The 60,948-nt window shown below is 44.5% G+C and overlaps 1 protein-coding gene across 1 annotated transcript; it reads right to left on the minus strand.

Annotated features, from left to right (window-relative positions):
- Positions 1-23,709: 23,709 nt before the first annotated feature.
- LOC142564308 (venom metalloproteinase antarease-like TpachMP_B) lies at positions 23,710-57,377 on the minus strand. Its single transcript, XM_075675259.1, has 9 exons — positions 57,206-57,377; positions 51,756-51,833; positions 47,060-47,199; positions 44,177-44,229; positions 39,405-39,510; positions 35,598-35,762; positions 30,975-31,119; positions 29,871-29,999; positions 23,710-23,827 (listed from the first exon to the last, which is right to left on the minus strand). Exons 1-7 carry the CDS (start codon positions 57,323-57,325, stop codon positions 30,984-30,986), a joined length of 798 nt encoding a protein of 265 aa, XP_075531374.1. The 5' UTR covers positions 57,326-57,377; the 3' UTR covers positions 23,710-23,827; positions 29,871-29,999; positions 30,975-30,983.
- Between the last annotated feature and the right edge of the window lie 3,571 nt (positions 57,378-60,948).

Here is a 60,948-nt window from a genome sequence, read left to right on the forward strand (position 1 = left end):
TCACTCTTTAATACAACGTTGTTCCTCGAGAAAGTATGCTTAAAAAAACGATGCGCACTTGAAGTTACCGTGAGTTGTGGGAAATTGCAGCCTTGTTTTTTGCGCGAATTTCTTTATACGTTTTATCCAGTAGTTAGCGGCAAAACGTGCATAGGGAGACACTACAGGACACGTTCTAAGCTTTTTAACGCACAAAAGTGTGGTTGTATATTTACTATACGTTTCACTGTAGCAGTGTTTATCGTTTATTCAGTTTCCTACACTTCAACACCATATTTCTGGATTGCATATTGCATTACAATGTGTATATTTCCAATACTAGGCACATGCTTTATGTACGTAATTGGAACATTTAAAATATTTTCTTCGTGTGAGACCAGATAAAAATCATTCACCTCTGAGATGCGTCAAAGGGCCTTTCAGAACTTTGAGTGCATCATTTGACAAAATATACCAAGGCACACGAGCAGCTGTCGCATGGCAGTATAGACCCGTGAAAGTTTGTTAAATATACGTTTCTTGTATAGGTAACGCACAGCACGATATTTCGCAAGTCAATGTTCCACGCATAAATTACTTCTAGCGCTGTCACTGAGAAATTTTGTGGCACTAGAATCAAGGCCTAAATCGCCGCATTTCTTTAAAGGGTAGAGCCATGGCACTGAAGTGGGCGTGAAAGGGCGCAGATGAGGAGATTTCAGCTGAAACACATAAATCTCGTCGACATATTCTCCTAAATTTTCGTAATGTGGACTCAATATTTAACAGAAAATACAATCAAATTTTCATTAATAAACTTCTTGGCAGAAGCTCAGTTCCGGATGGTCAATATAATGTGACAAATTTGAAACTCTATGTCTGTTTCTTTTTTCATATTCCCTATTGGAACTCATCAAATGGTTCATATTATTTGCTAATTACTTGGCTTACTTGTAATTCAATGTGGTCTCAGTAAAGTGTTAGAAGATAAACTACACACCTGCAGACGCTGTCAAAAAAGGCTAACGTCACGGCTTGCCTGTGTGGAAATTTCAGAGTCGTGTCCACGCGTTCTTTGTTCTTGCGACTTCTTCGGCTTGAGAAGCATCGTCTCATTGTCAGATTTGGTTATAGCAGGCTAAGTTACTACTACAGCATAAAATATTTTTGGTGCTATTTTAATCAAGTTTCCGCGCGCCCTACGTGCTACCATGCAGAAATAAAGGCCAAACTGTACACACAAAGGAGATTTATGCGCACCGAGATATGTTGAATGTTATACAAAACCTCACCTCTTTTTCATCGGTGGCATCTTGACCGTAAGTGATCACTCTGAAAGTGCTCGCAAAAGCGGATGATTCTTGCAGTGTTAACGTAATACTTGAATCAATTGAAAGTGTCATAGTGCCTTCTAAGCTGTTTTCATCAATCACTGTTGGATATACTTCATCTTGTGTTACCGTTCCTGCAAGTTGGTTGTCCACTTTAGGCAAGATGTAAGCGATGAGTCAGAACGAATTCAATTGATTTACGGTCTCGCTTTGGGATTCATTGTCATGAATTCCAGAAAAGATTGTATTATCACATATTCGTATCACTCTGTCGCGAGCTCAACATAATATCATCTGGCTGGAGGGATACATACGCAAGCAGGAGTAAACAAATATTTTCTAAAGTAATAAAAAAACCAACATAGACATTTAGGGGCCCTTATGAGCCCGCACGATCACAGTACCTATATATATACTTCATATTGTTCATACTGACAATTCCTAATCATGGCAGTGCGGCAGGTTTCCCACTGATGTTTTAGATTTCTTCTGCGGTAGCATCAAGCACCACATACTACCAAATTATGGAATATCAATGAAAGCCAACTCGGCCATCTATAAAGCAATTTATTTTGTACCTAATATTACATTACAAAAGTTGTTCCTGTCGAGCTCCCAGGGAAATGTTTTATCGGTCAAGCGTTATACCTGTGGGCTGGAATCGGTTTCGTCTTGGTCAGCAATTTCCTGGTGGTCATGGGATCAGAAAGAATATTCGAAGGCTCATAAACATAAAAGTAGACAAGAGCGTATATGAGTATATGTCACTGCGGAATTGAAAAGCCTCACGCCAAGGAATAATCAATATAACGTCATACCTTATAATTAGCTTTTTTGGTAGTTTGTCCAACGCCCCCGCAAGACTACAAAAGTCGCCGAGTGAGGTCGCTTTAGGCAAATATTTATTACGTTGGGCAATAAACTTTATCACGTCTTCTATGTGCACGAAAACATCGGAAGGCAACCGTTTTTGCTTTTTTTGCAAGTATGTGTATTTACTTCCCTCGTCGAAGAATAAGTGCCTGCATCTTCTAATACAGCGCATTAGTGTTAAACATGAGCCCCGGCGCCGATATGAAATTCATACCATGTTTCTTCGAGACGCTAAGCGCAGTGTCAGTATACATTATTAAAAGGTGACAAAGCCACTATGTAGAAAGTGAATATTTTAAAGGGTAACCTTTTAAGAGCCCTGACGAAAATTTAATTAGAGTTGCACGGTCGCGCAATAACAAGCAGACGTTGTGAACTGTACAGTGCGACAGAGACTATAGGTCATGCGCTGCGTGAATGCCCCCAGTACGTGGAAGGGCGTCAAAAGTTTAACAATGTCCTTATGCGCCTCGGCAGCCCACCTCTGACGGAGGACGCTATTTTAGGCCCTTGGTCAGAAGTTATACTGAGGTTTTAGGCTATCGAGGCCTTACTTGATTTTCTAAAGCTGAGGCCTGGACTGTACAATTTAAATGGTCCAAACGGCTTACTGTATGCTTTACATCTTTCCTTATCGTTGTGCCCCCTCACGCTCCTTTCTCTTCCCTCTTTCATTCCCTCTTACCCTTCCGCCAACGCAGACTAGCTGCCTAGAGGAATGTGCCTCAGGCCGACCCCTCCGCATTTCGTCTCATTAAACATTTCTCTCTGTCTCCAGCGACAGCTGCTCGACAAATTGAACAGTGGGGAACTTACTTGCGTACCGGGCGCGTGGCGTGCTGATCGCAATGTTCTGTTCCTTAGTTGTGCTGCCCCAAATCGATACATGCGTTCTTCTCCTTTCTGTCACACGCCGTGGTCACTCATTGGCTATGGTGTTGGGCTGCTGACCACGAAGTCGCGGGATCGAATCCCGGCCACCGCAGCGGCACTTTGCTGGGGGCCAAATGCGAAAACGTCTGTGCACTTAGATTGAACTGCACGTTAAATAACCCGAGGTGGCCATAATTACCGGAGTCCTCCACTACGGCATGCCTCATAATCAAAATGAGGTTCTGGCACGTAAAACCCCATAATTTAATAAACATTTTTCTCCTTTTTGTCATAATATGTATACAATTTAGTACTACAAGAAAAATTGTGTGGCTAGCTTACTTTCTCTACACTTCAGTATGAATTAAGTTCCAGCGAGCCTTTCTTCAACGCATGCCAACTATCCAACCAGCGACTACATTTTACAATCGAAATTAATCATTATGACCTCAAATCTCTCACCTGGAAATACTCTCGCACATCTGTGCCGAAGGCGCTGTGTTTTGGAGTCGCAGCACATTGAACCGTCTATATTTCGTAAATTTTAGGATAGAGGAGTCCCAGATTTATGCATGCGAATGCATTTACCATACTAGTAAAAAAACCCACAGGAAAAACTAAAGTGAGTAGTAGATCACAATAATATCAACATTTGACAGACAACAGCAGCCATCTTGTGAGCGGTGAGATGATACAAGTGGCATAATAAACTGAAGGTTTACTCAAGTGGGCAATCTGTGCTTAGATTAGAGGAAATTGAGATGGCATAGTGTGAGGAGAGGGGCCGTCGGAGCATCACGCGCAGGCAATTGGTCTCTTCTGTATGCGAAATTTTAGTTTGCTCAATAAGACAAACTGAGCGCTCTGTGTGTCGTTTTGTTCTTTGTTTTGTGGTCATCCCTTTGTTCTATAGACCCCGATGGCATCTCTGCAGTCAGGACGAAATGGTTATTGATTCGGCTGCGCTGGCAAACAGCAGTCTTATCGTCTATGAATGATGGCGATGAGCAGAGAGCTATTGATATAGAAGTGCAATACATAAGTGTGAAGTCTAAGGTGTCTGATTTCACGGGGTAAGGTGTGATCGAGCCCACCACCTGCCCCTGCCGTGATTGCTATGTCGAAGAAGCACCGCTCGGCACCAGCAGCCGCTATCGTACTCCGGAAACTATGCGGTTTGACACTCCGAGATGTCAATGGGCTCGTGGAAGTTTTCACAGATGGCGAGCGCCATGACTTGTTCTCAAGCATTGTCGTAGCACTTTATGAACGTCAAGGTATGAACGTCAAGCTATGGACATCCAGGAATACAGCAAGGTTGCTGTAAGCTATTCGGTGAACTGACGTGGATCATTGCACCATTTTCTTGATTGCACTGGAAATTATGAGCACGGTGGCGGCGACCATGTTCATATGTCAAGGCCAGGTTCTTAGCATTCACGCGTCACGTGACCCATGCAGATAGCTCCGAAGCTCTTGCGCGCTAGCGGGTGTCCAATTTGCCAAATATGAACGAGTACAGCGTGCTGAACCACGCTTCAATTTCTCGTCGGTAAGCACCTTCTTCGGGTTAGGTATATCGCACGACATCTCGCGATGTCTTACTCGCTTGTCTGCATATTTCTTATTTCATGACGCTAACCCACTATGGCGCATTGGCCAAGCAGCGGAGGTTTAAATGGAAGCGAAGCAGAAAAAAGTTCAAAAAGAAATTAAATCCGGTAATAATAACAATGCGGTCGCTAATGAATCTCTTCACCTTGTGAATTCGCGGTAACAATGGCATGAAACTCATATGAGTACTTTTATGATATCCATGATTTGTATTTTCTTTACCCGCACTAGTTGGCGCAAGACCCTCGGCCATGTGCAGTTGTGGAAGAAATATCTTCGCCGGTTCGGCACAAACTGCTTTTTTGAAGGTTCTTAAGCACCAATGGCCTCACCTGTTTCTTTCAAAACAGTACGGCGAAAACATGCGAAAATATCTCCTGCTGACTTCTTTCATAGATACAGACTAGAACTTTGAATTTGTAATAAATGCTATACAATGCTATCCCGCGCTCTGTCATATGCAACGAGCCAGTCCCCTCCAATGCAGTAGTAATTCATCACCATCATCATCAACATCAGCCTGGCTACGCCCACTGCAGGGCAAAGGCCTCTCCCATACTTCTCCAACTACCCCGGTCACGTGCCAATTGTGGCCATGCTGTCCCTGCAAACTTCTTAATCCCATCCGTCGGTTGTGGCCATCGCTTATCTTCCCTCCTCATGGCATGCCCTGCCCATGCCCAATTATTTTTCTTTATTTCAACTAAGATGTCATTAACTCGCGTTTGTTCCCTCACCCAATCTGCTCTTTTCTTAGCCCTTAACTCACCATTCTTCTTTCCATAGCTCGTTGCGTCGTCCTAATTTAAGTGGAACCCTGTTCGTAAGCCTCCAGGTTTCTGCCCCGTAGGTGAGTACTGGTAAAACACAGCCGTTATACACTTTTCTGTTGAGGGATAATGACAACCTGCTGTTCATGATCTATGAATGCCTGCCAAAGGTACCCCAGTCCAGTCTTTTCTTTCGAGTGACAAGTCGCTGTTGCAAAAAAAGGTTAATTGATAATATAGAGAGGCAAAGCTAAGATAAAGATCTAGAGGCTTCGATTACGAGTTGTTCGAGTACATAACTTTACATGCGACAATAATGGCTAGATAAACAGAGACAATGTGGTATATAATTGGAGCATTTTCAGTATGATGCGTGAAGCATTAGTTGTGGTAATGCAACCCACCTTACCACTACATGTCTGAAACCTGTAATACCTCATAAAGAGGTAATTCAGTCTTTGAGGTGGAAGTTTTGTTCGTTGTTCCTTACGTGCTTGCGATGACAGAAGTTCGGAAAACATCCACGCCATATAGAGAAAAACGGAACGACTTTCGTTTGGCCGGTGCATAATAGACGAAAATAGGAATTTTCGCGACGTATCCTGAGTGCTAGAATACAAGTGACGCTTGCTCCAACGAATGAAACACGGTACTTAAAACAATTATGCGCGAACATATCTTATTAATATGAGCAGGACACGTTATCAGCTTAAAAAGTGAACTCTCAACAATACACAAATACTCGCTACAATATAGAATTTTAAATTACGACTGACACGCCTAGACTGTCTTCATTTGAATAAAAGGACTTTAATGAATGCAAATTCTGCGTAATGGAATGCATTGTCAGTAATCAGAGATTTGACGCCAATTAGCGCAAGACATATCGAAGCGATTTTCTGGGAAACGTTAAACGTGACCTTTAGAGTGGTCTGCCACGCAGCCGTCACTATTATATTAGCGTGGCCGCTCATTATCTTTAGAACGATTAAAAAGTCAGCGTTTATTCTGGGTGCCTTGCCGTGCGTTAGCGCCATGCATTTTTCAAGCCAGAATGTATTAAACGATACTTGAGATGCTGCAAATAACGAATAGTTCTATAAAAGATGCGACGGTAAAATACATGTCTGATTTATCCTCTCTAGGTGCCAAACATTTATGTTCATTGAAAATTTATTTCTTCAACATGCGTATGCAGAATCACAAAAACTGTACAGCCTACTAAAGGAACGAAGGTTGAGGGAATCATCAGCAGCAGCAGCCTATGTTATGTGCCCTGCAAGGGCGAAGGCCTCTCACTACGATCTTCAATTACCCCTGCCCTCGTTGAAACAGAACAGCGCGGTTTTGACCGGGAAAAGCAGGGACAAACGACACGGATAGGCGCTGACTTGCAACTGGAATTTGTTGCTTGAAACAAAGAATATATAGCAGCTCCAACCAACAGTAGAAACAAAAAAAAACATACATATATTCACAGTCAATCATGCATGCTGCACTGAACAAGGGAGATAACTGTAATCATAATATTCCCCCCCCGCGCTAAAAATGCCAGTTCTTTGGACGTAATCGATAAGGAGGAGCTACTGACGCATACGTTTTTGGACCAGGCGATGTGAGCTGCTTCGCTGATTTCACGCGTTAGTTGGTTGCTATGTTTAATTAAAACTTGTGTATGAGCGACGTCAGGGTGGCAAGCCTTGCTGCCGCACTTTCTACAGTGGATGCCAAGATGCCCTTTTACAGTATTATGCACATTGTTGTTGTGCTCCTTTAGACGTTCATTAAGGCATGTCCCCGTTTGACCGGCATAAAGCCTGCCACATGACAACGGCAACTTTTTGTTGGAATTTAGTGCTCTTCCGTGTCGTTTCTCCCTGCCTGTCTCCGTCAAAACCACTCTGTTCTGTTTCAAATATGGCTTACCAACTCGCCCAAACGTCCGTGTTAACCCTGTGCTTGGCCACTGAGTCGAACTTGTGCCAGCGAATTTCCTAATTTCATCATTCCATCCAGTTTTTTTTCGCCTAATAGCAATTAGAATATCGCACATTTCTTCTCGCTCTCTGATCGACACCGTTCTCTTGCTGTCTCTTAACATTACGCCTAATGCCCTTAGTTCCATCGCTCTTTGCGCGGTATTTAAATTGTTCTCGAGTTTCTTTTTCAAACTCCAAGCTGCTGTCCCAAATTCAACATTGGTAGAATATATTTATTGCACACCTTATTTTTTAATGGTAGTAGTAAGCTTCCAGTCAGGACTTAGCAATGGCTGCCGTATGCTGTCCGACCAAGTTTTATACTTCTATATATTTCCTTCGATTCCGATTACGATTACCAGAAAGCGCTTGATTCAGTCGAAACCTCAGCAGTCATGGAGGCATTGCGGATCCAGGGTGTAGACGAGCCGTATGTAAAAATACTGAAAGATCTCTATAGCAGCTACACAGCCGCCGTAGTCCTCCATAAAGAAAGCAACAAAATCCCAATAACACAAAAGCGTCAGGCAGGGAGATACGATCTCTCCAATGCTATTTACAGCGTGTTTATAGGAGGCATTCAGAGACCTGGATTGGGAAGCATTGGGATAAGAGTTAATGGAGAATACCTTAGTAACTTGCGATTCGCTGATGATATTGCCTTGCTTAGTAACTCAAGGGACCAACTGCAATGCATGCTCACTGACCTGGAGAGGCGAAGCAGAAGGGTGGGTGGGTGATGAGATTAAGATATTTAGATGGACAACATGGCCACAACTCGCACATGACCGGGGTAGTTGGAGAAGTATCGGAGAGGCCTTTGCCCTGCAGTGGGCGTAGCCAAGGTGATGATGATGATAATGATGTACATTAGAAATGCAACGATACAGCTTGATAAAGGCCAAAAGTGTCACTGGAAAGAAAGTTCTCTGCACGTATACACAAAACATTGCAACAAGGTATTTAAATATAATAATAATAATAATATTTGGGGTTTTACGTGCCAAAACCACTTTCTGATTATGAGGCACGCCGTAGTGGAGGACTCCGGAAATTTTGACCACCTGGGGTTATTTAACGTGCTCCTAAATCTAAGCACACGGGTGTTTTCGCATTTCGCCCCCATCGAAATGCGGCCGCCGTGGCCGGGATTCGATCCCGCGACCTCGTGCTCAGCAGCCCAACACCATAGCCACTGGCAACCACGGCGGGTAGGCATTTAAATATACGTAAACGTCTCCAACCAATCTACATATCTAAGAAAAAGTAACAGCATATACTGCTTCAAACAAGGCAGATAAACATGTTGCGCAATCCACGATTCAAAGATGATTGAATCATAAGGCCCGTCCCGCCCCTCCCGCCACTCGCGCGCGACTGACGGCGCGCTTCCTCCCCTCGTTCCTACCTTGCGCACACCGGGCTGAACCACCATTGTCGGCACACCCATCTCCCGCTTCTATCTTACGCTTTCACTAGCACGTTCAGCATGCTGCACGCGGTCACTGTGTTATCACCCTTGGATTTTACACGGAACGTGAGGGCGACGGCTACGGCAGGAATGCGCCACGAGTGTCCGTATAATTGCTATCTCAATAAAATAATAAGAATATCCAGGAGCTGAAGCGTCCCGCAGCCAAATACATTCCAAAAATGAAGTATAAAATGTAGATTTCACCATGGGACAATTCGCTGCACCGCAAGAACGTCATTTTTCTTTCTTTAGTGGGGTGCGGACACGGAAATGAAAAAAAAAACGCTAAGGGATGCATGTCGGTCACAATCGATTGCGTACTCTGGGCACCTAGTGTGCCTACCGAAGGAATATCAAAGAAAACATGAGACGCGTGATGTCCACAGAGAATCATGCGCATACTGCTCCGTATGCCACAGCAGCGTGACAAGACTTTCCTGAGAAGTTGCGCTCAAGCGAACGCTTTGCAATCCGTCGAGTCACCACAGTGATTGCGGCGAGCCACTATTGTTTCTTTATCTCGTCTATTAGCCAGAAAGCATCCGAAACTCTTCAGAGACCAAAATCCAATCCGCCAGAGAAAAACGAATGCGCTACAAGGGGCGCCACGCGGAAGTCGGGGAAACACGCGAAAAACGCACGCGTTCTGGCTGGCCCTGGCAGCGCGCAAGTAGCGCGAACAAGAAAATTCAAGAGGCTCACTGTGGGTCCTGCGCGAATAAGTCAAAGTAGAAAAAAAATAACAACGTCGTTATCTTTGCTGTGTTTAGTGTGTTGACATGGATGTTTGGCGCATATGAAAATAATGTTGATATACTTTTCTCGCACATGACGGCAAAATGGAACCACCACAACGCATCGTCTCATCGGACTTCGGGGTGTGTTTTGTCACCTTGTCTGGCAGTGTGTTGATTTTGCTTGTCTCTTTGTGTGTTCCGATGTACGACTTTAGACAAGTCAATGGGCATGTGATGTCAAATATTTATAACACCAATAAACCCACAAGGTTCCGGATTTGAAAGTTTAAACCAAGAATTTGGAAATGGCAATGCACCTTTCGCATCAAAAGTGTATGAGAACTGTATACCCATAAAGTTTCGGAATTTAAATCCATGCGCTCCATAGATTGCATGACCTCCGTGAGGGGTAGGGTTGAGCCCGCTCCCCATCAAAACGCCCTTGAAATTCTGTGGTCGGATGAGGCGTCTTGCGTTATGTGACTCCCGGTGTATGGGCGCTGCCGCGAAATCCAGTCCGAGTTCGCAACATTCCTGCCGAATAGGGTTTTCGAGGATGAAATAGACATTCTAAAAAAACCCACCATGATTTCCGGCCCCGGGGGTTGTTTTGATCGGCAGTGCATGACAACACGAAAACAAAAATTTTTGGGGAGGGGCTAAAGCCCGATAAGCTGCCCCCCCTCTTGTTACTCCCCTTATTGGAACAAACTATGTGGCCCAAGTTGATCCGATCGATGGTTTTGAACACTTTTCACTCAGTACAGCACCCCTAGGCACTACCCATTCCGCCTTGAACTACCCAGGGATCTAGGTAGTGCGAAAGCGATGAGATAGCATATATACATGAAAAAATTGTCATCTTCCACTCTGTGAATTAGGATAACCATCGAAGCTGTATTGGGATAACTAAATTGACAACTATATTCGAATAAATAGTTATTGCTATTTATTTATTTATTCCAATAAATAGTTGTTGCTGCGATGCCATTGGAAGCATCGACCTCTATCCACCACACTATCTAGTCAAGATAGTGTGGTGAAGTGGCCATATTAGAATTTTCTAGGGTATCTAACATATAAATGCCTTTTTGCAGGCAGGAATTTCGGAGGCGTTGCTCAACTGTATGCGCATACAAGCTTCGTACTGTTAGCATCAGCTTTTTTGCGAGAAGGAAGATCACAGACATCGGCGTTGTGTCGTTCCACCATGTTTGTGCTCTCTAATAGTAGTAAAATCGTATAAAGGACAAAGGCCGGCGGAAGACATAACCCAGGGGCTAACTCACTCACAGCTAAATACTAACATGATGTGCCTAATTTGCAGGTCTTCGTATTACCTGACGCATGCTCATAGTACATTTATTGTATTCGAAGATTTCCAATAAAAATCAGTTGCGAGTAAGGCCTCGCGTTGGGTCTTCGATCTCAAGTTTTCTCTACGTTATTGATTTTTTACGTAGTAGCCATATTCTGTTAAGTACTTTCTATTTTGCCTTCTGTTCTTTACTTACCTAATAAACCCACTTCATTTGCTATTGTACAAATTGCACCTTATTCGGTCTACTTGAAAGATCGCACACCTGGTACGTAGACTGGTATGTAGAGCTCATCAGACGCCACCTCCTATCACTACCTATTCGGAACGTCAGTACTAACTCCACATGTAGAATACGGAAAATGTTTGTGCCTATTATAAATGTGAAATTTTAGTGCATATCGTATGTACTGATACCGTCTTAACGGACTGTAAAAAGACATGACACGCGCATTGAAATAAACGATTACCGAATGCCAATATGTCGCGCATCATCAATGTTTTAAATGCCAACACACGCTCGATAATTCATCTAGTAAGACGTTGGCTGTGCTGAAAAGTATCATATTGTGGTTGCTGCTTCAATGCAATTACAGCCGAAGTACTGCTTCAAAGGTCGTGCAGCCTAAATAACACCGCTTATGAGATGATCTCACTTACGTGTGACGCACGACATTTCAGGCCATGGCATGGAAGCTTTTGCGGCGTCCGTTATGGAGTGATATGCTTGATACGTACCCAGCTTTTGCGAAAACAATTATACCAAGATTCTCCTAGAGGTACTCATAATTCAAGCTAAAGAAGTGACAATTGTGTATGTATGCTTTGAAAGCTAATTGGAAAGCCTATATGTCAACATTAAGCGCAATGATTTCGCGGTAACATAAAAAGAATGTATAGCGACGAAATACCTTGCCTTACAATTTCAATAACGCTGGAAAACATTCTGTGCACATTTAGTTATCTCAGCTCATTTTTACGTACTACATTGCTTGTCGTATTGTCGTACTACATTTTGAAGCACAGTTTCATTAGTGGTTTATTACCACCCAATAGCAGCGATAATTGTAAATTGCTAAACAGAAAGTTCGCAGATTTTCTGCTTCAATAATGTTGAAGGGCTTTCGAACTTCTTGCAATTTGTTTTTATCAGGGATATCAGGCACCAAAACAATAAGTTTGTCCAAAGATTAAAAATTGTGTGGTTATACACTTAGAACATGCAGCCTTTCATACTGAATTTACTTTTAATTTATACCTGGCTAATTATTTTAATTCGTTGAGCATTTTCGTCAATATTTCAAGTGAAATTTTAGTTCTCCCCGCAGGGGTTTCTGCGTCAGCAGGTGTTTGGTATGTTGCGACGCCACGTACCCGAGCATACGAAGGTTGGAACCTCCCACGTGTAGCCGTGGGCGGCGTCGCCGTGACAGCGGAAAACGGAATCATGGGTGTTGAGCCGATGCCGGGTGTTCGGATCGTTAAGGCCCCCGCGGTGGAAGCAACACGCCTCATTGGCCTCTGCTTCACGTAGACGGCACCTCCACACTGACCCACCTGGAAGAATTCGGCAGTCGTATTTTCCTGTCCGCCTCTTCAACGTTTTTCTTTCCTATCTACTTTCTTTTACTGTCCTATCATCTCTTCTACCGCCTCTTGCATGGCGCTTTCCACTAATGGAAATGGGTAGCAGTACCTGCTACCCACCGGACTCAGATGTTCCCCGACAAAATCTGAGCTTCTCCTTTATAGAAAAGAAAAAGGCCGAAGACCCAAGGGCTGGAAACCGGTCTCGGAAAGTGACATTCACCTGTTCACTCGGAGCGGTGACCCGATACCCAGGGTCGACACCATCAGAGTCCTGGGTATGTTCATAGAATCACGCTGCGGCAACGGCACTGCGCTACGCAAGATAATTGCGAAAACCGACAATGCTTTTCGCCTCGTCCGAAGGGTCACGAACAGACATCGTGGCCTCAAGGAGGACAACCTGCTTCGGCTCATCAACGCCTTTGTGCTGTGTCACTTCACCTACACGGTAGCCATGCACAACTGGCTCAGAGCCGAGCGGGAAAAGCTTAATGCCCTCATTAGAAAATTCTTCAAGAGAGCCCTCGGGCTGCCCGTCAGAACGCATACAGAGGACCTCCTTCGGCTCGGCATGCACAACACCATGGAGGAGATGGCCGAGGCTCAGCAACGGGCCCAGCTAACTCGGCTGTCCACCACGCCAGCCGGCAGGCGTATCCTCGAGGAGATCGGACTCGCACCAACCAAGAACTTGGCTGAAGACACCCAAATCCCCAGAGAAATAGGGGAGAAGATCGTGGTCGCCCCTTTGCCCCGCAACGTTCATCCCGTTCACAACGCAGGTCGTCGCAAGGCAAGAGCATTTAATATACTAAAGCAAATCAACAAAGACAATATCGCAGCAAGCTTCGTGGACGCAGCTGCATACCGAGACGGCAAGGCTTTTGCGGTTTCCGTCATTGATACGCTGGGCAAAGTCATCAACTGTGCTTCCGTGCGGACGACGAACCCAGAGGTGGCCGAGCAAGTGGCCATTGCACTCGCCATGCAAGACGGTAGGAGAGACAGTGTGTATAGCGATTCGAAAGCCGCCATCAGGGCATTCCAGAAAGGCCGGGTAGCCCGGCAGGTAGTTCAAATTCTGAAAGGCGCCAAACAGGCCAACACCTCCATGCACTCGATCCTTTGGTTCCCTGCACACGTCGGGGCGATTGAGGGGGTTCCTCTGAACATCAACGAGTCTGCCCACGAGGCTGCGCGTGGCTTTACCGACCGCGCTGCCCTCGGATCGGGCGACTCTCTCCCCGGACACAGAGACGCTCCTCTCACACACAACGAAATCACTAAATTCTTTTACTTAGAGAGAAGGGTTTTCCCCCCGCCTCACTCCAAGCTAAGCAGGCCGCAGGCGGTCACACTAAGACTTCTGCAAACGAACTCGTACCCAAATCCGGCGTCGCTTAATAGCATATATCCAGAGATTTATCCAAATTGTTCTTGCTTGGCCTGTGGTGAGGTAGCTACGCTGCCTCATATGCTCGGGAGTGCGGGTCGCTGGGCCCGAAGTTCACCAAGGAAGAGTGGGACGCGCTCCTGCGAAGTACTGTCTTTGAGGATCAAATCCTGGCTGTCCAGCGCGCCCGCGATCGGGCCGGCAGACTAGATCTGTCAGTCCCGTCGTGGGATTAGCCGGGTGCGCGTTTTATCGCGCTTTGCTGGACCGAATAAAAGTTTATTCACTCACTCACTCACTATCATCTCTTCTCTTCCGTCACTTCCTAATTTTCCTAGGCAGCTTGCGTTAACCTTGTGGACGTGCCCTTCCTTGGGTATAATATATTAGGTTGTAGTGGCAATGTACGATTGGCGCCTGCAGCCTTACACGTTAAGTGCTACAGCATCCACAACTTGGGCTCCGTTGTGGGTGGCAGCCACTGCTGCCGAAAAGAAACCGAAACACTATGGCAACGCCCACATTTCACCGCATACTTGATCGTCACCCTGGAGAGAGGGGACGCATCGATGAGGTAAGCACAAGCTTCAACCGATTAAAAGAGACGTATCCTAAATTCCATGATGTGCATAGTGATAAATCTGAAAAACAGGCCAGATTCATTTCACCATTCATATTTGCAAAATCTTTGACCGAAGTCTGATGGTCAGATTATAAAGTGACGAAAATAGCTAGCGGAGACCTTCTTTAGATTCCTCACAAACATCAGTGCGAGAAGCTAGGCAGTCTTGAGACATTCGGTAACATACCAGTATTTTTACACCACCCCGATCAATGAGTAGCTCACGCGGAGTCGTGTTAGAGACAGACCTCCAGGATTTTACAGAAGCTGAACTTCTGGAAGGGTGGAAAGATCAACATGTAACCAATGTAAAGCGTGAAGAAAAGGGGTTAACCGAGGGGTCCGATCTTTATTAGTCACATCACAAGAAGCCAAAAAAACACTGATACCAAGAACAACATAGACTAAACTACTTGTGCTTAATGATCAAATAAAGGAACGTTAAATTATTGGAAATTAAGGGATGTTGGAACAACTGGCCGCAGGGGCAGAATTATCCCAAAACCTTCGCATTTCGCCTGTGGTGCTCCACCAGTTGAGCTACCGCTGCGCCGTTTGCCTATCCACTTTCCTCTTTATTCATGTTTTCAATTAGAACCCTGGGAGTGTTGGCCAGCGCCACCAACCACAGACTTTGGCAGCGGATGTAGAACATCCTTTCTGCCGCAGGCGTCAGGAGAACGTGATTATTTTTGGGGTGAGGGCAACCGATCAATAAACCCACACAAGCTACCTGAAGGCATCAATGTTGCCGGATTCGAGAGCCTTGTTATATAATAAACGAGAAAAAGGGGTTAACCGAGGGGCCCGATTCTCGGTGAATTCTCGGTGGCCCTAACCTCTTCGTATGATCCGCTCGTCACGTCTGCATGTCCCATTTGAAAGATGAGCGCACAGCAGATAAGCAGAAAACTCGGACACTTTTAGCTCCATATCGTATTTTTCTGCACAAACGAGAGGTCAACTTTTGGTGAATGCTGTCCGTAGACGAGCTAATTACCAACCGGTTATGCGAATGTGTGTCTTTATTAAACCATAAATGAATTACAGTGAGTGTTACTGGGTAAACAATAAAATCACAAAATACAAAACTACCAAAGACGTTTGATTACAAGTTAGAAGCTATTCGCAATTCATCATCATCCTAATCATCATCGCCAGCCTATTTTATGTCCACTGCAGGACGGAGGTTTCTCCCTGCGATTTCCAATTACCCCTGTCCTGTGCCAACCGATTCACACTAGCGCCTGTAAATTTCCAAATTTCATCCATCCACCTAGTCTTCTGCCGTTCTCGACTGCGCTTCGCTTCTCTTGGTACTTTTTCTGTAACCCTAATGCTCCACCAGTTATGTAACTTGCGCCTTACATGACCTGCCCAGCTTCACTTTTTATCTTGATGTCCATTAGAATATCGGCTCTACCCGCTCCCTCTATGATCCAAACCGCTCGGCTTCTGTCAGTCCTAATTAAGGTTCCGCTGGATATGTCAGCTGCGGTAAAATGCACTGATTGTACACCTTCCTCTTCAATGATAATGGTAAGCTTCCAGTGGGTAGCTGACAATGCCTGCCGTATGCGCTCCAAAGTATTTTTATTCTTCTCTACATTTCTTTTTCATAATCAGGGTTCCCTGTGAGTGATTGACCTAGGTAAACGTACTCCTTCACAGACTTAAGAGGCGGACTGGCGATATTGAATTATTGTTCCCTTGTCCGGCTATTCATGATTACCCTTGTCTTCTGCATACTGATCTTAAACCCCACTCTTACAATCTCTCTGTTAAAGTCCTCAATCATTTGTTGTAAGTCGTTTCCAGTGTTGCTGAACAGGACAATGTCATCTGCAAACCGAAGGTTGCTGAGATATTCGCCGTTGGTCCTTACTCCTAAGCCTTCTCAGTTTAATAGCCTGAATACTTCTTGCAAGCACGCCGCGAATAGTATTGGAGAGATTGTCCCCTTGCCTGACCCCTTTCTTTATAAGAATCTTTCTAATTTTCTTGTGGAGAATTAAGTTACCTGTGGAATCCCTCCAGATATTTGCAAATATATTTCGGTAATCACCTTGTATTCCTTATTGCGTAATTCCTATATTACTCTTTGTTACTCTACTGAATCAAATGCGTTTGGTAATCTATGAAAGCCGTATAGATAGGTTGATGGTTCTCCTCAAGTTTCTCGATTACTTGAGTGGATGTCAACATGGATGTCAACCATTGTAGAGTATCCCTTCTTGAAGCTACCCTGTTTCCTTGGCTAATTGATTTTATATGAAAATATTATTACTTAGGTAGACGCCGACGAAAAGCTATGCACAAGTATATTTACAAGAGGAGTGTTGGAGAAGTATGGGAGAGGCCTTTGCCCTGCAGTGGGCGTAACCAGGCTGATGATGATGATGATGGTGATGATATTTACAAGAAAATACGCTGCGCTTGGTCAAGAGGCAACAGCCCGCGCTAGCTTCTAATCGTCGTCGTCTTCTTCTTACTGCTCGGCTCTTCGTCATTGGAAATACTATCCCGTAGCACTTGCCACGGCGGCAAAAGCGCAGTCCCGGAGCGACTAAACGCTGGACCCGGAAGCAGTGTAGTAGGCCTTGAGCCTACTGACGTGCGCAACATCACTAGATGCCAGAGTAGAGGATAAGGTTGAACGCACAGGAGCAATTTCGTACGTCACAGGCGTCACCTGGCGGAGCACGCGGTAGGGCCCTGTATATCGCGAAAGCAACTTCTCTGAACGACGTAACGATAGGGCGACCACAGGAGCACGAGCGAACCAGGCGAAAAGTGTACGTCACGGTGGCGGGCGTTGTACTGACGCTGCTGAGTGGTTTGAGAGGCCGTCGATCGAGATCGAGCAAGCTGGCGTGCATGGTCCGCGAGGGCGGTGGCGGGGCGCGCCTACTCGCTTGTTGAGATCGCAGCAGGAGGAAGTGCCGTGTCTAGGGGCAAGGTCGGTTCGCGACCGTACAATAGATAAAATGGAGAAAATCCGGCGGTGTCGTGCCGGGAAGAATTGTACGCAAATGTGACGTAAGGAAGGGTAATGTCGCAGTCGTGGTGGTCCTTGGAAAGGTACTTGGACAGCATATCGGTAAGAGTACGGTTTAACCGCTCTGTCAGGCCATTGGTTTGAGGATGGTATGAGGTAGTCAGCTTGTGTTGAATGGAGCAGGAACGCACGGTGTCGCCGATAACTGTCGAGAGGAAGTTACGACTACGGTCAGTAAGCACCTGTCGCGGGGCGCCATGAAGCAAGATGATGTCACGCAAGAGAAAATCCGCGACGTCAGTGGCGCAACTGGTAGTAACAGCGTAAGTGATAGCGTATTGGGTGGCGTAATCAGTTGTGACGGCTACCCAATTGTTCCCAGAGGATGACGTGGGAAAGGGACCCAGGAGGTCTAATCCAACATGGAAGAACGGTTCCACAGGGACGGCGATCGGCTGGAGATGACCGGCAGGTAGCACCTGAGGTGTTTTCCGATGCTCGCAGGGATCATATGCAGCAACTTCCTCTTGTCCTTCGTCCGGGTTGCGCTGCCCACCCGTAGGAACATGAGCAACATAGCGTCGGACGGAGCGAGCGAGACCAGGTCAATAGAAGCGGTGGCGGGTGCGGGCGTACGTGCGAGTTACCCCAAGATGTCTACAGTGCGTGCGTCATGCATATCAAAGAGCACAGTCTGTTCCAGATGCTTAGGCACGACAAGAAAAAGATCAGGGCCGTCAGCGAGGAAGTTCCTTGGGTACAGAATGCCGCCCTGGAGGACATATCGGCGAAGGGATGCGTCGGTAGATGTAGAGCGCAGTCGCTCGATGAGTACTCGCAGCGATAGGTCTCGGTACAGCTCATCGGCGATGTTAGCGAAGGCAGACAAAGAGAAAATGCCGTTGGCGGTACTACTGTCGGTGTCGTCAGGCTCGTTTACCGGGTAGCGAGACTGGCGGTCAGCGTCCTTGTGTAGTCAGCCAGATTTGTAGGTGACAGAGAACGAATATTCTTGGAGGCGTAAGGCCCAGCGACCAAGTCTTCCTATAGAATCTTTCAGTCAGGATAGCCAGCAAAGCGCGTGATGCTCTGTGACAATGGAAAATGGTCGGCCATATAAGTATTGGCGGAACTTCACAACCGCCTCAAGTAGGGCCAGGCACTCACGCTCAGTGATGGAATAGTTGCGCTCCACGGGTGAGAGGAGCCTGCTGGTGTAAGCGATAGGACGGTCGTGGCCGCGCTGGCGTCGTGCAGTACTGCGCCAAATTCGTGACCGCTGGCATCAGTACGGACTTCGGTAGGCTCAGAAGGATCGAAATGGGCCAGAATGGGAGGCGTTGTGAGGAGGTCGATTAGAAGCGAGAATGCAGAGGCCTCGTTATCGCCCCACCTCACTTTTTTCACAAGCTCGGTTAGTGGTCGTGCTATGGCCGCGAAATTTTTCACGAAACGGCGGAAGTACGAGAAAAGGCCCATGAAGCTGCGCACATCCTTGACACACTTTGGAACAGGGAAGTGCGTAACAGCATGGATCTTGCCTGGGTCCGGTTGTTCTCCGTTCGCGTCGACGAGATGTCGAAGGATGGTAATCTGGCGACGGCCGAATAGCCACTTCGATGCGTTGAGTTCCAGACCGGCTCGCCGAAAGACTTCCCGGACTGCTGAGAGGCGCTCGAGCTGCCTAGCGATCGTTGCGGAGAATACTATAACGCCGTCCAAGTAGCAGAGACACGTGGACCAGTTTAAACCGTGAAGAAGGCAGTCCATCATGCGTTCAAATGTGGCAGGACCGTTACATAGACCAAATGGCGTCACTTTGAGTTGATGAAGACCGTCGGGTGTTAGAAAGGCCGTCTTCTCGCGGTCGAGATCGTCCACGGCAATCTGCCAGTAGCCGGAGCGAAGGTCAATAGAGGAGAAATAGCGAGCACCGTGGAGGCTGTCGAGAGCGTCATCAATCGGAGGTAGGGGATACAAGTCAATTTTGGTAACCCTGTTAAGGTGCCGATAATCCACGCAAAAGCGCCATGATCCATCCTTCTTTTTTACCAGTACAACAGGTGATGCCCATGGACTACATGACGGTTGAATAATGTTCTTGGCAAGCATTTGGCGAACTTCGCCGTGAATAACTTGACGTTCAGCCGGTGATATTCGATACAGTAGGCGATGAACAGGAGGGGCATCCCCGGCATTAATGCGATGTTCAACAGCTGTAGTTTCGGCCAAAGTACGGTCGTTAAAGTCAAAATTATCGTGGTAGGAAAACAGAATGCGGTAGAGCTGACGAGCGTGCTCGGACGACATGTCGGGCGCAATCATTTTCTGTAAGTTGGCGATGGAACAAGTTGCCGACTGCGATGGTAGAGGACGATCAGCTGAAGTGTCGTCTACTGTAATAGATGCGACTGAGCGATCCTCGAATGAGCAAAGCTGGGCCAGAGACATCCCGCGTGGCAGCACTTGTGTCGTCAAGCCAAAATTGTCCACTGGCAGGCAGACGCAATTCGCCGTAACAGATAAAACTATGAGGTACTGTGATCCCGTGTGTATGGAGGGTGTCTTGCAAAGGAGCCGCGATGCAGTCACCGTCCGGTACTAGTGGGGATGACACGAAGTCAATGTAAGTCAGTACCGAAGGTGGCAAGCGAATGAAGTCGACGGAGCTGAGGCGACTGGGGTGTGGTTGAGCGGGATCCAGAACAGGCAGGTCAAGGTGGAGAGCACTGGCGGAACAATCGACGAGAGCACAATGTGCGCAGAGGAAGTCTAAGCCGAGGATGATGGCGTGGGGACAGTGGGCGATGACTGTGAATGGTACGATAATGGTGCGATCGGCTAAGGAGACACAGGCGGAACACATACCAATTATAGAGGCTGTTCCGCCATCAGCGGCAAGGACAACAGGCGTCGTGGCGGGCGTGAATATTTTCCTCAGCCAGTTACGAAGGTCAGCGCTCATTGCCGACAAATGCGCCCCAGTGTCTATGAGAGCAGATACAGAAACACCGTCGATGTGCACGTCAAGAAGGTTCAGATGAGTGGGCAACGTCAGTAGAGGATTTGGCAGCATAGGGAGCAATGCAGCGTTATCTCGAGGCGCTACATCGTCTAGTTTTCCAACTGGGAGCGGCGTCCAAAGGGAGCCGGCGAATAGGCGCGACAGGGCTGGGGGGAGCGAGATTTTCGTCGTTGGGGCGAAGGCGAACGAGAATAGGGGCGGTTCGGCGCAGGAGAATCTCCAGCGGCATTATCGGAGCGGGCAGCATAGGGACGAGAAGGGCCATCTGGGGGGCGAGAGTAGGCAATATAGGTAGACTGGTTCGGGGAAGTCTAGCGACTGCGACAGTGCCGAGAAAAGCACCCGATTCGGAGCAGTGAAAACAAATGGGCTTGTCGTCTGCAGTGCGTCATTCGGACGGGTTGCGGAAACGTGGTGTGTACGAAGATGCGGAACGGGACGGAATCGTAGAAGCCGGGTGGGTGTCAGGGCGATGGGCCGAGGAGATGGTGTGAAGACCCATGTTTGCGAACTCCTGGCGGGCAACTGCCTGGATCAGGGAAACCGTGACTGCAGGTGCATTGGAGGGGCTGGAGTCGAAGGCAGCCGGATAGGCGGCCTCGATTTCACATCGCCAGTGTTGTTGGGACGAGGAGCGTCGGCCCTCGGGGGTGTTGGGCCGTCGCCAAACTGCTGGTCGATACGTCGGCTTTTAGCGAGTTCCAGGCGGCGGCACTCTTTTATAACTGCATCCACCGTCGCCACGTTGTTAAAAAGGAGCAAGTTGAAGGCGTTATCGGCAATGCCTTTGAGGATGTGGGAGACCTTGTCGGACTCAGTCACGTGTGCGTCAAGTTTGCGGCACAGAGCCAAGACGTCCTGAATGTACGTAACGTATGGCTCAGTTGAGGTCTGCATACGGCCGGAAAGCGCCTTCTGCGCGGCAAGTTGGTGACCATAGGGGTTGCCACAGAAGTGTCGGAGCTTTTGCTTAAGCGAATCCCAACTGGTGAGCTCCTCTTTGTGCGTCCGAAACCAAACTTGAGGTGGGCCACCAAGGTAAATGACTACGTTGGCGAGCATGATAGTAGGGTCCCACCGGTTATTTTGGCTGAAGTGTTCGTACAGGCTGATCCAGTCCTTGACGTCTTCCCCATCTTTGCCCAAGAATACGCCAGGGTCACGGGGAGCGGGGAGAGTGGTGTAGGTCATCGAAGTGGCAGCAGGTGTCGGAGCCGGCGGAGTCGAGTTGTCCTCGCCGGGAGCCATGAAGGAAGGCTCAACGTACCGTACACTGCGAAGCTCCGTGACGAGGTACAGGGAACGTTCACCCCCACCAGATATGTTACGTAGGAGGACGCCGACGAAAAGTTATATACAACTATATTTACAAGGCAATACGCCACGCTTGGCCAAGAGGCAATAGCCCGCGCTAGCCTCTAATCGTCGTCGTCGTTTTCACCCTGCTCGCCTCTTTGTCATCGCAAATACGGTTGCGTAGCAATATATTGATGAAAATTTTGTGGAATGCTTGGAGTAAAGTATTGGACCTATAATTTTTCTTTTCTTTAACGTTTCCCTTTTTGTGGATTAGTATAATATTTGCACTCTTCCAGTTTTCTGCGTTCCTTGAAGTCGATAGACGATTCGTATATAGAGCTGCCAGTTTTTCAAGCAATATATCTCCTTCATCCTTGGATAAATTGACTGCTATTCAATCTCCTCCGCCACTTTTCCGCGTTACATGTCTTTCAAGACCCTTCTATCCTCATCGCTAGTTATAGGAGTCTCTGGAGTCTTTTCCTAACTGCTTCAAATGAAGGTTCCGCGGCTCATCTGGCTGCTGCACAGGGCAGTACAGAATTCTTCCGCTTCTCTTACTATACCTTCGAGATTGCTGATGGCATTACCCTGCATATATTTCAGTGCATACATCTTGGCTTGCCCTATGCCAAGTTTCCTTCTCAATAATTTCATGCTGCATTCATATTTTACGGCTTCCTCAGTCTTTACCAAGTTATGATTTCGAATATCTCTTATTTTCTCCCTGTTGATCAGCTTTGACAGCTCCGCCTATTCAATCTTATCTCTTGAGGTGGAGACTTTCACTCTACGTCGTTTCTTTCCTAGGTCTTTTGTTACTTGGGAGAGCTTGCCTACTGGTTGCCTTGGTGCCTTACCTCCCACTTCAACTGGTTCCTCTGAAGGCTGTGTGGTTACAGTTTATTTCATTACATTTAGGTCTTCATCTCTTTCTTCTACGGCTGAATGTTTGCTTGCGAATACCAGCTTGACCTTGTCTGCTTTTACCCTTACTGCACCTTGGTTGGTCTGTTTCTTCTCGACAAGCTTTCCTCTTTCTCTGTTCAAATTAAGGTGAAACGTAGTCTTCACTAACCTATGAATACTGTATATGTCTCAGCTAAATGCAGCGTTAGTGCAGACATAATAAACACGAAGAAATGGACCATAAATTGTTGCAGAGTATCTTCCTGTTCGTCTCGTATCATGCCGCGTAATTTCTATTGAGTTTGAAGTTGCAGTTTTTTCGTTTTGTTGAGTGGTGGGGAAGCGTGGGAATGCAGGTCTATTGAGTTTCCAGGTTTAGTTTCTGCTTTATAAATATCGCAGCTTCAAAAAAAAACGGAATGCAGAAATGCGTGGACGTAATCGTCTAGCCTATCCTAGTGGCTGCTGGACTTAACGTGTCAGTGTTTAATCGTGAGGAAAAGGTATAGAGACTCAACAGTTAAAAGCTACACGGCAATAAGAGGAATGGCAAACGTAAAAAAAACTACAAATGCCAAATAGTTGTGGAAATGTGACGTGCAATGGTTTCCATACACATCGCACCCCAGAATCAATGTCTTGCCGAGTACTTTCTGATATATACACAAGCATTCGCTTTACACATTTCGTCGTGCATGTCTCAGACGTAAGAGTGACGCTTTTTTAAAACGCCACATTGCGTTGTTCTTCACTTGTTTGTTCTACTCGACGACGCTCCTATACCAACTTCGGTGCACGGTAACGTTTACGCTCAGTCCCTGCTTGACGCCATAACGAAGCTAATTTCTTGTTGCGACTCCTTTTCCTTGCTTAAAAATCTTCCTTACTGAGCACGAAAAATGAAATAAGTGACATAGTGGGACGTTTTATTTTTTGTAGACTGCATTTCTTAACTGCCAACGAACGTTGGCAAGTGTTCTTAGTTGCTCATGAGGTGGCTTTGGTCTGGGAGGAATCTGTCCACAAAAGCCTTTATAGCACACCTGAAAAAGAAAACCCGGTCGTATATTTAGCACCCTAGTAGGCTTAAGGTTTCGCTACAGATACATGCACAGCGACCAACCCCTGCTGTATATATATATATATATATATATATATATATATATATATATATATATATATATATATATATATATATATATACCACACATTGTGCTTACAGACTTCGTATGTCCTAAGTTGCGACAAGCTTTTTTTTATCATCGAACAAAGACTGTTGGCCACTCCATCACGTCCTCTGTTTTTTTCAATGCCAGCGGAATCGCTCTCTCTCCAATGGGACCCGTTGGCGCTCCTTAGTTCAATGAGTTGCCGCGATTTACCCAGACGGAACGACTAAAAGCCCTCAATAAAAATCAAAACTAGCGTCATCCTTTGAAGATTGCCGCCGTCCTCCTCCCCTGCGCTTTCCCTCGACTTTCAGCCCTCACATTGGCCGGACAGTGGCGCGTGCCCGCGCGCGATTTTTTTTCTTGCTGGCTTTTTTTTTCCTCCGCCGCCATCGCGGTGGCAAACTGCGAGCTGCGCACGCCGGAACCTCGTTTCGAGCCTCATTTGCCTTTATTAGCGTAGTTCCGTGTTCGCGGTGCTGCGTTGCTGTGCCTTCGGGTGCAGCACAATTGCACGGCATGGCATGCGACATTTCCGCATTCCACCTGCCAAGCGAGACGCGGCACGGGGGAAGGTCTGGCTTCAAATAATCAGCCGGGATGATTTAAACCCAACGTAAAGGTCCCGGGTCTGTGAGGCAAGCGAGCACTTCGCTCCATCACTAATCTCATACGCTACCACTTGTATGCCGTTTCCTTAGTTTTTCGCGCTTTTTTGTGCAGCATGTTGGCGTTGCGTTTATTTGGAACTCTCGTGCCCGACTTCAATCAAGTCGTCTTCAAACGCACATGCTTTTTTGTCTACTCAGTCATACATTCCACTGGGTTGTCCTTGTTTGGCCTGAATGCTTGCGAACAGTGTATTTTGAGTGTATCGAAGTACGTTACGAAACTGTGACGACACGTAGGCAAACAGGTGCGCTGATGCCGTTCCGATCATCATACGCCGTTATTGCTCTTTCGCGCCTTATCCATTCGCGTCGAACCGTTATGAACATTGACCACACCTACTCGAGCTTCAGCACCGCCGCACGGACGGTACCTGCAAGCAGTCTACGATGGATGGATGGAAGGTAGGAGCGTCCCCTTTGAAACGGGGCGATGGCAGTTGCCACCATGCTCAGATTTTTATTTTGCCTTTTATGTTTATCTGTGTTCTGTGTTATTGAATTTCTCGATTTTCTTTAAATACGTCTTCCTAACCTTTTAACCTTATGTCACCTCTCTGCTTTTGTGCCACCAATCCTCCAATCGCCTTTTGCTAATTTCCACCGCATATTTATTTACATGACTATTATTATCTCTGAACCCTAGGGCCTCAGGAAGGGTGACTGTGGCCGCATCGACATCGGGCTTGATACCATCACATTTTAGTATGAGGTGTTCCATTGTTTCTACATATTTACCACACACAGTACATGTGTCTTCTTCTTCGTTAAATTTCTTTTTATAGCGCCGCGTTATAAGACATCCTGACCTACCTTAAAAGAGTAGGGCACTGCCTCTTGAGTTATCATAAAACGCTTCCTTCCTGATTCACTGTTTCCAGTATCGATATAGTTCCGCACTATGCTTCTTTTCCATTGAATTTATCCAATTTTTACCTTCCGCGTTCTTAACCTGTCGTTTAATGCTCTGTCTTTCTTCGTCCTCGTGTCTGGCATAGTTATTGGTTAATTTCCTAGTTCTTTTCCGCCATTGTGAGTCAACGCTCTTTCTGTATAGGTATTTAAACACCTTAGCTGCCCACCTGTTATCGTCCAATTTCCTCAGATGTTTTTCTTATAGGATTTTACTCTGAGCTTCCCGTGCTTGGAACGATGCCCAGCCCATGTCCCCTTGTACTGCTTCGTTTGTGGTTTTCCCGTGGGCACCTAGTGCTAACCTTCCCACGGCTGTCTGATTTACTTCTAGTCTTGACTGCACCTCTGCCCTTAAACATAGGACCGCATTCCCGAAAGTAAGCCCTGGCACCATTACTCCTTTCCAAATACCTCTCAGTACCTCATACCTGTTGTACCCCCACAATGCCCTATGTTTTATTATCCCGGCATCTCCTCGCCCTTTTGCTATGAGAGACTGTTCGTGCTTTTGCGCGTACATCTGCCCTTTGTTTATCCATATCCCGAGATATTTGTATTCGACCACTCGGGGTGTTCCATGGCCTTGTATTGTAAGCTCCTGATCAATGGTATCGTTGAAAAACATCCCACCGGACTTACCTGCATTAAAACAGAAACCTAAACTGTCTCTTTCGTCTCCACACTTTTTAACCAGATTTTGCATATCTTTCTGGCTACCTGCTAACAGTACAATATCGTCCGCATAGATTAAACCCGGTAGTCGTTGCTCAACAACCTTTTCGCCTATTCTATACGACAGATTATACCCTAGATTGCTTCATTGTAACCTTCCTTCCACGCTTATCATATAAAGCATGAACAGCAGCGGTGATAGAGGACAACCTTGCCTTAATCCTTTGTGAACCTCAACAGTTGTCGTACTCTTAATTCCTTCCCATGTTATCTCAACATTATTTTCTCAATATAGTTCCTGTAGAAAATCAATTAGCTCATGACCGATACCTTCAGCTTTTAATATGTTCCACAGGAGTTCCCTGTTCACGTTGTTGTATGCACCACTTATGTCCAGGAAGGCTAAATGCAGAGGTCTATTTTCCGCCTTAGCTATTTCTATACACTGGGTAAGCACGAACAGGCCATCATCTAAGCGCCTACCACTTCTGAACCCGTTCTAAAGTTCTCCGAGTATTCTATTACTTTCTACCCATGACTGCACTTCTAATTTCAGCGCCTGCATCGCCAGCCTATATATAACTGATGTTACCTTAATTGGTCGGAATACATTTATGTTCTTATCACCCTTTATTTTATAAATCATATTCATTTTACTCTGTTTCCTGCTGTGCGGAATTTGCTTATTTGTTATGACTGCCTCCAATGCTTTTATCAGCGTTTCCTTGCTTGTTGGGCCAAGTTCATTATTTAACTTGATTGGAATTTCGTCTATACCCGCGGACGTGCATTTTGGAACATTTGCTTCCGCCTTTTTTCAGTTAAGATTGGTCAGTTCTAAGCTGTTTTCTATTATGCTATTCTGTGTTGCTCCCTCATTTGGGGCGATTACCCTATCGTCTTTCCTAAATGACTCTGCTATAACTGAACCAATGTAGTTCACAGTGTCATCTCCCTCTAAACAGTTTCCTTCGGCATCGTGAATCTGTTCCTGTTTTCTGTGATTAGCTTTACCCAGACAGCTTATATGGTTCCAGAATTTTCTTGACCCCCCTTTAGTTGCATCGCGAACTTCAGCCAGCCAGCGGTCAGAGGACTGCTTTATTTTAGCCTGGACGAGGACCTGCACTTTTTTGGCCTATTTCCTCTTCAGATAACTGCGCCGTCTTTGCTACTCTGTGTTCCCGAAATGCGCACCGTCGTTGTTCGATGACCTCTCTTATTTCCTTATTCCACCAATTTCGTGGCTTCCTCTTTCCTCTTCAGCGGTGTCAACAATGAGCGCCACCTGCTGGCATACTTAGCACTTTGCGTTCTCTCCACTTAGCGTTGAAGAAAGACGCGCAGAGAACATGGAGGGCGTCTTTGGAGAGCGTCTGCTAGTTTGGCATCGCGGAGGGGAGCCAACGCCGGCGTAGGCGGAGGAGAGAGATGGCGCTACTTTTCTTTCATTTACGGGTTTTAGGCTTTGTTTTACGTACGACTGCTTGCACCACACGCGCCTCCGAGCGCGGGCCGCTGCCATTCGCGTGGAGAAGCGGTAGACGCTCCGTCCCTTCATCTGCCAGGTCGTCGTGTGACTGTGTTCCGCCGACTACCGCCGTGAGGCGCCACCCTGATGGTACTCTTCTCCGCGACCGTAAAGCAGGCTCGAACGCTAGCCGATGGCGGGGAGTAGGAGAGGGCGATAGGTGAGGGTGCTGAACGGTTGGATCGGCTGCATGTCGCTTGCATTGATAAAAAACAGAGGAGGTGGCGGCCACTCTGCTAAGCCACGTAACTTTTCTAGTTAGTCTGAATCACGACACATACATGCTCGTTCATTTCAAATATTGGTACCAATCAGCGCCATATTTTTTTTGCTCATTTGGAGAGACCACCTCCGTTCGCGATGCGTACGTGATCACGGCCGTTATCCCAGTATGGGAAGCATCGAGCTCGCTTATTCCCGACGCCGCCCCGGCTGCGGGAGCAGCCGTGGACCTTCTCCGTCGGTGTCGCTGCTGCTGGGAGGCGGCTATCAAAAATTGAGAGCTAGCAGACCAGCTCTTGGCCGTCCGGCAAGCCAGAGATGCCGCCCGAGTCCAAGGACTTCGAGCTGCCACCTGGGGCCACCAGAAGAAAAAAACTGCCGGACCATTCATTAAAAAAGTTTCTTCTCCTTCTTCTTCTTCATTTGGAATCACGAGCCTACAAATCTATTGCGATTCTATTGAACTGCTTTACATTGTCATTCTGTAAAGTGTATAACAAAGATTGACACATATTTGATTCTGTTTTATCTCCCCGTGTGAGCTGTACAAGCAAGTAGGCGTGAACTGTTTAATTGTTCCGCTTCAATAGGAAGAATAGGGCGCACGCCTGTAACTTGCCAATCGAAAAGCAATCCTGATCTATGCACTTTCTCATCTATGTCCTTTGATGACCTAATTAAATATATCAGTCTGGTGCAAATAAGTTAGGAGAACTTGGATGCAGTGTCAGGCACGAAGAACTTTCGGTTTGCGTTCCAAAGGAACTAGGAACACTTCAAGCTGTGCATAATAGGAAACAATTCTCTCATCAGGTGCCCCCTTCCACAATGCAGTGTAGCTAACTGGCCTCAATCAGGTTAGCCCCCTTTCGTTTCCCCGTACATTCATCTCTCTCTCTGAAGTCAAGTGTATTTTTGTCCACCTGGCATGAAGTTGTCGCAAGAAATTTGCGGGCAGTAGATTTTTCATTTTAACGTAATTCTTACAGATTAGTACAGTAGACTATATTTAGCTCCAAACTTCATTCACATTCTTTACGCGCCCAATAAAGCCAACTTGCTCTGCTTACCAGCGAGATGTAACAAATTGCGCAAAAAAAGCCTGAAAGGCATCCGACTGTTCAGCATAAATCTTCATAGTTTTATATTTATATTGACGAACCATATATGTAAAGCTTCGCCTTTCTAATTTCGCTCTTCGTATTAAAGTCCTAAACATTACAACTGCCTCTTTGTTCAATTTTGTATATTACACCAACTTCACTCTGTAATAAACTACCCAGTGTAAGAGTTTGGGTCGGGCGTATAAAAACGGGTAGCTGGCCCATGCCGTTGTCCGACTCATCCACCCTAAAAACGTTGTTGAAGGGACGAACGTGTTCTCATCGAGAACGAGGGGTACTGGGTTTATTTACGACACACACACAAAGAGTGAAGAAGCTTACATCTCATCAGTCTAGCATGACTGAAGTGACGCATACACTGAGGAGCCGAAAAGTTCACTTAAACGCCGTCTGTCCTCCTTAGATCCCTAGGCCAAGGAAACCTGCCGCTCCACTTCCTGTCCGTGACGGCGACAGTAAACGAACAAACAACACTCGATCCGCAAAACGTGTCTCGCCTTGCTGGCGCCGCAGCTCTGTCCGAAAAAGATGCGCTGTTAGCTTCACGAAGCGATTGGTCGCAGTGTTAGAGTGAAAGAGTAGCGATCATAATATTGATCCGTCCCGAATAACAGCAACGTTATGTGGCAGATGTTGTAGCCAAATCACTACATATCTTGCAATGGCAAACAACCGACTAACTACACAAGTATTTTACCAAACAGTACCCTAACAGAAGTGGAATGAGCAACGTACAGGCGGAAATTATTATATGCCGTTTGCTAGTAGGATCACAATAAGCTTACCAGATTTTTCCCCGGGCTGCATTGCATGTAATCAGGCGCGTGATGAATATTGTATTCCTTCTCCCCATCAGCATTGGTCGTTGCGCACACTAAAATGCACTTCTCTATAGCGTATTCTTCGCTATAAACCTGCAATGTAAATATATATATATATATATATATATATATATATATATTTCGAAGGAAGGTTCTGTAGGTCCGGTTCACGGGTAGTTGAAGAAGTGTGTGAAGTAGCACACTTACGATACCTGCATTTTCCATGTCTTAAGATTACAAAACATGAAAAACGCAATCTTCGTTAGCGCGCTACATCATTGCTTCAACGATGCATATATATATATATATATATATATATATATATATATATATATATATATATATATATATACATACGTACATACATACATGCATACATACATACATACATATTCATTACATTGAAGAAGCTTGCTTTATTAATGGATATACGAGTAGTAAATCGTTAAATCATTTGCTACTTAAAAAAGGTCACTCTGACTGCTTTATCTTGCATTCGAAGCCTCAATTTAGCAAATATAAGACGTTGCGATTACTCATACTGTGCTTTCCGGGTCTAAAAGCGTGGATACCTATGATATAATGTAATTACGTTTCCCTTGAAAATAATGAGCGTAATACACCATGACGTATTCCCACCCATTTTCACCCAAAAATGGTAGTGACTGGAATGCCCTGCCCGCCTACACTGCTAGAAGTACTAGCCCAAAAATATTACACGAATTACTTACCAGGTCTGTTTGGTGCGACCTTTCTTTGTTTTTCCTGTTTTCTTTCTTGCCTATTCTATAGTTTTTTTGTGCAAATCTATGCATGCACAGCACAATGACCTGTGTGTCACCATATCATTCCACGTACCTTATGACAAGATGCCATTATCGTTCATTCATTTTTTGCTGCTATTTCTAATTTTCTGTTTCATGCAAAGTGCTCTATATGAAATTAGTAAGTGTCCATTCAATGCCCCCCCACCCCCTCAACAACGGTGTAATGCCTTAGAGGATAGAATAAATAAATAATTATACAAATAGATAGATAAATAAATAAATAAATAAATAAATAGCTTACCGGGATAAATTATACCGCTGCGGCATCTTTGTGCCGATAAGTACAATATTCGGAAGCGTAAATAATAGGCTTTCGCAAATTTGCTTCGGAGATCGGAGGCAACAGTGGTGGCGCGGCCTGTTTAAGACAGGCAGCCTGGTCCATTCTGCAAGAAAGAGCGAGTTGATATTGAAACAACGTTCCTTTTACCTTCCAATTATTATTTAAACAGAAACGTGCCCTTGCACTACAACAGCGATGAACCGAGGATTAGCCTTACACATATGACCACGGTAGAAAGATAAGACATTGACATGGAAACAGGTGACACGGCAACACGGCTTGGAAGTGCAAAGCTCGCGCCGCATCAAACAAATCCACCATTGGATCCCAGGTAAGCGCAAACCGTTTCCTGGTTTATACCAGTGAACATAGAGTCACCGATACTGCTTGAATATATGCAGTAGGACATTCATTACCATAATTATTATCATCCTAATAATTTGAATTTTCTTTTCTCATCCTACGCACATTATTACGGCAAAGGTAAATTATGTTTACCTGGATCAATTACTGGGTGAATTACAGGGGGAACACTGAGAAATTTAAGGGAGCGGGCTTCGTCCTGCAGTGAACATAAAATAGGCTGATGATGATCTTCATTATGTTACTGTTGCGCTTCGTTGTTGGCCACTTCAATAACCCGATTATGGTACTGAACATACGATCGGAACTCTGATTTAGGAGACAGCGTTCTCATAGCCCTATCATGATAACACGACAATAAATACGAAAGAAAACAATTAGGGGACAACGACACGCATGCTTCTCGCATTTCAAAGCAGACAAGTGTTTTGAAACGATTGCGGCTTACGTCGCGTCACACAGCACGAGCGGGTGCAGGCGCATGCGTGCCAATATCCATTGCTCCACAGAGCCACTGGTTTCTCTCCCCGTACTTGACGAGTGAACACGTGACAGCGTCTAACATCCTTGCATCGTGGCAGCTAAACCTCTCAGAGACTGTGTCAGACGGCACCGACTTTGGAATCGCCTTTCTTTTCTCAATGCTTTCGTCGTAGCAGATAACAATACCAAGTGGACTCTGGGCAGCGTTGAACCACTTCCGGTATCGTCCGAGGACATACCCCGCACAAAAAGAGATAAGACGGACAAGAATAGAGCTGTTAATTAGTTTACGTGAGCCTGGTGACGAAACGAACTCACGGGTAGCAAACTAACACCGAGCACTGTCAGCAATCGTCCAGTCGAATAACCTCGTTGGAGTACGAAAACTATATAAGGTGTCCCGAAATTTGCGGAAGCAATAATTTTGATAGAAAACACAGGTTAATTATTAAAAATTGTCAATTTCCCATTGGTTCATAAGTATAGAGTACAGGGTTTATGTATGGATTAGCATATCGGGCAAATGGCCTCCACCTCTATGCTGGCACATAGGCACTCTTTTGCTGAAATTTTCCAGGACAGTTTTGCACGAATGTGGCTAAATTTCGTTGATACAGCCCTCAATTTTCCCCTTCAAGGCATGAGTGGTCGTGGGCTTGTTGAGAAAACCTTATAAATAAAGGAACCCGAAGAAAAAAAGTCAAACGGCAATAAATTACATATTCTGGACGGCAAATTTGGTTCACCGAAATGGGAAACCTGCCAAACCATTAATATATTTTCAAATATCGCTCAACAAGTATAAAACGCATTCTTCTTTGTTGTAGCGTTCCATGTTTATTAACCCTGAGTGGTCAGCTGTCACGCATCTCCTTTTCTTTCTTTTTTGGTTGGCAACATTTCAAAGCAGAAATGCCGAAACGTTCCTATTTCTAGTGAATTTTGGGACACACTAAACATGCCTGATCGAGAATTTCCGAAATTACTGGTGTTCGCGCGGCTCTAAAACGCTGTAGAAACTTCGGCAAATATTTAGAAGCTGGTGGTAAAGCGCTCATATTATTATGGAGTAGAAAGTTATGGAGTTATGGGGAAGAATTGGGGATAAAAGTTAATGGAGAATACCTTAGTAAATTGCGATTCGTTGATGATATTGCCTTGCTTAGTAACTCAGGGAACCAACTGCAATGCATGATCACTGACCTGGAGAGGCAAAGCAGAAGAGTGGGTCTAAAAATTAATCTGCAGGAAACTAAAGTAATGCTTAGCAGTCTCGGAAGAGAACAGCAATTTACAATAGGCAGCGAGGCACTGGAAGTCATAAGGGAATACATCTACTTAGGGCAGGTAGTGACGGCGGATCCGGATCATAAGACGGAAATAATCAGAAGAATAAGAATGAGCTGGGGTGCGTTTGGCAGGCATTCTCAGATCATGAACAGCGGGTTGCCATTATCCCTCAAGAGAAAAGTATATAACAGCTGTGCCTTACCAGTACTCACCTACGGGGCAGAAACCTGCAGGCTTACGAAAAGGGCTCTACTCAAATTGAGGACGACGCAACGAGCTATGGAAAGAAGAATGATGGGTGTAACGTGAAGGGATAAGAAAAGAGCAGATTGGGTGAGGGAACAAACGCGAGTTAATGACATCTTAGTGGAAATCAAGAAAAAGAAATGGGCATGGGCAGGACATCTAATGAGGAGGGTCATTAAGGGTTACGGTCATTAAGGGTTACGGACTGGATCCTCAGAGAAGGGAAGCGTAACAGGGGGCGGCAGAAAGTTAGGTGGGCGGATGAAATTAAGAAGTTTGCAGGGACAACATGGCCACAATTAGCACATGACCGGGGTAGATGGAGAAGTATGGGAGAGGCCTTTGCCCTGCAGTGGGCATAACCAGGCTGATGATGATGATGATGATGAATGATGATGATCGTATGAGGAAGAGATGCGTATATACAAATTCACAGAGTTGTAGCATCTCTAAAGCCGTGTGCTTCAAAGGCTTCAATTTTTTATTGAGAGCGTTCTCCCGCAAAGCTTTCTGAAAAAAAAATGCATCGATGGAAATCAAAGTCAAATGAAGCAATGCCTAAAGCCGTACCTCAACACCTTCTTTTTTTTCAAATATTAACTTGTGTATGTCAAGTGCCAAAACATTCAAATTAATATTACTCAATGTCTCCGTTAAGCTGCTTGACTCTGCTACCTTGCTTAGGATAACAAAAAATAGGGGAATTTGATCCAGAAGTGTTTCCTGCTCTTTATGTCGCTTGGTATGTGATGTTTTTAAGGAACGGAAGCCAAATTGACAATGCTATTGAAACTGTAAATACTTCATATGCAGGAAATATCGTCTCTAAATTGAACGGACACTTTCGAGCACATGACCACTCAGATTGTATAACGCAGCACTAGTTGCATAGGTCACGGCATGATCCCGGTATCATAACATTCCTAACAGGTCTTGATGTGAAATAAAAGCTTGGTTATTTGATGTTAATTTAGAATTGAAAGCAGGTTTGTAAAGGTACCAGAGTCCCGAGAAACAACGAACGATATACGTAGGGAGGTTGCATAGTGAATGGTCAAAACCACTTGCTTGTAGGAGCAATTAACTGGTCCACAGATATCACTGGTTTCACCACACATGCATTGTTATTTTTGCCATGTTGGTTCAGTCATTCTCCATGTGGCTCGATAGCACCCTAAACTGAAATATCGGACACTGTATTATCGAATTCAAGAAAGTGGAGTTCATGGCACAAGTACGTTTGACGCACGGTACTTCACGATAGGCCGCAATTAACGACTACAGGTCCGCTGAGTTATGCTTCATTTCTTCTGCATTTCCAATGCCTACTTAGCAATGTAATACTACTAAAATTTGAACGACTATCGCGACAAAAGTAATGTGTACAACACTGGCTAATTTCCGACATAAGTGTCGTCGTGGTGTTCGCTATAAGGTGCAAGTGTCGATAACACTGTGAGCACGCGCCGTAGGATGTAGGAACGCGGCAAAGCTTGCCAGGGTGAGTCGAGCAGGATGGTGACTTGCAACAGCGGCGCCTGCCCGCGAGTGAAGGGAGGAAGACGGTGAGGGCGCGTGCCATCTTCTCCCGTGCCCAAGCTTGGGAAGCGGGAGCATGCGCACATGGTAGGAGGGCGTAAAGGGAAGGGCGCTGGTCACTGCGCGTCTCCTTTTCTACTATGGCTGCGAGGGGGGGATGCGGCTCCTTGTGCCCTGTGTTATACGTAGTCTGCGCTGCGTTCAAAGGCTAGCCAACCAGAGAGACGATGGCTTCGTGCCCGCTGTCTTTTCTCGCGCCTAGCTGGGGTTGACGCGAGAGGCATGACGGAGGAGAATGCGCTCGCCGCTGCTGCCACTCTTCATGACGCCAGCGAGAGTCGGCTGCCATGGAATGACATGTGTTCACTTGAGTCTGTGCGTGCGTGACAACGTGCTTAATAAGTTAGTTAGTCGGGAAACGTTTACAGCAGTTTATGCAGCTTATGAAACAAGTAACCTTACTTTGTATAGCTGAGTAAGTATTTGCTATCGCAACCAATGCGTCGCCGTTCGGGCGAAGCAGCGAGCTTTATTGCTGTGTGCCCTATGATACTACATACATTTCAATGAAATCCGCTCCAGTGAAGACTGGTACAGAATTTTTCTACCATATGAAAGTGTTTACTTAAGGTAAGCAAACTGGAACATGTCAGTACTCACCTTAAGAACGCCATAACTTGGTCGCGGGTGCACGTAGACAATGACAGTAGTCCGGGTGGCTGGCTTGCCGACATGACGAATTTCGGGTCATCCGGACAGGAAATGGCTCCGGGGCTGTTTGGAATGTACTCAAGAGCCTCTGCCCCATCGTGCTCGGATCCTAGGCTAAGATGCAAGAGCCATTTAAGATGCAGATGCAACCCACAGGCATGTTAGGTAGATACGTGTGAATAGCGGCTAGCCGATCTTCTTGGTGCGAACCCATACTTTAGCAAACAGCGCGAACAATGGGACGCAGAAAAAGAGGCACGCGACAAAGGCGCTGACTTCCAATAGGTATATTTACTGCGCGAGCGCGGAATATATAGGCAGAGAAGCAAGATATAGGACACATAATTAGCATGAAAAACGTGAGAAGACTGACTTCAGATTGCCGGTGGGCGGAGATGTGTTAAATTTGCAGATATGCGATTTCCTAGTCTAGCAAGTGGATGCATAGGGAATAGATGCATGAAGGAGCACGTCGTGTGATGGAAAATGACTCGATAATTTAACGCGTGTGCTGGTTAGTGTTCTTATGCATGCGGGGGAAAAACACAGTTCGGTATTTGCTCATGCCTGGCACCTGTACTGAGTGACATGTTGCTAGCCCACTACGACCTTGACATCGAAAGAGACCTCCCAGCGCTCGTAGCCAAGAAAATGTTCAGGTACGTCGACGAGTACCTCGTTTTCATTGAGGCGACTGAAGACGATCTCGCTTCAGTGGTACAAGTCGTCTACGAAAGATTCGTAGATAATATGAATGGTCTCACGCTTACGAAAGAGCTACCGGAGGACAACACCTTGCGTTTTCTGGACGTTCTATCTTTGTTCAAGACAGAACATGAATGCTGGAAATATGTACCCCGCTCAGAAAAAGTCCCTACCTTTTTCATCCGCTCACTCAAGGTTAGTGAAGAGGGACATAGCAAAAGCCGTCTTCCGTAATGCAGTGCAAACATCGTACATACACTAGATTGAAATGGTATTTGAATGCTAGGTACAGCGGCTTTTGTGGACTGATTTTCCAAGCGTTCTTCTGGTACAGGAAGCGGAAGATACGTTGGCGGAAGAAGGAGGAAGCCACGGAAACCAAGGAGACCATTTTGAAAATGGCTGTCATTCTGTATGTCCACGGGGTATCCTATAGATTGAAGAAGGCCGCGGGAAGGGCGCGTGTTTTGGTTTTTTTTTTGAGCCGCTGGTAAACTGAACGATTTATGCAGAAGGGTCAACCGAGATGACACCCCAAAAAAAGGTTGCGACAAGAGGCATCAGGAGCCCGTCACCAGCTGCATCACTGGAGTCGTTTATGAAATACCCTTGAATTGCGGGCCCCCGTACGCATAGGAACTACGGAACGCTGCCTCAATGATCTCCTCTGGAAGCACGCCAACAACATAAAACAAAAATACAGTAGCAATGGTGTCCTGCATTGCAGGTCCTGTAAATGCACCCCCTATTTTAGAAAAGTCGCCGTCATCCAAAAGCACGCCGACAAGCGCACGCGTGAAATTATCGAGGAATTTTCCATCATACAACCTGGTCCTTCATGCATCAGTTCACCATCGATCTAGTTATTAGACAGGGAAGTCGCGCATCTGCAAATTTAACACATCTCCGTCCACCTGCAATGTCAAGTCATTCTTATCATGCCTTTCACGCCGTTAATGTGTCCAATCTTGCTTATCTGCTCATGTATTCCGCGCTCACGCAATCAACATACTTGTTGGAATTCAGCGCCTGTGTCGTGTGCCTCTTTTTCTTTATCCCCTTATTTGCGATTTGCCAAAGTAAGCGTATACGTCTACGTACACACTTAATGTTAACAGTCAAGAAGAGAGTTATGTAGATCAGAGGACAAACGGGGATAGCCAATATTCTAGTTGACATTAGGATAAATAAATGGAGTTCTGGAGGCCCTCTAATGTGCAAAGCAGATAACCAGTGGATAATTAGAGTTAAGGAATCGGTGCCAAGAGATAGTAAACGAAGTCGAGGGCGGCAGGAAAGTTGGTGGGGTGATGAAATTAGGAAAATCGCAAGTGCAACTTGGATTAAGCTAGCTCAAGACAGGGAGAACTGGAGATCGGTGTAAGTGGCCTTCGTTCTGTAGCCTACATAAAAATAGGCTGCTGCTTCTGCTTAAGATCATGATAATGATAAAGTAATCAATTGCTATTATCGTGGGCAAAATACATGTGAATTTTTTTCTGGAAAGATCGTTTCATGGGTTGTTGCGCAAAGAAAAATGTATTCAACATCAAGCAGGCTCCACCATTTCCCTGCGCTGACATGTCGTAGGTTAAAGATTTGTGATCTAACTTTTCAAAATACATGTGCTAAGTTTTATGGAGATATAACGAACATTAGCGACAAACATAGGACTTTAAGTTAAAAGCACAGCTTAGGATTTTTTGGTGCTTGAAGTGGAAACTCACTGTCATTCGATGAGAATCTTTTAAAATGAATGTATGTCCTGTTTTACAAATTAAATTATGCCACCTTAGGGTTTCCGAATTGTGTCTACGTCTCAACGGTACCGCCACTCTCCACGTCCTAATGCATAATATCAAACGAAAACAACCGAAGATCAAAGACAAAGATGTGTAAGTCTCTTATACTGCAGTGACGGATCTAAATTCCACGCCCTCTCTAGCACCGCGTATTCCCAATCGATCTGCGGGCCATATTATCCGAAATGTTCTTGAAAGTTTCTAAACCTATTAACTTGATATTTATTGGTCCAGTTTTTGTGCCACTTAACAAACTGTACTTTATTCAATGTGAAAGTACGAAAAAATTATAACAATTTCTTTAGCCAAGAATGAATATCACATGGTATTTGCTGCTGTTGAAATAAAATGATGCTTGGCAGTATGCTACCCGCCGTGGTTGCTCAGTGGCTATGGTGTTGGGCTGCTGAGCACGAGGTCGCGGGATCGAATCCCGGCCACGGCGGCCGCATTTCGATGGGGGCGAAATGCGAAAACACCCGTGTGCTTAGATTTAGGTGCACGTTAAAGAACCCCAGGTGGTCAAAATTTCCGGAGTCCTCCACTACGGCGTGCCTCATAATCAGAAAGTGGTTTTGGCACGTAAAACCCCATATATTATTATTGGCAGTATGATGTCGAGGCCCGCAGAGAAAACATTTTTTTTTCAGCGATGCCATCCGTTGAGTGCTTCCTTCAAAAAATGACCAATGTTCATTGTGATTTTGTATTAACCCGAAAACATTACATGGGTTATGAAGCACCAAATCCGGTGACGAGGCCGGAGATCCCCCAAAAAGTCGCGTGGTGACAGAAACACGCTCGTGCCATTGCTTGCGCGTTCGTCGTCGTCTTCTTCCACAGCTGGCTCCGACGCCACTCATCCTGCCACCGTTCCATTACTGCCCCTCGCTCTGCGACAGTGCTGACAGCACTGACCCATTGCCAGTCGGTGTGGTGACTTCCCCGAGTTCTGTCGCGCGCTCCGATGGGCGAACCTTTGACTTCGACTTCTTAGCCAGTAGCTGTGCCCGTCTCCTTTCGTATCCACGCAGGTATGCGACACAGGATTTCAATTTTTTTCCTCACTTAGATTATGAAACCTAAGAAATAAATGCTTTACGTCAAATTGAAAGACTCGTGTTTTGTGTAAACAAGGTATATATTTTTTAAACACACTTACGTTTTTGGGGGAGAACAAAGGTAGCGCTGAGAGCACATGTTTTATTAGCCCACTTGTAAAAGAGTGACTGCATACATACATACTTACAGGTGGAGTATTTCATGAGCGGCTGATGAAACGCCTGCCATGTTGGTGTCATCATAAATTAAAGCACCACGAAAAGGAGTGCAGGCTGCACCGCCATACGCCAGTCCTTATGAAACAGAGAAAAGAGATAAAGGAAATGCTTACGCGTGCTCTAAACGTAACATCTCCATGAAGTGTAAAATGAGAGTGGTGAATGCCTCTTCACGAACACATTTAAGATTTGTGCCAAGGTGCTGGGATACAGTCTAGTCTCCGTTTATTATTTAATTTGAACATACAAGATTCGCAGTTCTTTCAGCATTTCTCCACGAGAGCCAGCAGATGGATGCTCACCTATGCGGGATTTCGCGTAATTCGGCAACCACTGCGTTGAAGGATTCGGCCGAATGTGCTCATGGCACTGTGCAAAGTGAGCTTGGTCCAGTGCAGGTTTCTAGTCAAGCAAAGCAACGCTAAAGTGATCATATTCCCGAGTATGTGTGTATCGTTGGGACATCTACTACTCGAAAAGAGAGCCAACGGCGACAACCACGACGACAGCAGGCCAACTCGCGATGTGGTAATCAAAGAACTTCTTACTCTAAAACAGAAATCATAGCAACATCGGAAATTCATTGTCTTGGCCTGACATAAACGAAGCAATTGGCGAGAAGCTTTTGCCTGGGCATTTGTTGTGCAGGGAAATTGTAAACAGCAAAATGGGGCACCAAGACTGCGAGCTTGGCCATGGACTCACCAACGCCTTCTCAGCAGTAGCAGAGCTTCAGTCATGTAGCCATCCCGTGTACGCCTTATATATATTTACATTCTGGGTTTCCCTGTTAAGTGAACGAATGAATTCTTCGTATTTTACGCGCCAAACCACGATTAGATTATGAGGAACGCCGTTGTGATACACTCCGGATTAATTTTCATAGCCAGGAGATGTACAACATGCCCGCCAAAATAAACAGCTTTTCAATATTACTTAACCAAATTCGCAAATTGAAACCATTTGATTAAACTACAAATGAGAAAGTGGTAGAGCTTTCTCGAAAGTGCGTAATTCAGCATTTTCTGACTCCCTGTTCGTTATTTATTCCATTTCTTTACTTGAAAAGCTGCCCTTAAAAGGGGAAGAAAAAATAACCTGGCATGCCCACTTTCAGGCCGCGATTGTCACACTATCAAACGCGCCGCACAGCAACGAACAACGCATTTAGCTTGGTGTGCTACTGCTTAAAAAGTAGCATTTCCAGAGAGGCAGGCGTTGTCCATTGTGTTGGCCATGTGGTTGACGGCAGCTATGTCATTCCCGTACTTCGCTTCAGGATAACAGTTAGCAGACAAGGCAGATCACCAGAGGGGCTATCAGTTCATACGCGGCACCAAGCCAGCAGTACACCAGCACAAGCACCAAGCCTGGTGCTTGTTAAGGCGAAGCTTTTTTTGCCTTTTGCTTCGAAATTCCACCTGCTGCTGCTGCTGCTGTTGCTGCTGCTGTCTAGCAGTTCGCGGCGGGACGTGGTTCAGAGCGCGCACATAATGTAAATGGCCTGGCAGAGAAAAGACGCGAAGAACTCTTTTCGACCGCAACAGGTGGAATGTGCACAACGCCCACTGGAGCTTCCTGGGCGTCGCCACATTAGCCTCTCGACAGCTGTAATTATCCGTGACTACCCGCAAGTGCTTAGCTTCCTACCAACGTGCTAGTCCAGATGGAAGCTGGATAGAATGAACGACAGGATGGGGAGGCGAAGCAGAGAATGGGTAGAACCAACGCAGTCGCGAAACTAGTGAATAACAGCATTGCCGCTCTTCGTCCGCAGTTCCCATACAAATGCGAGGGAGGTGGGGGGGAGGTTGGAAAAGGTGACGTGAGAAGACACGGGAACGCTGCTACTATAGACACGACAGCGGTTGCGGGGTAACTGGAAAAACGGAAGTTTAAGGCTCGGTACGATGTGTTTCTGCTATTTCTGAAAAATGGAAGCAGGCAAATATGTCTCACGGACAACTTACGCATTGCATGCAGAAGCATAGCCACATTGGTTAAAGCGCACCGCAGCGTCAAGGCGACACAACGGAAGCAGTCGCACGTCAAGTCAACACTTCTGCGCCCGCCGCGGTAGCTTTGAAATAATGGCACTGCAGGAGGCCGCCGATTTTATTCACACCGCGGCTGCCGCATTTCGACGGGGGTGAAATGAAAAGAAAACGCTCGTACACTTGGATTTAGAGACTTGTTAGGGAACACCACGGTGTCAAAATTAATCTGGAGTCCGCCAGTACTGCTTGCATCATAATCTGATTGTGGTTTCGGGAAGTAGCAGCCACATAATCCAATTTAATTTTAACGGTTCTACCACGGTGCAATGTGTCATGTGCGGCAGTGACAATGCTCAACCCCCTCAGAGGTTATGAAATATGGCGCACAACAACGCCTCAAGCAAACGCATCTCCCTTTGTGTTTTGTGCACAACGCGGACAAACAGCAGGGGTGCACGCGGGGCAACATTAACTCACCCCTCTCGTGTTGGACAACACGTTGAATAAATTAAACATTCGTCCTCAACATCACCGCTACTTATCACCAATTAAAGCACGCAGCACAGAAAGCTTCGTTTATGTCGACTGCCACAGTGTGTGGGATCCGAAGATTTTTATTTTTAGTATCTCGCGGGCTTGCTCTTGAACTCAGAACTATAATTACACGACGAGTAGGACGTTAGAAAATGGTGAATTAGGCCCTAGAACACCCTATATGTTTCTCGCTTCACCCTCAAGTTATTACTTGTCAAGTGGAAAAATGCACTGAAGAAATTGGGCAAATAAGCGGCATGGAATACTGATATGATTCGTTCTTGATAATAGACAGCAACATCCATTTCAGCGAGCACCCGAAGAGAGATTCATGACTTGACACCTTTAGTGAACGCGGCTAAAATAATTTGCTTAGCCCCAAAACAAGCCTGCACTGCTCTTCAGCTCTTTAGACGGTTAGCTATTTGCAGCTTGTCCACATTTCGGCACATCTTGCTTCCATTCGCTGAAAATGCGGTGTATGCGGGTTTTCTTTTTCAGTATTCTGTATAGGAGTCCAAACTATGTTATCGAGTTCACCGCTTGGCTATCGTGAGCATATAAAATCAGTGCACTCATCAGCCGCTTATAGTTCTCGATTCGGCGGCCGCATTTCAATGGGGGCGAAATGCGAAAACACCCGTGTACTTAGATTTAGGTGCGCGTTAAAGAACTCCAGGTGGTCGAAATTTCCGGAGTCCCCCACTACGGCCTTCCTCATAATCAGAAAGTGGTTTTGGCACGTTAAACCCCATAATTTAATTTTTTTTAATAGTTCTCGATTGATATTGTAACAGCAATATTACTGACATAGCAATGAAAGGGACACCGGAAGCGAATTTCCACTGTGACCGTAGCGATGATGTTGCATATAACGATCAATTGCTCTAAGATATATAAGCCCACCCTCCGCATGCTGCGGATAAAAAAATAACACATAAAGGGTGGTTTTCGAAGTGTGCTATGTTAAATACTGTGCATACAAGCCTGTTTAGCTGAAACGAACGGGCCGTGTACTGCGCTCGTACACTCAATAGATCTCTGGCTGCGGAAACCAAAGTTCCTTAAAAAATTGTTAGTTTCACGCCGCTTGGGTTGCGGGAATCTTGGTCTGTCGGCTGGTCTTTCGCTACTTTCTCTTGCTTCTTACAGTTTGTCAGAAAGTTTAACCTGCCCGTTAAGGAGGCGCGGCAAGTGCCTTTATAAAAGATGTCATCACCCTAAAAGAGCGCATGTATTTTGGATCCCTATGGTAAGAATGACACCAGCGCCCATTGTTGGCTAACTGCACAGTGCCTCATTGGCGGGAAAATAGACCTGGTTACAATGCAACTCCACAGAGTAAAGCAGAATCAACATAGAACAAATGAAATGGCCATTTCAGGTGCAGTTTTTAGGCGCTGACTGAACAGCTCGCATTTATATCCTGCAGATACTCATAGGTCACTAAGCCGTCCATGCTCGGATGGTTAGCGTGTCGGGCTGCATTACTGAGGGCAACCTAGTTCGAAACCGAGCATTAGATGAACTTGGGCCACTGGGTATGTGCCAAGATATACCAGCAACTGCCTCTCTTTAACGTATTTCACGCCAAATGTGTCAATGTATATGTGGGAGGGGGTAGCTACTGCTGTTCATTGGAACCCTCTGATGCCGACTTGCAGCAATGTCTGTGTGCCACTCGGTGTGGGCTGGTTTTCAGTGAACCTCTTCGACGCCAACTTTCGCCACTGGGTCTGTGCCAGTAGGTGTGCGCTGCTCTTGAATAAATGTATTTGACGTTAACTGTAGTAGCTTTTTATGTGCCACTTCTCAGCAACGTTGAAGGATCCGACGCATTTCCACACAGCATCACAATTGCACTTGGTATATGCACCTTTTAAATTAACGCCTTTCACGCCAACACTTTTGGAAGCTGCGCCAACAATGCATTGTTTATGTGCCACCCTTTAATAAAGCTCTCTTCAACTTGGAAAAATGAGTATGTGCCACTCAGTGTGCGGTAAGCGAGGGAACAATTCTCAGTGTTAGCAGGCACTGGCCCCTACGCTTCTCGTTTAGGCGGTCACGCGTGCACTTCTCGGCAGCGCCACTACTCGGCGACAAGATACCTCATCAGCATATGCTGAAATAGATTAACGGCGACAACACGCATGAAGATACTAAACAGCCGATCACGATCAATATTACATAAAAGCAGTATCACTTACCTCTTACTGGCCTAAACCCATTTTTGTCTTCATAGGGCAGGGCGAACTTATACCTGCGGAGTTCAGAGCTTGAATAAGGGAAGGCTTACAATAAAGTACCGACTAATGCTAGAATGAAACTCAAGCATTTAGATTGAAATTACGGCATAATATAAGGAGTAGTTTTGCGCTCACAGACATTCTTGTGAGTGCTAAATCATTCCGAACCACGCATACGGAGCCACGCAGGCCCTCCATGTGGCGCAGAGGGGTTACTGATTTGATTGAATTTTTATGCGTAAAACACGTTTTTACATGCGGTTTCACATACGGCTAAGGATTATAGTACCGCTTACACACAACCTGCACACATGATAGTGCCCGTTGATATTTTGAATATACGCGAAAACATAATTCTGTGTCGCTGAAACTCAAACACAAACCCCTTTTCCAGCGTTCCCTCCGTTCATATGCGCCCCCTCCCCCCGCTCGATTACTTGCAACAACGCCGTCCAGATGGCGCTCGCCTCCGCGCATCCGCGGCATTGGCGCATGGAGGCGAAGGAGGAGAAAGCAAGTACCTTCAATATTGCCTTCGTGCATAACATTTGCCGCCAGCGTTTCTCTCTAAACATTAAGGTTGCATAAGCTGCAATTGCCGGGAAGCTTTAGAAGCGGTCAGGGATCTTTGAATGCTGTCGCGTTCCACTCTTAAAGGCAAAGCTTAAGCGTCCTCGAAATTTTGAAAGGAAATTAGTCTTTATGTTTTTACCTCAATCTCTTACAGCCAGACTTGTGCACGATAAAAAAAAGAAGAATAACCCTTTAGAATGAACAAATCTTCCTTCAAAATGCATGTGATTTCAGTTACCAATATCTGCCAATCGAAAATGATTGAGGAAGTACTCAAGAGGGATAGATTACCTCTACGCTACTTTTTCCAAACTTTCATCAACATTGCATTGATAGACTAAATAGAAGGAGCTGGCTGGTCTTTCCAGGGCGTCGTCTGCAGCCCTTCATGCATTCCATAGGAACACTAACAACTGCTTTTAAAAAGTTCGTTCGTCATCGCTTCTCGTTTCTCCTTTGCATACATTAGCAGCGAAGCTTAGAACTAGCGTGCGGAGCAATACGAGAGGGGAACGCATGCAGGTTAGCTGATTTGCTCAGTGTGCGCTCTTGGGCGTAGGGCAGTATGTAAGCATCGCGGATATTATGCAGAATATTGTGGTTACTAAGTACCTGGCTCCTCTTTGAACCTCAGTGCTACATCGTTGCTGAGGAATTGAAAAAATGTGCCTGGTTGGGCGAATGAAAAGCTGAAAGAAAACTGCCCCTATGTGACTTCCGAGCAATGGGGTTCTAAGTGCACTTCTTTATTGAGACATGTGAGTACTGGTTCAAATAGGACACACGAACAGAGACCTCAAGTTTGCCTGTCTGAACGCGTATATCCGCGAGACTGCGTAGTGGCACTATATCGAGCTTTCTGATGTAGTTTCTGCCATATTCATATTTCAAAGCTACGTCGCTTGTTACAGCTTACCTCGACATAGAGCAAGTGCTCACATGTAATCGATTACTGAAAAGGCACTTCATTTGCAGGGAGCGTTACCACGTAAACTAAGTATACAGTAACTTCGCAACCAGAATCCACAATTGTGGACGCTTGTTCTAAAGCCGTGTACTCCTGAGCAAAAAGTATCGAGGCATTAAAATTGCATTTCTTTCCCAGCCAGTACAATTATGTGCTCAACTTCTAAAGCAGGACCCGATGCCTCGGCTGAGCTCTGCATTTGTGGACACGAATTTTTGGGCTGCAAGTGATATTTGCGTTACAAGTTTATATCGGTCCAGCCCCTCACATAGTGTGAAATCAAAGTTTAAGATATTTACCCAGTTCCTTGCTGACTTATGTTTCTGCAGTGAAGACGTTAAATTAAAAAACCAAGAAAACTTTTATTGATTACAAGTAATTACTTACATATAGCCCGTTATGTAGAAGCCTGCTTGCAATTCACAAAATGGGTGTTTTATTTAGAGAATCACCCGTAATGAAGGTCGGATACGCAACATATTATGGGTATAACTATCAAGTGACATACTTCAAGGAGAAATACAAATATATTGTCAAGAACATAACACGTTTCCTGCTAATATGACGACACATAACAATATGAATGCCACAAGATGGCAAACTATCTGCCGTCGGTTTCATTCAGCTGCGGCTAATCATTTTTTTATTCCTTGGTACAAGTTACGTGAAACACCCTGTATGCTGCTAAATTAGAGGATGGGGCAAGGTCGTTTTTTTAGGTATCGTCCACATAAGAGCGCAAAACATTTTAGAGCCAACCAATATATGGGCGCTTTGCCGTATTCTCGGAATAATCTAGTATTTTATTAATCTGAGGACGGCTGGTGCGTGTGTAAATGTGTCATCTTTGAAGATTACTGCTTTCATAATGTCATAGGCAAGTTAGACCTGCGCTTTGTTGTTTTAATGCAACGACTTGTTCCTATATACAGTTACTCTGTGGTGAAACGAGCGGCAGTGAGTATATAAAGAAGCCGTCAATATATTTAAAAAGATTAGTACGCAGCGCTGCTTTGTTGTGTAACCCTAACTCATTAATCGGGCAACTATTATTCTATTGCTCTGATACAAAAAAATCCAGTAATACAAGATGAGAACGTTTCTGTTCGCTTCGAAAAGTATTTTCGCAAGACATTATTTAAAGCCTGTCGTTGTACATATCCAACACCTGCTCATGATCATGCAAGTGTGCGAGCACACGTGAATGTGATGCAGAATGCTACAGTTGGAGGCATCCGATACCATAGATGTGTAAGCAGCCTGCAGCACAAAAAAGCAGATATCGCAAGACTTTTTCAACTTACTTGCTGAAGTATACCACAACGTCGGCTTCGGAAAACAAGTGCCCATTAGAGCTCATAAAATTAAACAATGGGTCTAGCGTACTGGCGTCAATTAAATTAGCGTCATCTGCGTTTTTCTGAGTGAAAAATTCTGTGTATTCCTGAAAGGGAGTAAAACGAGCACATCATTGACTTCCAACAACCAATTCTTTTGTGACGTCAAATAGAAACAGAAGGGTGAGCTTAAAGGGACAAATGGGAGAAGAAATCATTTCTTTTGTATCTGTAAAACACACTTCTACAATACCAACAACGCCTCTCTTACCACGATAATGGACTTTGCATGCAAGCAAAAGTGCACTAACAAAAGACTGGTGGCAACGACCCCTTAAGATTGCACTACCATTTCGCTGTGACATCATAGATTGTGACAGCGTTCAGTAAGGCCTAGGTTATTGTTTAGCGGTAAAGGTAGACTACGTTGTGTTCTAAACGCGCCAACGATTAAATATGGTTAGTTTCGGGAACGTTTCCTCAGCCAACGCGTCTAAACACGAAAGAATAGTTTTCAAATCCCTGACTCCAGAGTAGCGTCCCGGCCTTGGAGATTTGGCGTGAAATTAAAAAGACTCAAACTTCGACCTGCAGTTTCTCTTTTAATAACCAACCTGTTATATCGATATTAATGACAACAGCATTTTCAAAGAAAACCTTAAACCACCCAGGCTGCTTTAGCGTTTTGATTTAGTGTGGCATTATTATTGAGAACAAGCCCTTAAAAAGCTTTGAAATATACTAAACCCTACCAAACAACCTTGTTTCCAGTATATACGTTAGGGGACTGTTTGGTAAGAAAGCTGTCCTGGGCAACTTGAAGAGAGATGAGGGCCGTACAAAATACAGCAATAATGATACGTTCAATGCACAAACAAAATAAAGAGACAATAAACCAACATAACTTTGAAACGGTACCGATACGATGCAAAATTCGGAAGAGAGGAGTGAAGGCCGCTATCGCTTGCAAGGTAAATTTCTCTGCGTAGCCGTCTCAATCGGGACATCAGTTGCATTCAGGCACCGACTTCCTTCAGTCATCCCACTGGGTGTGCCACGTCCGTTCCCACAAACTTAATATTGCTCATTTCCAGTCTTTGGTAAATTTCTTTAAGTATTCATTTTTTCCGGGCGCTGTTGAAATTCGGAACAACCTAGCTGGTTCCTTGCGCAAAAAACCCAATAAAGAGTTTTTAAAAGAATTGTCTAACCACAATTTGTAATTACGTTGCTATTTATTGTATGTTATTTTGATCTAGTGTCCGGTGTATCCACTCCTGCTATGTCTCATGTATCGAGACAGCAGTATCTCTAAATAAATAAATAAATAAATAAATAAATAAATAAATAAGTCAGTTCGGTTATGATAACGTATTATAACAACATTTTTAGCCAGCATGTCGTAGCAAACCTAAAGACAAATCGAAGCGCCTTAACTACATCGTAAAAATAACCGTAGTCTTACCAGTCTACTCACGGCACCGTTTCATCAGGCAAATGCGTTCGTTTGGAAAATAATATACATTCCGTTATGAAGTGGGCTTCAATAATGATACACGCGATAACTTAGACGTATTCAGTTATTTAGTTCTAAAATGGGCACGCTCATTATTTTTCAAGCCAACCGACTACCTAAGGCTCATTCTGCGTTCATCAACGTAAGAATTTCGCATATCCTTGTTGCACATGACACACAAAGAAGAGTGAATAAAGATGTCCTATGCCAAATTTCGCCTTGTCTGACGCGCATTAGACCCTTTCTCTTGAAGCAGGTTATTTTCGTATGGACATGCTGACAGCAAAAGCAGTAGTTATCTAAAAAAAGGGGTATCGGATTGTTCTTGGCAACTACACATGCATATCACAACTGCCGTATTCTTCAAAGGGCATAACGCAAACACGATTGGGGTGTGTTCGTAAATTTTTTTTAGAAACTCCATAATTACGGATCAGCAATTTTAATTCATTCCAAACAGACCAACTAAGGACGTACTAGCAAAAAAAGTGCTGCGACCGTAAGACTGAAAAGCAATTAGTCGCACAGGAACAAGAAACTTTGGAGCTTTACCTGCAAACCCGCAATGTAATCATGGGACACACTGTAGCGGGGGACATCTGAATAATTTTGACCACCTGGGTTTCTTTAATGCGTTCCCAATGTATGGTACACGGGCGTTTTTGCATTTCGCCCCCATCAAAGTGCTGTCACCGTAGGGTTCTGATCCCGCGCCCATTGGCTTAAGAGCGCTATGACAGCGCCATTAAGCTACCGTGGTGGGTGTGTAACTGGCTATCTCCTTACATTTTACCAGGTCATTTTATACTACCCAGCATCCCAGCGAGCCTAAAGAGCTACAGCAACATGATGTTCGTGGACCCGCTTTAATTTCATGGACACTTTTATACCGACGTATTATTGTTCGGAGATGCCGCAAACTACGAGCTAAATTCAAGGCAGATTGGGTGTGAAATACTGCTTTAGGATTTTATATTAAGAGACTGATGCAACGGTCTTCATTCCTAAAGAAAAACAGATGTGCAGTCCGCCATCCAGCGATTTCAACAATGTTGTGGCCGAGTATCTGATTAAGTTCGAGTCTCTTATGTGTCACTTTCACCCATACATTCTAGGGCTGCCCAAATCTCACACGTTCGCCTTCACTCGTTTCCAGGTTGCCTGTATAATTCTCGTAATAGATACATACTACATTTCAAGACTAGCCGAAATTTGTATTGCGGCCCTGTCTTTTCATATGGAGACTTCTTTCCATATTAAGACACTGTTATCTACTGCGTGAAATATTCAGAAACCATTCTCATTGGAAAAAAGAAAATAGTGTGCAATATCGCTAATGCGCCATATGATAGGCACGTAGCTTATATTTATGAACAATTTTTTGTATTTCCCGCAGCAAAACTTCTTGCTCGAAGTCTAGACTGGTTCTATAAGAATGAAATTGTCAGAAGAAACAGTGTTTTCTTGAACCTTTTGCACTTGAACGCAGCAGGACGTTTTATCTAATAAGAACACCAGACGCCTGCCTGTTATTCCAATGCAGAACTATGATTCTGAGATGGTTAACTATGAAATAGCAAAGTGTTCTTGAGTGTACCTAACGTACGAATATCTATATCTATATATCTATATCTGTCATATCTATAGTACTATTCGAATAATACGCTCGTTTCTGTGAGAGTTGTTGTTACTATATATTTAAATATCCTCTTCATTGTTGCGCTTGATTATCTTGCATTTATAACCATTAATTATACAAAATTTTTATATGGGCTTTGCTACTGCCGGCTTCAGAGGTGGCTAAACCAGTCAAGTTGCACTAATACGCTACTCTTTTCTTTTCGCCCCCAGATTAGAAAAAGAAAACTGCAATAAACTAGACACAACATTTGTAAAGCAAATAAGAACAAAACAATCTGATAAATTGAATATAGAATAGTTATTTATTTATCTATGAATACTTCGCTCTTGAACACAATACCATTGCAGGTGCGTATACATACTTGTAGAGTAACATATTGAGACAAAAATACAATACACAATGAACAATGCAATTTTGCCATAAAAATATGTAATGTGTTCACTCATGGAACCAAAATGTTCGGATTTCCGACTTGACTGCCTGTTGTAAAACGCTAATGTAGTGCATGATGTGAGACAAGTAATAAGCATGAGTGTTTGATAGGCAAGAAGAGACTTTCCGAAATTTGTACATGTTCGTGATTTCACTATTCACTAATAACAAATGCCGGCCGGTACTGTATGTTGTATGTCCGTGTTTGTATAATTGTATGTGTGTGTTTTGAAGCAGCAGTCCGCTTGCTTTGAGCAACTTATATGTGATAGTCAAGGCATCAGTTTCTAAATCGTTAGGTTCACCATATAATTCCCTCAAAATTTAAAACGCTTGCCTTTGCATCGTTTCTAGCTGGTTATAATCGGTATTCGTTCTTGCGTCCCGAATTAATTTGCAAAAAGATTAGCAATACGAGAATTGGGCGTAATACGTTACGCCTTTAACTCCACCGAAGTTGGGGGCGGTAGGGTAAATTGGAAACCAACTATTTTTTTCTATTTCACAGTTTAATTCGTGTACGTGTTTTCTGCATACTATCAAACATTAAAAAGTTTGTGTTCATTACATATTTACTGCCAAGATCATTTCGCTGTGAGCCTATAGTACCCATATTTCAATCAATCAAATTTGAAAACGAGATGGGCCGACCAATTACTGCATTTTTTTTTCTTCCTTCGACAACCCTTATATGAACGAGCAGAACTAGAGGAGCAAGTTTAGTGTTGATCGCTTGGGCAATATATTATTTAAACTTAGATGTGCCACACTGTGGTGCTACATATGTGTGCTTTTTGTAGCCATACGGATAAAATGACAACTTGCCGTGGTTGCTTACGTGGCTATGGAGTTGGGCTGTGAAGCACGATGTTGCGGGAACGAATCCCGACCACGGCGGCCAGATTTAGATGGAGGCGAAAAGACCCTCTTACTTCAATTTGGACTCAGGTGGTCGAACTTATTCTGGAGTCTCCGACTACGGAGTGCCTCATAATCAGATCGTAGTTTTGGTATGTACAACCCGATAGTTTATTTATTGTTATTTTTTATAAAATGACTAGAGGGAAACTCACCGTTAAAACAACTACGTCGGTAATGACGAGGTGCATGTCGAGCATCTCTTTCTCCGTGTTTCCCAGGATTACGTTCACCTTGATGTAGAATAAATAGATCACAGATGTTCTCAAATGATTATTGCAAAATTCTATGTTCTTTGTATTTTTCTTTGTAAAACATACTTTTTCAAACACTAACATTCTGAAAATTCCAGCCTATTCTGAAAATTCCCGCAGAACCTAGTTCACCGATGAGTTCTGCCGATGTTAACATGATTAGCATTAAAGGAATGTAGCGGCACCGCGTACTGCCACCGCACACACGCGAAGTAGCAATCGCTCTGACAGCTCCAATAAAAAATATCATCGCAGCACAGTATATATTGTTCTATAACTGCACGTCAGTCGAAATTTCGTAGTATCCTAATAGTGTGGCTCCAACTTTGTTTCAATGGACTTCCGCCAAGCACCTGGGGGGGGGGAGGCTATTGTGGATGGACTGCTGACGCTTAATTGTGTTTATGGCCACATACCCCTTCTTTCACCTTTTGCAGATCCAAGCATCCGTTCTGTTGGATTGATCGATAATTTTAACATGGTAATACTACATAGACAGTGAAGAAGTTGCCTATTGGCACATGCCAGCGACACATAGTTGTCTACTTAGCAAGAATGTAGCCAGCCGCAAGTTGTGAGTTTGGGCCCATGCCCTACGGCCCATGTTGTCTGCTCGCCAGTACAGCGGCCAGCATATGTGCAGTGGCCCATAGTGTACACAAGTTGCGTCAGTGTGTGAAACATGTTAGAGAGAAACAGATAAGAAAACGTAAAGTGGGAAAATGAATGCTATTCGCATTGAAGTCCACTGTCGCCCACTAGAAAAGGGTATGCTTCAATCTTTACTCCTCACAGTAACATTACATCACCATTTCAATAATTCAAGCAATGAAATTTGCACCTGGAGATTTAGGGCCTTCTTTGTGCCTTCTTTGATTGTGACAAAGATGAAAAAAACGTTGATCACAGATGCTACGTGTACTCTTCGTGATCTGAGTATAGCGCCAAATAATGTGATTGGACATGGATTAGGGCAGCTTAAGCAACGAAATTATGCGCAACCCCCGCTTTATCTGCAACATTATCCACAACAGTCAAGTGATGTTGTACATTTTTCTTGAGTTCTTTAGATATAACACTACAAAGACTTGACGCTATCCACGACACGCCCGACATCCAGTGCGGTCTGGTCTTATACATATTTCCCGTTTTTTTTCTTTTATATTGATAAAATATGTAAGTGTGGTTGTCTGAATGTGCGTTACGTACCAATATTATGCAGATTAAAACGCTGTTGATTGTTTCATGTATAGTGCATTACTCTATTGTAAACCATTGTATTTATCACATAATAATGCGAAAGCATTATATCTCTCACGAGCCAGAAAATCCCTCCTGATCATGCGATGGCTGCATAAATATGGCCGATGGCCGAAAAAGAAAAACACACAAAATTGATCAGATTTTCCTCAAATTGTTCTTTGAGGTTCCTGTAAACAAAGTCAATTCAAGGCTTTCAAGAGAAAATTTGATACATCTGGTCTGGGTGGGAATGGAACCCAGGCTTCGAGGGTGCGAGATGGGTAGTCTCCGATGCCACGCCGGCTCCATGGTTCTGGCTGACTAAAGGTCCGGCTGTTGCGTGCGTCATTGCACACATCACGACGCAGCAATCTGGCTGAATAATTAGAGGGTATTATGGTGAATTAAGGTTGAAACGAATTAGAGCAAGGTCACTTAAGGTTGAGCAAATTGGATTAAGGTGGATAATGGTTGGTGCAAATTAGAGCAATGTGTATTAAATTAGTATGAATGAGAGAAAGGTAGATCAATCTGGATTGAAGGACAGCATAAACTGGAACGAGGTGGATTACGGTGGATTAAAGTAGAGTTGTGAAAGGCACGTAACAATGTGGGACGTCACGTATCATGGACATAAGCAAATAATCAGAGAAGTCGTAATGCCTCCGGTTTCACATCACATAAGAATTGTTAAGTGACTCAGTTTCTATCTTCATATCTTGCACTCCGTGCTAGTCCTGGTTGGAAGACATTGCGGTCCACATTTTTTACAGTGAATGAAATCTATAAATATTTTTAACCTATGCAAGAGAGATTTATTCTGTTACACAGTTCTAAGTGGTAACACTACTGCTGGCATCCTTTAGGAGAAAAAAAATAACATTCACTGGCAAGCATGCTAGTATTCACTGCTCGTGTTCTCATAACGCGAACTTTTGAACTATGCGTTATTTTTTAAGTTGCATACGAAAGACGTCACTGTGATTACCTTTTCGGCAATTGGCCACCGTCAATTGTATGTACTTTTCAAAAAAGGAAAGCGTAAAGATAAAGGAGGAAACAGGTAAAGGAAGGTGCCAGAATGTTTTGCCTCATTACAATGCGAATATATCAAGTACACTCAACGGCAAACAGGAACTGCACACTCAGCGCCCCGCAGGTCTCTTATGAGAAAACACCTTGGTCTAAATATTATCGCCCGTAAATTTCGTGTTCATATCCTCACCGTGACAATGGTCAAGCACTCAAATGATTGCAATAATTTCTTTCTTTATTATTTCCTCAGACACAGTCCAAGAGAGCACTGAGGCTAAAGGCGACAGAGCACCTGACAAGGGCTCCGGCCCCCTTGCACAATATACACAGACAAAATACATCAACAAAGATCAGTCAGAGAAACATCATAGGTTCAGACAGTGGGCAATAATAAAAAGGCAATAATAAAGTCAGCAAATAATATGCATAGAATATTTGCATACGCAACATAATGTCTGCAACGTATATATAGCTCACAGCAATTCGGTTACCAGTCAGCACGTTCAAAACTTTGCTTATAAGTACAACTGTAAATTAGTCATGTAAACATGCCCTCTTATGCGAGAATGTGCATAAGAAAATATATTTATTTAGGGAATGAAAGAATCACAGAGTACGAAGTTAGAAATTCGTAACAAATGTAAGCAAACTGCAGTTTTTCTTTTTTCACATCCATAGGTCTGATCTTAGGCGCTCAGTTCCTCAAGGGCCGATGGCAAGCCAGACGTACTGGGGCATCCTTGCATGACACATATATCAATGACGCATATATTGACTCATCTTGCTCTAATTTGTACCAACCTTAATTCACCCTAATCAACTCTAATGCCGCAGCCATCAGGCTGCTGAGTTTGAGTGGATGTACCAGCCAGATGGTAGCGACGGGATGTGTGCAATGGCGCACGCACTAGGCACATCTTTAGTCATCCGGAATCGTGGAGCGACCGTGGCGTCGGGGTAACCGTGCTTGTTTCGCACCCCAGATGCCCGGGCTTGATTTCAACTGAGGCCCCCAAATGAACAAAATTTTCATTTCAAAACTTTGTTTCCGGGAACCTCCCTGAAAAATTTGACGTCAGCCCCAGCTATGTCCCACGTGTTCTTTATCTTTACTCCGTCGGCCTGATTTGGTACTATCGCGCGATCATGCCAGATTTTCTGCATCATGGGGCTTATAATGCTTTATCATGAATAAACATTTCAATATCGTCAATATGGTTGTAACAGCTGCGTCAGCACCATCTGTATCAGAGTATGAGGGAACTTCTGCTGGGATATTTTTCAGCGTATTTTTGTTTTGTGGTAAGGTTGACGTACGCATTGCAAAAAAGAATGGTCTTCGAAGTATTGGTGCAGAACAGAATTACCAATCTTTTTTTATGGCTCTTGCACTGATTTCCAGCGTTGGTTGTACAAAAAAGCATAGGCTTCCGGATTTACTTTAGTATTGGCGAAGGAGCCATCAATGTAGTGTGGGTTGTGGACACCACCTAACACCAAGCAAAGTTTCATTCATTTTCATAACAACGTTGTGGAAAGAGTTCTAAAGCGAATCAGTGTAGCAAGGTACAATTTTTTGTGTAAAAGCTATGAAGGAATACATGAGAGAACAAGCATTGGTTAAATTTAGATAACGCTCAAAATTCAGCTCATATCCTATCGAAAGCACGTTACTTGAAACTCTCCTCAGCGTTTTATAAAGAACACATGGTTATGTTGTATGATGGCAAGTGAAGACATCTACGTGACACTAATCTGGCACTAAGGTAACCTAACGTTATCGGGTAAAGTGTCACCGTAAATGAATCTGTCTGTGAAATGCTTATTATAGTTAAAGCTTAAGATTTACGAAGGGCAACAATATTATAAAAACCAGTTTTTATTGTTTCGTGACTTGCAAAAGCTTATTCTACCCAAAAAGTATTTACGCGAATATTCTTAGATTATGTTATATTACTGTTCTATTTATGCCGAAATCGAAGCAGTTCAACACTCCAGTAAACTTAACGTCTGGGGCGAACCACTACAAATAAGTGATCAAATTAAAATCCTTCGCGTAACCTTTCCCAATAATATCCTTTGGGATAACCACATTGACACTCTTTTGACAAAGTTAACTCGTGTAGTTGACGTCTGATCTCGCCTAAGAACATGCCTGCCATTCAAGGTCCAACTTCTTCTATATAATTCGCTTTTTTACTCTAATCTAAATTACTGTTTACTGGTTCGGGGCACAACTACTCAAACTAACTTACAGAAACTTTTCGTCCTCCAGAAAAAAAATGTCAGACTGCTTTATGACTTGCCATATAACACCCATACACACTGTTATTTTCAAAAAACAAACATTATACCAGTAAAAAAATCTTTGACTATAAGCTAAAACTAGCCTTCAAACGCGAAGCATTTGAAAATAGAACGTTTCTACGCGACGTATCATCACTGAGAGAGAACATTTCCATACACATTACTCGGCATAAAGAAAAAGGAAATGGTATAACCCCTCGGCCTAACTACTCAACAGAAGAACTGTCCTTCACACTGCCCACTCTCCTGAATAATTACAACAAAAGTACCATTGACATTTAAAAAAATACCCATTCCTGCAATACGGCAACAATACTTATTAGGTATCTAGTTTTTCTCATTGGATGATTTTTGTGTTCATTCCCAGTGTCCATTTCGGTGCCTATGTATGTTTTCGATGTTCTTTCCTGTAACCTTTTTACTGCCGCCTTGTAAAGGGGGCTGCGGGACCCTGTCAAGCAGCCCTTTGTTCGTGCAGCTCTTACCTGCAGCCTCCTCCACCTTTCTTGATGGGAAATAATAATAATAATAATAATAATAATAATAATAATAATAATAATAATAATAATAATAATAATAATAATAATAATAATAATAATAATAATAATAATAATTATTATTATTATTATTATTATTACTATGAACTAATAACAGTTGCCTCGGCCGTGAATTGCTTCTGTGACTCTGATATAGCAGCGTAACCCTGCATCTGTACAGTAGCCCGAATGGTGACACTCAAGACTTGCAGAGATGTGAGGTATACTCACGGCAACGAAGAAGAGACGCAAATAGTCAATGAGATGTTTGTGTTGGTGCCCATTGGTTGCTTGAAAAGAAGAACCATATTCATAACTCACGACTACGGCTGCCTCAATCGTGGCAAGCATTGGACCTAAAAGCGTGGGGACACACGGTTGTAGATATTTTTTTTTGTCAGGTGGCAGGAAACAGTTTTTTAGGAACCGCAAATACAGTTTATCCTTTCACAAGGGTTATTAAACACCGTGAAAATTTTATTGCAGTCATCTTTACGATTACAAATTTAGTTTTTTTTTTTACTTTAATGCAAGCTTAAATTTCTTGTGTTTCAACTACCATTATCATGATATTAGGCAAACCGTAATATGGTACAACGCTTTAAGGTGAACATCCCTGGCTTTCTTAAAGTGCCTCTAAACCTATGTATCCGAAAGCTCTTGGATTTCAACTTCATTGAAGCACAACCACCAATGTCCGGGATCCAAACCCTGACCACTGGCTGATCAGCGCCTTACCATAGCCGGTAATCCACCGCGGCATGAGGAAAGCTTACCTTATTTCTCCGGATAGATGCCTGTATGGTAATAGCATTTCTGCGTTTGAGACGCGTCAATTTATATATACGAGACGTACGTTAAGTACATTAAGCGTGCATTGCAGGGACCGAATTTAGAAATGTTTTGGTGCGTAAGTGCACTTTGCTAGTCACCGACAGCATCCGATCATAATTGTTGAACACGAGGATTGCCTAGCATTTGCTCCTACAAATAAGCTCACGTTACAATCTCTGTGACAATACGGGTCTTCCTTGGTAGCTGAATAATAATAATATACCACGCAAGCGAAGTCCTTGACATTGTTGCATAATTGTCATTGCAACATGGCTGTGCTGTGGAACATTCGTTATTGCTTGAACGAGGTGCCTTAGGGTCAAATCTCTGAAGGCACATTCTCCACTATAGACACTGGCGTTACATTTTTAGTTATTTTATTGATTTGTTCATTGTTTTGGACAATGCGAAAAATTGGCCGCGGTTCAGGAGAAAAGCAGGTTACATGCGTCCAGGCAAAGGTCCTGTGAACGCTTAGCTGTAGGGTAGTATCACTTTAGTGCACAACACAAAGCATCATTCCGTGTATATAATATCAGACATAGTGAAAATACATCTTCACAAATGAAAAAGGTTCGCTTGTTAGACTAAATTGAAAATCTATTCATGTCATCACTTATCACGAGACTGTGAGTAGCAGCGCGTGGGTACCATTCACGGCAGCCACGACAGATGTACCTCCGCTCATGCTGCGCTTTGTTTCCCTATATGGTATTGGTGGACGCGCTCACCACATGCCTTATTGATGGCGGCATCGGTAAAAAGATGGCGGCGGGCTACTCTGGCGCCATGTTTTTGCGGTCATCGTCATAGAAGCCCGTCTTGCGCGGCACCACGCATTTCTTCTCACCCGACGCTGTTGTTGCTTAGTGGTTATGGTGTTGGGCTGCCAAGCACGAGGTCGCGGAATCAAACCCGGCCACGGCGGCCTCATTTCTATGGGGGCGAAATGCAAAAACACCCGTATAGTTAGATTTACGTGCAGGTTTGAGAACCACAGGTAGGCCAAATCACTGAAGGCCGCCATGACAGCGCTCCTTTTACTCAGATTGTGGTTTTCGCATGCCAAACCACGACCCACCCCATAATTTCATAATTTACCAAATACAATCAGGGAGCTTACTACTGCAGCAGAACATAAAAGTGCACAATCATTGCATTCGAACGGTGCTTCCATATGGGGCAGAAACTCGCATGTTAAAAATAAACTGCAAAGGAAGGTAAGGAACATGCAAAGAGCAATTGAACAAAATATGTTAGGCCAAACATTAGGAGACAGAAACAAAGCGGTGCGGGCCAGACACCATATGGGAATAGCCGATATTCCAGTTGATAGTAGGACAAGACAAATGGAGCTGGGCAGGCTGTGGATTGAATAGGGCAGATCACCGGTGGATCATTAGAGTAACAGAATTGGTGCCAAGTGAAGGAAAGTGCAGCGACGGAGGGCCAAACATTACGAAATTTGCGTGCACCAGTTGGAATCAGCGAGCGCAAGATGTGAGTAATTCCAAATCACTGGGAAAGTTTTCATCTTGGGCCGTGGCCATAAATGTAGCTGACGATGATCAAGATGAAACGGTAGTGAGCCATGGGCTGTGATGAAATAATTCTGCTCAGAGGAGGAAAGAAGGCAGTTGACATGTGGAATAGCGCCGCCATGCCAGCGTTGACATTGGACCATAACACCAAAAATGCATGATATCTGGCATCTCTTCCGAGTTCCATGGGAAGGATATGTAAAAGTTAGCAAACATGATCGGCAAACTGAGTAGTGAAATCGGCTAGTGAAGGGGAGACGCTCGGGTTGGACTTTAGCAAAAAAAGGAAGTTCTTCTTCGAAAGGTATGTAAGAGCTGGGCAATCTTTTACGTCTTTCACAAAGCTCGCAAGTATGAGTAGCGATCTACTTCCTCTACCCCAAGAATAAAAGAACACCGGACGAATGCCTTAGCAAATAAGCGTAATTGGAAATGAGTAAGGCTGGAACTTTAGCACGGTCAGGAGTGGTGACTGGAAGGTCAACAAAGGTGCCAGTTTCTTCGCAAAGGCGAGCGAAGCATTGAGTGGACAGCTATAGCTATATATTTATTAGACATCTTTAGGAAGTAAAGTTAGTCGTCTTATCGGCTGCACAAACTGCTGTAAACATTATTCCCTTACGAGATTCTTCCCGTCTTGCTTCCTTGCGCAGACGAGATCGAGCCACCATCCCTTTCCACTAATCCTCGCATGCTTCCACTCGCCACTACTGGGTCCTGACGTTATCGCAGTTGAGCTTTATACGAAACATCACGGTGACGACGGTGATTACCTGTATGGGGTGTCCGTGTAATTGTTATCGCCATATTTGGTCAATTATGGGAATCTCTCGAGGGCTGACAACTTCATTTGGAAGAGTCTAGTTGAAGATATGCAGTAGGAAGCAAATGACGGGAGAACTGTTCTCACCACGACTGGGTTTATTATTGCGATAAACATTCGAACAATGTACCGAAAGGCCATCTATCTGAAATTACGTTTTTTTAACGCATGAAGTTGTCATTTTGAGACTTCCGATGTTACGGCTATTTGTGACGTAATCCAGTATCCTCCCATCTTTCTATGGCACATGCTTGCAAAGACCGCCTATGAGTCTGACGGCACGATCGCATTGGAATACAAAGAAGTGATGACGACCATGGAACAACGAAAGGTGTACGATGACAACGGCAGGACGGCAATGAGGTGAAAATTCTGGCATTATGATGTTGGTATAACGACGAAAGCGTCAAGACGACATGAGGACAATGAGATGAGGACGAGATTACGACAATGACAGTATGACGATAATTGGTTGACGAAGCTGGGGTGACGAAGATGGCATGACCACGACGGCATGACAACCACGGCATGGCAATGGATACATGATAGCGATTTTCTGACAACGACACAATGAAGAGGAAAGTATTATCATGGCCACATAAATAGGATCAAATGACGAAGAAGGGTTCACATTGATGGAACAATGAAGGCGGCTTGACGATGATGGCACGAGAAAGATGCTATGACGATAACTTTGTGACGATGATGGTATGATAAAGACGGGATGACAAGAGACAGAAAACCATTTGAAAATGACATTGATAAAATGACCACCA

The sequence above is a fragment of the Dermacentor variabilis genome, chromosome 11 (assembly GCF_050947875.1).
Source record: "Dermacentor variabilis isolate Ectoservices chromosome 11, ASM5094787v1, whole genome shotgun sequence".
In the NCBI taxonomy this organism is placed as follows: Eukaryota; Metazoa; Arthropoda; class Arachnida; order Ixodida; family Ixodidae; genus Dermacentor; species Dermacentor variabilis.

Coding starts and splice junctions, on each gene's coding strand:
- LOC142564308 (XM_075675259.1), bottom strand. CDS start 57,325: ATGCTTGCCACGATTGAGGCAGCCGTAGTCGTGAGTTATGAATATGGT. Junction 51,834..57,205: donor TGCGTCTCTTCTTCGTTGCC/GTGAGTATACCT, acceptor TTCTACATCAAG/GTGAACGTAATCCTGGGAAA. Junction 39,511..44,176: donor TGGGTTTAGGCCAGTAAGAG/GTAAGTGATACT, acceptor CTGTTTCATAAG/GACTGGCGTATGGCGGTGCA.